This window comes from Excalfactoria chinensis, chromosome 4, assembly GCF_039878825.1.
Source record: "Excalfactoria chinensis isolate bCotChi1 chromosome 4, bCotChi1.hap2, whole genome shotgun sequence".
Lineage (NCBI taxonomy): Eukaryota > Metazoa > Chordata > Aves > Galliformes > Phasianidae > Excalfactoria > Excalfactoria chinensis.
The window spans coordinates 18,045,422-18,117,510 of NC_092828.1; the positions used below are offsets into that span (position 1 = coordinate 18,045,422).

The 72,089-nt window shown below is 36.7% G+C and overlaps 1 long non-coding RNA gene across 1 annotated transcript; it reads right to left on the reverse strand.

The window, feature by feature from the left end:
- Window positions 1-23,054: 23,054 nt before the first annotated feature.
- LOC140250884 (uncharacterized) lies at window positions 23,055-28,715 on the reverse strand. Its single transcript, XR_011903318.1, has 3 exons — window positions 28,629-28,715; window positions 27,913-27,959; window positions 23,055-23,501 (listed from the first exon to the last, which is right to left on the reverse strand). It is a non-coding gene; the product is annotated as an uncharacterized lncRNA (long non-coding RNA).
- Window positions 28,716-72,089: the final 43,374 nt, after the last annotated feature.

Here is a 72,089-nt window from a genome sequence, read left to right on the forward strand (position 1 = left end):
GCAAACATACTGCACTTTTCCACAGTAGTCTTTAGAATTAAGACTTTATTCAGCTTGAAAAAAATATGTTTGAATTCCTAGAGTAAGCTTAATCATTTACAGTGGTGATATGGATGTATTAGGCTAATATTTAATACATGCTTTGCAGAAAAAATAAAGAAGCTCTAGGAAGAATAAGCTGTATTTGCTGCATAAAAAGGATGATTTTTGGAGGCTCCATAAGTTTAAAACTCCCTGACTTCTACATCAGATAAAAAACAATGACGTCTGCTCCAGAAGTAATACCTCCTATTTCATCATGTTGGCCAATGATCATAGAATCATAGAATGGCTTGGGTTGGAAGGGAACTCAAGAATCATCAAGCTCCAACCCTCAGATGATGTCAGAAGTGGATGTAGGTGGTATGGCAGTGGAGGCTGAACCATCCCACCAATACTCCATTACATTTTGTTGCCATACAACAGATACCAGCAGTGGGCATTCTGCTAATGAAAGTGCAGATGAAACTGATGGGTCTAGATGATTAAACTGGGGTCATGTTTAGTATACAGTGACCTTGTTTCTTTACTGATATGATATACGTAGCAAATATTATGTTAAGAGACTGACTTGCTAGGATGAATGGTAACTTATAAATTAAGAACTTTCCTGAAATTCATGAAACAAAGGAGCAGGATTATAAGAACTAGACTTGAATACTTTCTTCCAATTTATGGAGAAGCTGGAAGGTAATCCCTATATGGCTCACCAGTTGTGAGTAAAGCTGTTATAGCTAGCCTAGTTTTTGTTGCTTTCTTCAATTGTCAGCTAGACATTAATATAGTTTTATGAAATCTAATAGGTTAGCCATGTAATATTTTGCTTCTGATAGACTGAACTCAAGGAGGCAAGGCAAGTGCTGCATTTCAACTGTAGAGACAGTGACATAAAAGACGAGCTCCATTCCAGATGGACATGCAGGCTTTTGTTCATCACTGGTGAAAACACATAGCTAATCATGATGACTGTGTCAAAAATCAACATTTTTGTAGCTAAGAATTTGCTATATCAAATAGTGTTATTGTGTTCTTTGTTGCAGTTTTCATGGAAATAAGTAAAGGGCACTACTTCTGGAGCATCCTACATAGCTATATGTCCAAAACGAAAAAAATCCTAGCTGCATTTTTAGAACAGATGACTACAAAGAATACAGAGATGATAATAGAAAGACTGCTCTATAGCACTCTTTGGATCACTGTTTGAAAAGAAAGGGTGGTATGGTGGTTGCATAGGTATACAGATATGAAAATAGCAAATTAGAAAAAGAGTATACAGCTTTGTTTATGAACCTGTGAGACTGAGTTCTAGAACTGACATTTTCAAGAGGTGAAAATAAAAATAAAAATAGCAAGAAGTAATGTCAGAAATAACTAAAGACCAAATAAATAAATGAAATAAAAGAAGTGTCAGGCAGTAAAGATTTACATTATGGTTCTATGGCACTTAATACTAATCTGACATAAGTGCTAGAGTTCTGCCTTTCCAATATTCCTCCTCTTTCCCATTATTACTGCTCTTCACATCCTGCCAGCAACAGCATTAATGTGAGTGTGCAGTAACCTGGTTCACGAACTACTCATGTTAAGAGTAATCACATTATTTTTTGGTGCTGGGTTACTTTTCAGCTCAGCTCCCTAGCCTGGCTCCTTGAAGGAAGGAGATAGGTAAGTGAGGAACAAAATCATATGACTGAAGTATATAGAGTACAGACTTAAATTGGCATACGTTGCCTATGGAACTTAAAAGCTCCATTTGATTCCATTTTGTTTAGTTTCAATTTTGAAGCAGTCTATTGCTTGCAGGTACAGACCCAATTATTTAATCAGAAGGAAATAGTTCCTTGTAGTTGTCTTGAAAATGTACATGAACCACAGATGGGATGTGCATCTCTGCAGGAATAACTGGGTGAAAGTAAAATAACATAACATAGCCATGTGGGATTTTAATGCTTTCCATATTCTTTTAGCTCTCTGTCAAGATTCAATTGTATTTATCTTCTGTGGTATTCTCTTCACTTATAAATCTTTTTCCAGCAATACAGAAAACACTTGCTTTTTTGAAATGCTGCTTCCCTGAACAATATGTAATGTGGTTAAGAAAGCACAGCTTAGATTCTTTATATCATTTAAATGATGCCAAGCTGAAGTTTCTATCCTAAGATATAGCATTTCATTTATCTGTAATCATCACTCATTAAAAAAGATAATCTTTGCTTTATTTACTAAAACATTTTCATGAGAACAAACTTCTGTCCTATAACAAGCATTTATATTAATATATATTTATATTGTAGCAGAATTAATCTTTCAACTTCAACCTCATTTCTTCTTTCTATTAAAACAATAAAGAGATATAAGCAGTAAAATGACATATGAAAATCTCAACATTTCCACAAATTCTGGACTTTGCATACCTTATGATACAGATATGTTTTATATTGCAGTTGGCTACACTTCTCTGAAGCAGATATCTCAGTCAACTCCCTTCATCATAACCCTAAAAATCTACTTGTTTAGGAATATGTCCCTCAAAGCCCACCAAAGATGATCTCTGGCATAATTTAAAAGTGAATTTTAAAGTAATTTATTCTGCCCAGAAAGTCACTCCTTATTTTCAGTAATCTTTTGTTCCCCTTTCACATTTGAAATATAAAATTATTTACTTACAAAAAAGGATTCAAAAGGAGATCACTGAGAATGTTGCTTTAAATTTGAAGTACATTTTGATGGCTCCCTTTTAGAATGGTATGAACAACTCAAAACAAACAAACAACAACAACAAAAAAAAAAAAAACAACACCTTTGTAAGCTCAAGGTCTTATATCCTTGTATTTCATTCAGTTTATTGAAAAGGATTAATGAGTGTGGTCTATTTACTGCAAAAATATTCACCAAAATAACTGCACAAAAGAAGAGAAAAATTGCACAGTGAAAAGTCTGTTATATTTCTGATGAATTACAAAGCTCAACAGAAAATATCTACTGATTTAGAAGAAATGGAAAATAAATAAAAATAAATAAAGCCTTCCTATGGAGGCTAACTGTGAAGTAGGAACTTCCAGTGAACATACAGAATCAAGACTGCAGGAATAAACTAGTAGCCTCCTGAAGTTGTAAACGTATTTAAGAAATCTGTTAAAGCAACATGTTACTCAAGACAGTCAGTTATATGAAATAGCATGACATATGATGATCCAGAGAGCTGTACAGGGTTAGTCAGTCAACTCCACACAAACAACCTCTGCTAAGAACAAAAGAAGGGTAATTGCCATAGGCAACTCCTGTTCTTATCCAATTTTGGTTGTTCAGTTTGGCAGTGTTGAAGATACTAAAAGAGAGTTTCAGGCAATGGGGTGATTAGTTGAAAGAGCAGGAACACAGGTGTTGTCTTATTTCCTTCAGTATCAGGAAAAACTACTGCAAGGAACAGGAAAATCCATGTGGCTAATAGGCTGGTGCCTTTAAAGAAATTTATGTATGTATTTATTTTAATTGTAGCACAGTCAGTATAGCAGCAGGCCTGATGGAGATGGGAAAAAAGTTCTAGCCCAGGATTTGGTGGGACTTTAAACAAGGTTTAAATCTAATCTAATCAGGCTCACTTAAGAGGAGTCAAGGGGAATTATGCCAAGGTTGGGTGTGAGACTAGTTGCCCAGCAGAAGTGCAACTGCTCAAATGCACACAGTACAGACAACAAACAGGAAGAGCTAGAAGCCATTGTGCAGTAGGAAAACTATGACAACATTGACATTGGGAGACCTCTCTCATGACTGGAATGTTGCAAATAGAGGGCTATAAATTGTTCAGAGTGCACAGGCAAAGAAGCAGAAGCAGTAAAAGTGGCTCTGTATGTCAAGGGGTGTTTCTGTTCTGCAGAGCTAAATGCTGCTAACAATAAAGTTGAGTCCTAATGGGTAAGGAGCAGGGGGAAGGCAAACAGGGTTGACATCCTGGTGGTAGTTTGTTACAATTCACCCAACCAGGAAGAAGAAGCAGATGAAGCATTCTACAATTAGCTGGCAGAAATAATGATATCACTAACCCTTGCTGTCATGGGCAGCTTCAACCTAGCAGATGTTTCCTGACAAAGCTGTTAAGAGAGCCTACTAGAGGTGGGTGTGTTGTCAGAGGAGTGCAGGGAGACGTGGTGGTTGAGAGCTGACTTGGGCAGAGTGACTGTGAAAAGGTAAAGTTCTTGACTTTTGTGAAGCCAGGAACATGGTCAGCAAAACCACTACCTTGGACTTCTGGAGCTTGCTTAAGTTGGTAGACAATTTTTTTACACATATAGTTGAACTACAAAAAAGGACTTGTACATACAATAACTTGTAGAAAAGGAGGAAATGGCTTTGTGACACTGATTTAGGTTTGTGTATAAGATGAACTCAATGAAATTTTACTAGGGGACCAGCTTTCAACTCTTCACTTTACTATTTTATTCTCCCCCCCCCCCTCCCCCCCCCTTTTTTTTTTTTTTTTAAATTTTTTTTTAGCTAATAGCTCATTTATTTGACTGACTGCTGCTTACAGCTGCTGTATTTCCACTTCCACTGTCACAGAACTCATATGTTTTTGCAAGATGCTTTGTGATACCCCCTGACAACATTACTGGAAGATACAGCTCTTCTTGCAAAAGGCACAACATGTTCAAAAATTCTAATTGATTTATGTTTGTATTTTGGTCTGAACAATTGAGAATCCAGTTACCTATCCAGAGAGAGTGCCTGTGTTTTTGGTTCAGAACATTTGAGTAAACATAACATGAAAGACTTATTAATGAATTACATATGTTTTGTTTTTTGAAACTCAATGATTTTATATAACTTATCTTTAAAAAGCCTACATAGGAAAATATTCTAGTACCTTAAGGATACAGCAAGCAGAAAATATATATATATATTTTATCATTTACACTTTTGTTTTTCTCATGGCCTTGCAAGAGAAAGAACACTTCTGGTTTTAACAAAGTTTTTAATGAGAACTTTTCCTTAGATTAATTCCACCTTGGTTTTTTATTTTTTCATCCTCTGCAATGAATATGCTAATGAAATATACTGAATACAACTCTTTTCATAAGACTCTTCCTTTTTTTTTTTTTTTTTTCCTTTACTGTAAGCTGTAAATCAATAGTAACTGATTCCTGGGGCCAAATAAATTGACAGAAACTTCATCAACTTGCGTGCATGCCACTTTCAATGTCATCTGTAGCCACAAGGCAGCAAACCTTCAGAGCAATTTTCTTTGAATAATTTTTCTCTTTATTTTCTTTGTTTCTTTTGTAACATATTTCTGGCCTTTTCAGTCAATAAGTGCTTTTTTAGTAGGCCATTTTAGAGTGCCTCCTTCCTTCCAACCCTCCTTGTCTTCTTTATACTTTCACTAATAATAATTTGTACAAAGTCTCTTTGGCAAGATAAGTGTACTTGATCTCAATATGTATTTTATGCTTGTAATAACTCTATCATTGAGGCAATCTACTCCCTGTTGGGTGCCATGTACTCCTGTGTTAGCTATCTGGATAAATTACAATCACAATTTCTCAAAAGCACCAAATCAAGAAAGTTTTGAAAATGTCTCCGCAAGAAATTCTTTTTTTCTTTAATGAAATCAGTAAAGAGAAATTAATTCAGTATTTACAAAGGTAAATATCTGTTATGATTTGCTCCATTGCTACATTCAGTAAGTCATATTCTTGTTGGTAACTACTAGCCTGGCAATCCCATCTCCTAAATGTTTTCAGTCTACAGTTTAACCATAATAGGCTAATGGGTACAACTACTAATAAGGTATTTCTAAACATAAAACTTTATTCTTGTACTTCTTTATACTTCTCTGAACTATTGGCTTTAGCATGGAAAAAACCCCATCAAATGCTCTACAGAAAGGTATGTTGTCACCTGAAGTTTATAAAAATAAAGCACGACCTGTTACTCTACTCTCTCCTCTCCAGTATTGCAGTATTGTATTCCCTAGGCCTAACTCAGCCTTCCCAAGCAAGTAAGACTGCTACTAGTCAGATGGAAAGAAAAAAAAAAAAAAAAAAAAAAAAAAAGAACTATGCTGTGCAGCTGTTTGCATTTACTACATTTACTAGTTTCAGATATTACTAATCAAGGCCTTGGATATACTCTGATATTTGTCTTCACAGATCCTCTGATTTCCAGGATATTCTACCACCTCTACTCATATCTTTGCATCTGTTATTCAGCTAAGATTGTCACCTTCTTTTCAGGTCTCTATGACAACATATTTCTGGGTTGAAGTAGTACACAAGTATAACACATTATCATTAACATATTATCAACTAATAATTCTGTCTCATTTTATGTTATTTGGAGGTTTTAAGACTTGTCATTTAGGTTAGGATAGAAGTTAGAAAAAAGAATATTACAGCTACTACATACCAGTTGTTGCTAGCAAGTACCAGAATTGTTCTCGAGACTTCAGAAGTTCAGGCTTGAACATACACAATTATGCGTTGTCTGTCAGCACTCACAGTATAAGCTATTTTTTGCCTAACACAACCCCCAAACAATTTGTTCGTTTCAAATGTGTGGTTGGTATTTTGCATTTACTAAAGACACCTAAAATTAGATGAAGATTGAGGATGAGATGAAGAATGAAGCCTGATTTGTCTTATGCAGTCAAAACTTAAGAGGTTAGTTTAAACTGGTAACCTACTTCCTTTAGATCACAAGTGCAGAATCCTAGTATGTAAATTACACCATCCTAAAATAGAAGTTGAAAGCAAACAAGATGAACTAGTAGCTTAGGAATCAAGACTTTCTCCTGAAATGTGCCCTTTTCTCACTTCGCTGTATTTATTGAAACTAATTTCTCTCACTATTAAAGCAGATAGAGACATGTATGCATTCTCTGATAGTAACTGTTTCTTTAAAATTTCTTTAAGGATGCTTTCCTGACTAGATTTCCACTTCAGTGCAAGGAGAAAGTAAACTACAAGTTTTCTGTTCATTTGTTTCAATATAGCTCTTCTGAATACAGGCTAGGAAAGACTGCTGTAATACACAGTATCTCTAGATATAGCCACAAATATGTTTTATTTGGGAAGACAGAAGAATTATTCATATACAAAATGCCATACAAACAAAAGTACATTCTCTTGCATAAAGGAAAGTCAAATCCATTTTTCTTAAGGCAAAAGTATTTGAAGTCAGAGCCTTTGAACACACTTTCTGAAAGTTAGAGCTTCTTTATCTTAAACTACATATAAGTTATTATTTTCATTTTCTTCCACTCTTCAAGAATGTATTAAAACATAATGACATCAGTCTAGTAACTTTCTTAAGACAAAGTTATAAAGACACAAGAACTGAATGCACGTTGGTCAGTTTTACTAAGCACCAACAATGCTTCATCTACATACTACAGTTATCTGTCCCACTTGTGTTCTCTCCCCAGTTCCCTTCTCCAGTTATTGGTCACCCACATGCTATTGAAGGCATGGGTAGCACAAGAGGCAGAGAGGAAGGTTTTGAAGAGAAAGCCTCAATGCTGTGCAAATACTGTTCACTGATAGTCAAAGCACAGCATCATGAAAGCTGCTGTGTAGAATCAAATCCTAACCAGACTCACCACAGGAAGACAAAGCCAGGACATTTTCAGTAGTGTTCAGTAACAGAACCATAGGCAATGAGCACAGACTGAAACAGGATAATACCACCGAACATCAGGAAACACTTTTTGACTCTGAGAGTAACTGAGCACCAGAAGATGATGTCCAGAGCTTGTGGAGCCTCCACTCCAATATTCAAAAGAATATTTTCAAATAGGGAAAATATTTCAAAATATTCAATAGGGAATATATTTCCCTAATATATTTCCCTAATATATTTCCCTAATATATTTCCCTAATTTCAATAGGGAAAATATTTCAAAAGGGAATATTCAAAAGCTGTCTGAGTATAGACCTGGGCAACAAGCTCCAGGTGTTCTTCCTTGAGCAAAGGTTTAGACTAAAATAACCTCTGAAGGCTTCTTTCCAACTCAGTGATTCTGTGATAACATATGATGTCTCTTTCCTTTAATAGATGTTTAATTAACCTCATATTTAGAATGTTTTATATAGTACAACAAAAGGGAATACCTTTGTTTATAACATTATTTTTTGTTCGTTCTTTTATTTTCAGTTTCATGTAAAAAGAGTCAATACCTGTGCCAGAGAATCACAGTGACCAATAGCCAAATTTTACTTACCCAGACATACTTCATAGATATGTTGAGTGGAATGAACTTTTGTTTTGCTAGAAGGTCAAAGTCACAACGCTAAACTATTTTTTTTAAAATTTTTTTATTTTTTTAATAAAAGATTTTCATTGGAAATTATAGCTCACGTAGTAATGTACACAGAAAAAAATTATGGAGAGTTGAAATGGAGTTTTTATCCCACACTATTACACTTGTGAGACATTTACAGCTCAACTATATAGGATTTTCTCTAATGAAAGCAGAATTATGTCCTTTCTAACTAATTACACTGATTTGATACATGTTGAAAGTAAAATGAATCTTTTATTAGGTCTCCCCTCTGAACAATTATGTCAACATTATTGCTGGAATTCTGTGCTTATGTAAAAAAAAAAAAAAAAAAAAAAAAAAAAAAAAAAAAAAAAAAGCATACCAGATGTGAGCTAGTACTATTATTAAAATCAAAGCAAATAATGAGCAAGCATAGCAGAAGATATTTTTAAAAACACTGAAAGATTCCTTTGAATAATGAGAAAAAGTTGTCTTTGAAAAATCTGCTTCAAAAAATACTCCTAGAATGTACCTTAATTTCATCTGCATTGCACATCATCTGCAGATACTGTTATCTCACTTAAATCTTTATCTATTTATGCTTGCATCAATTTGTCACTAAACTAGGTAAAATCATTTTGCAATTATCCTCTCCTTGCTCATGTTCTGTCATTATGTTCAGTGTCCAAAATGGGCAGAGAACTGTATGGCACCTTCTTCAGTAAAACATTTTTTGTCTTTACAGTCACTTAACAAAAGCTTAATCAATTTTAGTTAGATTTAAAGGCCCCAAATATAACAATCTTATCCTAACTCACTGGCACATACACAGCAGAAATATCTCAGGAAATTCAATAACCTGTTTTACACTGCACATATTTTACATGAAAATTTATCTTATTGTAATTTTATTTAGCAAATGGAGAACATGAAACAAGTTGCTTAGCTCAGTACGCATTTGGATTGTGACAATAAAGAACATTTCTTTTGAAAACAAGCTACAAAGGTCTGCAGTGATTATAATGTAATTGATCATCACTAAGTACAGAAAATATGAAAACTTTAAAAGGGGCCTTGGTAATTGCAATTCAATGTAGTGATTAAGAGCCTCTCATGGAAATGGAAATGTAAAGCTTTTTTTTTTTTTTTTTTTTTTTTTTTTTTTTTTTTTAACTTGTCTATTGTTGGAATTTCAACTGTATATATGTAGGAGGAACCATATGGAATATATGCTGTTCAGCTTTTCCAGAATTTTTGTACTGCTGAATATATATGCCCAACATACTGAAGTGGGAACAAAAATACATTGTTTGGCAGAATTTTTGGTAATGTAATAAGGTCATAGAAAAAAAAATCAAATTTTGAATAATGTATAATTGCAGACTGTCATGAACAGGCAAAAGATGGCAAAGTTATTTCACAGAAGTCACTGTAACTTATTACTTTTTAAACTATAACTTCAATTTTTGAGAATTCATTAACATATTTGCATTGAGTATTTGTGCAGCTCAAAAAAGTTGCCTCATTTTAACAGAGAAACACTTACTGATGTCCAAAAGTACTATGCACTGAAGTAAATTATACAGTCCCTTTGGCATTATGTCCTTGTAAACCATCAAGCAGGTGCAAAGATAGCACTTAGCTTCAAGTTCATTCAAAAATTCTAATACTTTCTGTTACAGATATTACAGTGAATATGCAACTGCAAGAACATTATACTACACCTTCTCTGTGGTGATGATTTTATAACAAAGATCATCATTTCTATCATTTCCTTCATTAGATTTTTAACTGTTCAGTCTTGCTTGGCTGCATGAAAATACTTAAGAAACGTGTGACTGTTTTTTATTTTATTTTTTGAAAAAAAGAGATTCTCCATAAAGAAGACTGATTCCACGACAGATTTGGATGTTTTCCATTCATTCACAAACAATTCATGGCATTATGTCTAATCTAAAAGTACAGTGATGGAGTAGTTCAATACTCAATAAAAATGCAATAACAATTGGTTTGGTGTTTTTGGTGTTTTTTGTTTGTTTGTTTGTTTTTGGTGATGATTATGTACATTAATAAACAAGCCAGAAAGGGCCTGGAAATGAATAAAGACACTGAAGTTTTTACCTCAAACATTTTTTCCATAACCAAAAGGACAAAGGAGAGACAACGCACAAAGCAAGTGTAAAAATAAAAATAACACCAAAAATGATAAAGGCTAAAAAACAACCTTACAATTCATCTCATTGTTTACTCATTTTAAAAATAGAAGGGTAAAATGCAGTGATTCACAGCTAAAATATCTTTTAAAAAAACAACAAAACAAAACAAAAGAACATTATTAACACTACTCTTATTAACTGGCTTGGTTTCAAACATCCTCACTAACAAAGCTGTTGTGAAAATGTGATTAATGAGCAAAGCATACCTTTGCAGAAATTCCTAATGGACAGACAAAACATTATTATGAAGTAATGCAACTGCAGGAAAACTGGAAATATAGCACATACAGAAATAGATCTAGTTCACAAAACTGTTTTGATTGATCTTTAACTTTTCTGACTAACAGTAATTTTAAGATTTTTGCATCGAGAGACTTGTTTTTTTTGTTTGTTTTTTGTTTTTTATATGTGAATGAATCCCTCTCTGATCCAGAACAGATTTCACATGATCTGCAGTAGTAAATAACGTTAAGTATTTGTACTCCAGCCTGATATCCTCTTTCTTCTCCAGATAACATCTATTCATCTTAAGTGTACTAAAAAAATATAAAAAAATAATAATAAAAAAAAATCCCCATAAAATTTAACAGCTCTACAAACATTTGTAAACTATAATTATCACCACTATGACTGTGTGTATTTAATACTCTATTTTATTATTCCCAGGTAAGATGAAATTTTGTCTCTTATGGGATTTTTATTTTCTCCATCAAACAGGAAATTTAATTTAATATTTTACCATCTAATTAACTTTCTTGATGTTAATACTAAATATTACAAGATTTTTTTTGTTATTTGATAGTGATTTCCACATTTTTTTGATTTTTAATCCTTTTTTTGTTATTATTCCAAAATTAAAATTCCTAATTATTTTTAATTCAGTCATTCCTATATATAATCTTTACTTCAGTATTTTCAGAAACTGAAATACACATGGAAGATGGAAGTAAAAAAAAAAAAGGAAAAGAAGAACAATGCTTTATAAGGTCTGTTTCTATAGTATACATCTATTTTAAAACAACAATAAAAAAAATTAAAAAAAAAAATTAAAAAATTACATCTCCAAAGTAAAGACTTTCAAAAAACTGTAATATATTATTTAATAAGTTTTAATAGTAATATAATAGAAAGAGAACAGTTTATTTCTTATTTAAATATGGTGAGTTTATTATTTAACTATTTAAACTTTGTCACTGGTAATTATATGCAACTATTTCCATCTGCTTCTCTACAGTTTTCCCAAAGTGCTGCAGATTGCCTGAAGCTATTCCAATCTTCAGTGTTAAATTTTGACATTTTTAGGATGTGCTTATTAGCCATTCAGGTGAGGGACCTCATTGCAGCACATTCTTACAATTTTAGAAGTAATTTATGAGCATTATTGTTCTGAATTCTCTCTTTTCAGAATAAAAGCTACCAAATTCGATAAAGACATTTCTTCCCCCCTTCCAAAAGGCACTGAATCAGTTTCTCCATGTACAACATCCTTTCATAAGGTGGATAGTTAATACACTCTAATAGTTATAATGCTAGACTATTCAAGATATCCTCCCACCTTGGTTAGCTTCCTCCTATATTTTAGTGACTTCTCACAGCAAATGATTGCTAAACCCACTAAAATAGAAACTAATGGAACTAGCTTTTATCATCTGTGTTTGTTAGATCACTTTATAAAGTACCATATTTATCTGACAAAGCCTGATCTTCTAGGGAGGACGTAATCCAATTCTTTAAGACAATATTTTCAGGAAATATATTGCAAAAATCAGAAGTGTAGAGTTACAGTGTTAGTGAAACTTCCTTTACAGAGTTTAAAGGATGAAGCTGTGTTAATATCAAAGCACTTCTCCTCCCACCCACATATTGTTCCAGTAAAAAAAATCTATGTTTATCAGGTTCAGTGTTGCTGAATTATGATGCAAATTTCAAATGAAACCCAAAAATACTATTTCAGCAACAGTAATAAATGCTGATGCTTCTAAACACATGAACTGCCCCATCTGTGCAGCAGAGTACCATGTTGAGAAAACAAACTGCACTGAAACAGCAGAATTAAGTAGTAGCCATTTAATTTGTTTCATTTGATGCATCACCCATTAGTTTGACTGCACCTGTTTTACAGCTTTCCTGCTTCTGGTAGTTGGTGCTGCATTGGTATAACATTTATTCTTTGGTAAAATACATTATTTAAGTGCACAAATTCATTTATTAAGCAATATTCCAAATGGAGATTAGAAAATAGGTATTGTGGCTTCAAAAAAAGCTTTAATATTTAAAGCATTTTACAGCCTAACAATTAAATTTTATATTTTCCATTATGTCTTTTAGCTACCAGTCCCTTCTCTTCCTATATTACACAGATCCTTCTAGTCCCTTTTTCTTCCCACTGCCAACCCATTGTGCTAAGAAAGGAAACAGAATTCAACAGTTCTGCCAGCTGCATATGAATGCTGTTCATTTCTTCTGTTTCATCTTAGTTGTCAGTTATGGCAAAGCTTAGACAAAGTCTCTAAACTTTTCAAAATCTGAAAAATTTAAAAATCTGAAAAAAGCCAAGACTTACACACACAACATAAATGTGAAGCATTTAATGTAATTCTATTGTGGAATGAAAATTTTTCAGAAATCTCTTATTTCGCTAAGTTGATACAACTTTTCTCTCAGTTTTCATCTTTCCTTCCAAAATAAAGACTTGCAGATGGCAATTTGTCAAAACATATTTGTATTCTAACAGTCCTTCACAAAAAAAAAAAAAAAAAAAAAAAAAAAAAAAAAAAAAAAAAAAGTGTTTTCTGAACATGTTAGATGCTGAAAGCATTGTTTTATACCTAAAAGTATCTTTGTGTTACTCCTGTATGGAAAAAGATATCATTTAAGCTTGTATGACTTTTAAACAGCTATTATAATTACAACTGTATGGAGTTTATTGTTTTCCTTTCCAAGTCCCACATTAATTAAAAGGTGGCTGTCACTTTCACTGTCAGAAAAAAAACACTTACTGTTCTACTATAGCTATATATTGTACAGATTTTATGAGAAATAATGGGATAATAACAGAAAGGTTGCAAGAGTCAGCAGAACCAAATCTGTAATTGGATACATGAAGGAAATCTGAAATAAGTAAATAAACCCCCAAAATAGTAATTTTTCCCCATACTTACCCATTCATACTGTTAACTTAGCTTTCATACAATTATATATTGCAACACTTAGTCAGATAGTGGAACACATATAGCTGCATCCAAACTACAACCAGACACAGAGGTTTTCTACAAGAGATAATATATCATGAATTTTGTGTGTGCTAGAGAAACATTAAATAAATATATAAATCAAATACTTATTAGATAGTCAATGCTTAGACTGTCAATCAAATAATTTTTTTAGTCCAGTTACAGTGATAGTAACAACTACATACCAGTGTATCCAACTACTGGTAATTCCCACAGTCAAAACTGGTTTAACTGTCTAGTAATTAAACTAGGTGGTGGTTTTTGTGGTACACAAAAGAACAAAGGTGGCAGAGGAAAGGGTTTATGAACATGCTGTATTTCTCCTTTAAGCAAGGGCTGAAGTTTAACTAATCACATAGGACTGTGAACAGACTACCTGCTTAGCAGTTGTTCAAAAGATGTTTCAGCCCTTATATCTCAGATCTGTTGTCTGTGCCTCACAGGCTCACTTTCCAAAGTAGTGAAAACTTCAGTAGTTACAGGTAATCATTGTCTGATGTTTACAAAAGGATTTTACCTAATACTTATAAATATTGCAGAAGTTTATATTTCATACACACTTCATGCTAGATTCCCACACTATGAATAGTATATCAATACCTACAATTTTTGAAGAGAAGAAGAGTAATTTTAAGTTCGATTACTTGTGGAAAGTTCCCTGGGTTATGCCTGTTCTGTAAAATCAAAAGAAAACAAATCATAAGAATCCCCTCAAATCCTCTGTGCATTTCTAGCACAAACCTATAAATCAGCAGCAGAGATGTTGACTTTTTTTCACGTATCACACAATCTCAACTTCTGCAGTAACAATCACCCAGATCATCAGTGGTGCTTCATAGAAGTAAATGCATTTAAATAAATGAAGAAGTAAATGCAAGAACTATAATGGTAAATTAACTTTCAAGCAGAAGCGGCAGGAAACTGATGGCTGAGCAAGGACCTGCTGGTCAAACAGAGAAAAGAAGGAAATGTACAGGTAGTGGAAGCAGGGATAAGTGGCCTGGGAAAGACACAGGCATGCCATCCACACACACAGAGATATGATCAAGAAAACCAGAGCACAGATGGAGCTGAATTTAGTGAGGGATGTGGAAAAAATAAGAAGGGGTTCTACAGGTATACTGGTCAGAAGAAACAAACAAAGGAGAGCGTTCCCTCTTGGATAAACAAGAAGGGACAATCAGCTTTAACAGACATGGAAGAGGTTGAAGAACTCAACAAACTCCTTATATTTATTGTCAATTATGTTTCCCACATCATTAACATCCCTGAACCTTTGGGTGGGAGTCAGGGAGCAGAGTCATAGTGTAAGAGAGGAGCAGGTCAGAAACCATTTACAGACTCTGAATGTGTACAAGTATATCAGGCTAGATGACATGCATTCAAGGGTCCTGAAGGAACTGGCTGATGTAATTATCAAATCACTCTCCATCATACTTGATAATTCATGGTTGTCAGGCAAAGTCCATGGTGACCAGAAAAAAGGAAACATCTTGCCCACTTTCAAGAAGACAAAGTAATACCTGCAGAACCACATCAGTGCCTGGTAAAATCACGGAATAGATACTCCTGGAAGACATGTTAAGGCACATGTAAGATGAGGTAATCCAAGACCACCAGTATGACTCTAGCAAGGGTAGATTTTGCCTGACCAATCTGGTGGCCTTCTACAATGGATTCATGGCACTGGTGGGACAAAGGAAGGATAACAGATATAACCTACCTGGACTTCATTAAGGCCTCTGAAATAGCCCCTCATCACATACTGTTCTCCAAATTGCAGAAATACAGATTTGAAGGCTAAACTATTCCGTGGATTAAGAATATGTTGGATGGTTGCAGCCAGAGGGCTGTTGACAATGGCTGTACATCCAGGTGGAGACTGGTAATAAGCGTTTTCACCCCAGGGTCTTGGGATCACTGCTCTTCAACTCTTTATCAACTATCCAGACAGTGGAACTGAGTGCATCAATTGAACTCAGCAAGTTCACTAAACTGAGTTGTGCACTTGACACAAGAGAAGGAATGCCATCCAAAGTGACTTGGACAGGCTTGAAAAGAACCTAAGGCTAAGTTCAAGGTGTCTTACTTTGATCAGGTAATCCATGATTTTTGTACAGACTGTGAGAGCTCCTTGAGAGCAGCCCTGCCAAGAAAGCCTTGGAGGTCCTGGTGGAAGAAAAAGTTAATGCGCACCAACAGTGCACACCTGCAGCTTGCAAGGCCAAAAGTGTACTGGGCTGCATCAGAAGAGGAGTGGACAGTAGAGTGAGGGAGGTGATCATCCCTGTCTACTCTGTCTTCAAAAGGCCCCACATGGAATACTGTATCCCAGTGCAGGACCATTAGCACAAAAACGATGTAAAGTTTTTCAAGTGAGTCCAGAGAAGGCTACACAGATGATCGGAGGGCTAGAGTACCTTTCTTATAAAGAAAGGAGAGCTGGAGAGCTGGTGTTGGTACTGTGTAGGCAACAAGGCACTGGAACAGGTTACCTAGAGAAGTTTTAGATGCCCCTCTCCCCCTACATAAGTGTTCATAGTGAAGTTGTATGTGGATTTGGGCAATCTGATGTAGTGAAAAAAGCACTGGGGTTGGATTAGATGATTGTTAACGTCCCTTCCAACCACAGCAATGCTATAGGTCTTTGATTTTTCTTCCTGTAAAACTTTACCACATTATATAAGGAAAAGCAAGCAGATTCAGTGTAAAAGAAGAAATGTGTGTAACCATACAATTTTGGCTAAGATACTCAATTTTTTAAAAGATCTAATAAAATATATAAACAACATTAGGATAGAATGGGAATTAATAGAATGCTATCAATTCCCTAAATTGAAAGCAAGTTTTCACCAACACAAAAGAATCCTTATGTGGTAGGTCACATTGCACTGTACTAAATTCACTAGCACATGTAGGTGATTTCTTTTTTCTTCCTTCAGGTACCAGATCATCTAAATTGAACTGTAATATGAATTCCTCCTTGAATTCTATTTTGTAAGTAGTCCATGGTCTACAGTTTACAAGCAACAACATGTTGACTTTTATTTTAAAATAAGCTATCTTCAAAGAATCAAAAAAGCCTTCATATTATTAGCTACTGTTACAGAGAAGAGGGACACATGCACCCTCTAAACTACTTTTGGTACTTTAAAACTGCAGGGTATAAAGCCAGATATTTTCTGGGTTTAAATAGAACAGGTGTACACAGAACCCAAGAAGAGGCTGTCTATCATCTCAGTAATTGTTCCACTTCAGCTATTTATCTTCAAATGTACAGCTAGTGTTTATTTTATTTACAGCAATCAAATACTTCCAGAATTGTAAGGTATTTTATTCTGTATGTAAATAGTTTAAAGAGCAAAAACATTCTCTCCATAGTTCTTGAATTTTCTATCCACAATGTGGCACCAGAATGATTTTTCTAAGTATGGCTACTCAAAGAATGAGAATTCTAGTTTCCATGATTTCCCAATATCTGAAAAATTATTAAGAGGAAATAATTTTATTTTATTTTATTTTTTTTTTTAGCACATGAAGTAAAACAAGCAAAACTAGCACCATCATCCCCCCCCCCCACCCCCCCACCCCCACCCCCAGTACCATCTCCAAGAATTTCAGGAAATTAAACAATTGAAAAACTTGATATTTTATCCAAGAAGAAACAACATAAAGAGTGTTTCTTATAATAAAAGTGAAAATAGTAGCAACAAAATAGTTGAATGTGATATTTTTTATGTACAATTGAAACCATTTTCCTAAAAGAAATTCTAAACTAAAATTTTATGAAAATTATTATTGCACAACTACAATATATATTACACAAAATTCTAGAAACATTGACTTCCCCATATGAAAAGAACACTAAGCAGACATACTGCTCAAATATTACTTACACATCACAGCACTTTGATTCTTTCCCATATTATCACTATGGTTTTCTCTCCAGAGCACTGCAGAAAAAGTCTCTTCCTTATCATAGGCTTATGAAAAATGAAAACAAGATCCTGAAAGTGATATTATACTAGAAATTTAAAGTGCTTCCCAATATTTGGAAGCATCTAGTGTGAATCCTAATGAACAAAGCAAAAATCACAAAACTATTCTTTTACCAAATGCTGTCCAATTAAGCATGTTTTCTATATACTTAATTTTACAGCAGTTATACATATAAGGCTGCATCTTTTTCCAGTGTTTTGAGAAAGCTATTAGACAGATTTTATTCATCCCTCCAGAACTGAATAATCATGATGCATATTATAAAGATATATATATTTTTTAAATCAGATAATTTTACATGCAAAGTTGCATATCATTTTGACAAACCTAGGAACTGTAGAATATACTATCACTGAGTATGATTTTATCAGTGTTTCATAAGGAAACAGAATGAAATATACCAAAAATCAATTTCAGCAAGAGGAGCTATTTTATAGAATTTCAGTAACACTCAGAAAACATTGTAAAAAGTGAAAAGTGTTGTAAAGATGCAGAGATACTAGCTGAAGCAAAGTGGGTTCAAAGAAAAATGTTAAGTCTCTTTAAAGTACATTTGCAGTTCTTACAATAACAGCTATAAAAAGCAAGGCAAAAAAAAAAAAAAAAAAAAAAAAAAAAACCAGAATGGCAAATTCTTACTGTTTGGTATTTCCCTCTGTACATATGTTTACTTAAAGTTTATTAAAGGTATAATTCTCTCTCTCTGAGAATCTCATTAATGAGAATACAGATTTTGCTTAATCAGGTGACTTTCTTGGAAAAATATAAAGTGAAGAAGAATAATGCATAACTAGATTTTTTTTTTCTTTTTAATGATTTACACAGAACAAAGACATAACAAAGACACCAATGCACACTGACACTAGCAGTTTTAAATATGAAAACATCACAGAATCACAGAATTATCAAGGTTGGAAAAGACCTAAAAGATCATCCAGTCCAACCATCACCAATACTTCTCATATAAATCATAACCCTAACTAAATCATATCCCTTGTGGATAGTTTAAGCTTAAAACTAAGCTATCAATCATTGAGAAGCTGAGGCTGTAAGGAGACGGCTTTTTGTTTAAACCAAACAACACTGAAATTTGTTCAAGTTATAGAATGAATGCTTCCTACTCAAGGATCTCGGACCAAAGAATCTGGCAAGTTTAAGACTAGAAAGTCAAAGAACGGTTGAGGTTCAATGAGGTCTGTGGGTGTCACAAAATCACAGAATTGTAGGAGTCGGAAGGGACCTCTAGAGATCATCGAGTCCAACCCCCCTGCCAAAGCAGGTTCCCTACACCAGGTCTCACAGGTAGACGTCCAAGCAGGACTCGAATACCTCCAGAGAAGGAGACTCCACAACCCCCCTGGACAGCCTGTTCCAGTGCTCCATCACCCTCACTGTAAAAAAGTTCACCCACCTCACTGTCCACTCGCCTATCCCACAGTTCCTCAGCTTTGTTATAAGGATGTCATGGGAGAAATCAAGGTAGACTACATCTACTGCTTTCCCCCCCATCCACCCAGGACATGACAACATCATAGAAGGCCACAAGACTGGTCGAGCACAACCTCCCCTTAGTGAACCCATGTTGACTACTCCTGATAACCTCCTTTTCTCCCAGTTGTCTGGAGATGGCATCCAGCACAAGCTGTTCCACCACCTTTCCTGGGACAAAGGTGAGGCTGACTGGCCTATAATTACCCAGGTCTTCCTTCTTGCCCTTCTTGAAGACTGGAGTGACATTGGCTACCCTCCAGTCTTCAGGCACCTCCCCGATTCTCCATGACCTCTCAAAGATGATGGAGAGCAGTTCAGCAGTAACCTCCGCCAGCTCACTCAGCACCCATGGATGCACCCCATTAGGCCCCGTGGATTTATGGTGCTGTCTAGGTGTTCAAGGACCTGACCCTGACTAAAGGGAAGTCCCTCAATCCCCATACCCTCTCACTAACCTCCAGGTTCTGGGAAACCTGAGGGATAGCCTTTTCACTGAAGACAGAAGTAAAGAAGGCATCCAAGATCTCTGCCTTCACAGCATCCCCTGTTACCAGAGCACCCCCCTCACCTAGCAAGGGGCCTACATTCTCTCTAGTTTTCCTTTTGTTGTTGTCATACTTAAAAAGCCTTTATTATCCTTTATCACTTTAGCTAGATTCAACTCCAGGTGGGCTTTAGCCTTCCTTGTTGCATTCCTGCAGGCCCTGACCACATTCCTATATTCTTCCCAAGTAGTTAGACCCTTTTTCCACATTTCATGGACCTTCTTTCCTCGGAGCTTGCACATGAACTCCTTGAAGGTCTCCTGGCACCTTTCCCCAATTTCTTAATCACAGGGACACACTGATCCTGAGCTTGGAAGAAGAGCTGTTTAAATGCTAACCAGTCACCCAAACCAGTAACCCAAATCGGGTCACCTAACTCAACCCTTAAAGTAAATAAACAATAGATAAATTAGCCACAAAAGTTATCACTGACAAATCATCCTTGAAAACTGCTTTCTCAGAAGGCCCTTATACACTTAGGCTTTATGAGTAGGGACTTTCTTTGGCTACTGGAAATAACTGATGTACCTCATTACAAATAACCCATTTTCCAATTATCATGTTGCAGTAAGGGGATTGGCTAGCAATTTATTAGATACTTCACCTCATCCATTTCCAGATGATGAAATCCTGCATAGAACAAGCTATTTTATAATCAGTTGCTAAGTTTGCATTCATGAATTTTGTGCATTAAATTCTATCCCACTGTAACTTAATTTCACTGACTAATCCAGCAGAACTTCTCAACTCTTGATACCTGGAGCATCTCCCAGGTAAGCAAAGGCTGAGTAACCTGGATCTGTTCAGCCTGGAGAAGAACAAGACAGAGGGGATCTGACTAATGTTTATAAATATCCAGAGGAAGATGGGAAATGAATGGATGAGGTCAGGATCTTCTTGGTTAGTAGGAGGAATAATGGGCTAAAACTTGAATTTAGGAAGTTCAGCACTAACATGCGGAAGAACTTCTCACTAAGGGTGATGGAACAGGCTGCCCAGAAAGGTTTTGGAATCTCTTTCTATGCAGATATTCGGGATCCATCTGAATGCCTACCTGATTGACCTACTGTAGGGTACCTGCTTTAACAGGGGGGTAGACTCAGTGATCTCTAGAGGTCCCTTCCAGCCCCTGCAATTTTGTGTTTCCTTCTTATGTTTCTATAGAAGGTAGATTAAACTACTCCCAGAAGAGTCTCTCCACAACTTAATTAGTGAGATACCTTAAATTATTATCTTTAAAAAATAAAAATTAGAGTACTAGGTTAAGACAACTAAGATGATGTAAAACATCTTAGTCTGGTTGGTTATGGTTTGTTACATAATTTAAATTGCTAGTAAAGACAAGCATTTTCTCCATGTTGGAAATGAGATTATAGTTTGTCACAAGCATTCCTATATTTGTGTTTACTGTGTGAAAATATCATTCAACATAAACGGAAGGAGAAAATTACAAGATGCTCCTAGAAAGGGTAAGAATCAGCATACAAGATCTGCGCATCATTTTTCAATATTCCTATATCTGGAAGCACATTTTATGCCATTCAGAAAATTTACATTTTAATGCAGCAGGATAAGAACAGCGATTTAGTTGAAGGTATTATATGCCTGCTTTTAAAATATGAAATATATTAGTGAAAAGCCATTTAGCCACAAGTGCCAAGATTTTCCAGTTTTTGAAGATTTGCTACTCCACAGCTATGCTGAAGATTATTCTTGGTGCAGTTTGATATACGAATTATTAGTCAAAGCAAAATTTCACTGAAATGTTTAGGAGACTTCCCAATTATTTTCACAAGGCTTTGATTCATCCTCTTCTATCTAGTACATCAGGCCTATCAGTTAAAAAGTTAAGAGCACATGCTCTAGGAAGCAGTTTTCAACGAACTGCCTCATCTCAATGTTACCACTAAAGGGTTTATAGGACAACATTAAACTGAAACCAGTTTTCTTGCTGTGTTCTGAAATTCTTTTGGAAAAAGTTGTTGGAGAGTAATGACTACCTAAGCCACCCTTCCCCCCATCTATTTTTCTATTTGCGTTTACACTAAATTCATTGCTGCCAAAGAAAGTGGGCAATGAAACACTCAGATCTCTGAATCTCAGCAGCTCAGATATTGATCAAATCACCTGATAGATAAATGAAACAGCTTGCATGCATACAGACGTATGTTTGTAGCAAACTCCAGAAGTTTTCAGATTGTTTTAAGGAATTATTTAAGTTAAAGACTTTTGTGATACTGTTTCCAAAGACATTTTTGGTGGCGGCAGCAGCTTAAAGTAACTCATCAACAGTATGAGTATGTAAAAACTATCCAGCCTTCTGTTTTCTCTGAAGACTTCAGATTTGTTCTACAGGAAACAATCATCATTTCTCCAACAGTGGCATGTTTGAGTTCAGACATTTCTTCCATGTCATCCAGAGGGACCTTGACAGGCTAGTACAGCGGGTCCAGGTGAACATCATGAGGTTCAAAACATCCAAATGCAAATTTTCGCACCTGGGCCAGGGCAACTCCCACTACCAGAACAAACTTTGGGGGATGAATCTTGAGGTCCTTTGCAACTCAAGCTATTCTATGAGAAGATACCTCATCCCTGGAGACTTTCAGGACAAGGCTAGATAAAGCTCTTGGCAACCTGATCTAGCTGTGCATATCTCTGTTCATTCCAGGGGAGAGGTGGATTTCAACTATGATTCTAATTTAGAAAACCATATGCAAGTCTAATTCTTATAGTCCTGCCTTTTTAATCTATAAATTACCATTTGTCTTAATTTCATTGTCTTCTTCAATAACTGAACTTTAACAATGTTTTGCCTTTGAGATTTCATTCAAACTATTAAAGATTTACAAGTATACTTGGCAATGTTTGATAAGCACGTTAAATGTTACGTTAGCCAACAAAAATAACATGTTTTACCAGGTACACATCAATTGGAGGGTAAGGTTAGTAATTATGTTTTATACATCCAAGCTACAGACATCATTAACCCTTTCTTTCAAGGTAAACTGAAAGGGGATAGCAAGAAACTAATAAATGTTTTGCTGAGAAAGAAAATGCCCCTTGAAAATAACTTTCTGCTTCTTAAAAACATTTGTTGACAAGCATATTAGATAGTATAGCATATATTTTTATTATTATATTTTATATTTTAAAAGTTAATTTTGATGATCAGCAAATTATCAACAAACAGCTAGTTGTGTTCAAAAGTAGCCCTCTCAAAAATTATCCTAGCAAGTCATTTTCTTAACATAGTTATCACATCATTTCAGTCAAGAAACAAGGCCAGTGTATACTAACACGACCCCAATTTAATCACCTATACTAATCAGTTACCTTATGCCATCATAAATCATAACTAGATCACTCAAACTCTCATCTCTTCTATCTGAATTATTGCAAGCCTAAAAACAGCTTTATTTGGTCAAAATGTGTTTTTTCATTAGCACATTGGTTGTCTATATAACTCATTCCACTGATTTCAAAGCTATCCTTTTACATACACATGATAAAGATATATACAGTAACAGGTAGATATATATTAATATTTCTGCCTACATTGCTTACATATGTCAGCAGTTACCCTCGATTTTATAAAAATCTCTTTTCAGTTTAAGCTATTGTAATCTAATTTTGATTGTAGAGAAGAGTAAACATGATTATAAAAGGTTAAGTACAATCTTCCATTGGGTAGAAGTACTGACGTCACTTCATTTCTCTATGGAGGAAGAAAATGTAATTTTCAGACTGATTTTCAACTACCTATTAGCATAAACGTGATCTTGTTATAAATTTCATATATAAACAGGAAGAAATATCCATCAAAGCTCTTAAAATTTTATTCCACTGCAGTCATTTTATGTTTTTTCCAGCCTTAGGGAACCACATACTGCTACTAAAAGGCCAATGGAAGACAATCAGTGCTTCAGGACAGATTCCAACACAAGAGAAATTCAGAGACTTGACAAAAGGAGCAGCTGTGAACACAGTTAAACTTTCCATAGGGAAAACACACACCCTTGGATTCTGCTGACAATTAACATAATTTAGAGCTACCCTGACCTGTTCTACTGCTAAGACAAAATATTAAAAAAAAAAATACTACAGCTTCTTTTTCTCTTTTGTTTGAATGAATGGTGCCAGCTTTAATAGTGATGGTGATCACCCATATTGGAGGCACTCTGAAATGCATGAAATAACTGCCATCTTCTTATTTCTGCTCTCCCTGGAAGTCTTACATCCTACCAGGTAAACTATCAATTAAGTGATTAGAGGAACTCTATTCCTGTTACTCCTTCCTGTGAGTGTACCACTTCAGGTACAGAGATAATAACTGCTCAGAGTACCTCTGCTTGATGTCTTTTTTGTCCCTGTAGGATTGCAAGCAAACAGTAGAATGATTCAATTACTTAAGTTTAAAAACCACTGTATAGTTTGAGCATAATTTGCTTGGATTTTTTATTTTTATTTTTTAAGATTACATATTTCAAAATTTAAATAATATTTGATTTTCAAATTATCAAAACAGACACACACTAACTCCCCTCTCCCATAGGGCTATGCGAAAATAGAAGATTGTGGATTAAAGATAGGTTCAGGTTGTTCTACACAAAAATAAGGCAAAAATAGGAACTCACTCATTACTTCCATTACTAGTCATATTTCCTGCCAGTTCCTGGAAAGAAGAATCGCAGCACTGGTGTGTGGGTGCCTAAGAAAATAGCCATAACCCTTTCAACCTTCTTTCTGAGAATTGCTGTTGCTGACTGCAACATCACATGGTATGGAATATCCATTTTATCAATATGGGTCAGCTGTCTCAGCTTGTTCTCTTGCAACTGCTCACTCAGCTTTAGCTTAGTTGGTTTGATTGAGTAGTATAGGGGAGGACTGGGAAGGAAAGAAAGCCTTGCAAGCACCATTCAGTGACAGCCAAAGTACTGGTACATTACCAACACAGTTTCAGTCACAAATACAAAACATAACGCGGTATGGACTGGTACCAAGAAAATTAAGCTCAGCCAAACTCAGTATATAACTTCCACAAAAGCCCTCATCACAGCACAAGATATGTTGTATCATTAGCTCCACAGTGTATTCTTCTACAAAAGCAATAACAGTCATGGCAACAATAGTCTTTGCATTACTATGGCAAAATTAAAACACTATGCTCACAATTTGATTGTATTACATGTTGACTGATTAAATTCTATCTTCAATATGTAACATGGAAAGAACAAACCTAGAGCAATAACCTCACTAATGTTATATTTTCACTTAATCATGTGACATTTTTGTCATTCTTTTTCTTGAAAATTGTAGGATCTGATGTACATGTAATCACATACATATGATAATCAAAAATCTTTAGTATAAAGTTTATATATTTCTGTATATATATATATATTACACATAATAACAAAAAAAATCTACTGAAGATATACTATTTGTCTTGTTTTTTGAAAATGAAACAAAAAAATCACGTAGTGCTAAAACTTGAGGCACTTGAAAATTAAACAGAAATACACCTGCAAAACTTAGGAAATAATTACCATTGAGAAACACATGAAAAGAATGACAGATATTCAATAAGCTAGTATTATTAAAAATAGTTTTTACTTGCTAAAGATAATAGTCTGGGATAGAATGATAAGTATATAAAACTTCTTAGAAGTTAAAAACAAAACTGCAATATTGCTAGAACACTGGCCACACACCCAACTGTAGTTAACTCTTAGTGAAATTCCCCTAACAAAAAACCTCACGAGTTGCTACAAACTTGGGTTTTGGAAACCCTTTCAGAAATCCGGACACTAAATTATATTTAACCAAATGCCCTTAAACTGGTCATGTATCCTGAGGCTTCCACCTGTTTGCAAAAATGTGAATGTTATCCTAATTTGCTTAAAATTCAAATTCATCACTGTCTAGCAAAGTGGGCTACAGAATAAACTCCATATGAGCACAATTTCTGAAAACATGAAACATTAACTATACCTAAATTAGTCTAGATTTGAATTATGTAGCAATTACATGGTTATTGCAGACACCTAGCAGCTTTACTGATTTTCTTCTTTCAGAAAGCAACCAAGTTCAACAAACAAACCATAGGTAACCATACCTAAACCACAGGAAACATAGCTGTCCCCCTCTACCCCAAGGAGCTTAGAAAAACAGGATTCAGAGAAATCATTTCTCGCTGTCTTTAATAGTTATTTCTAACAACATAAGCATTAATAAAAGACAATTTTTGACTGCATCCAAAACAACACACAGAAATTGTTGGGGGGAAAAACTTGCAATATACTGTGATTAACCTTAATATCCATGCAGGAGGATCTATATCATATAATAGCATTGAAACGCTGTTAGCAACTCAGGCATTGCCAGAATAAATAATTTCACATCTTAGTCACAGGTGACAATTTGTGAATAAAAGCAATTTAATAAACTCCAATAAAGAAGAAAGGAAGGAATACTTTTCAGGGAATTTGAATAACTTGAACAATATTTTCAGAAAATCTTTACCTAATAACCAGATAGTGTTTGCTTTCAAGAGGATTCATTGCTTTGTCTTTTAAATAAATACAGTATATGAAAGTGTCCACACTTAGAAAATATAAAATTGAACTAGTGTTAATAAATACAAGTATTCCATGCACCACTGTTCATTCTATGTACAACTGAAAACAAGCAAAGAAACTCCCTGCATTTCTGACATATCTTGGACTTTTTTTTAATGTGAAATAGTTCAACTTTAGTCTCAGCACATTACGTTGTGTCTAAGGTCCACACTCTATTTGCTCCTTTATTGGGCAACTCTCTCCCCTATTTACTGCATTACTGCATCATAAACTATGTCATCAGCACAAGTTGCTGTTCACTTAGCCTGAGGTTGATCACTTTGACTTGCTTTGGACATAACATCAATTAGCAGTTGTCACTATTTTTGGCAGGCCGGTAAGAAACATAAAAAGAGGTCCTAGCATATACAAAAGTTAAAAGATGCTGGCAGTGAGCAAGATATTTCTTAGTACTCCAGTGGATAATAGAGTGGTATGACTACCTTAAACTGTTTATCTGTTTACTATTGTGATTTTACCAGTTCAAGGAAGCTTAGTTTTCCAATAAATTATTTCAAATTTCCAAAGATCATAAGCTACACAAGTGCTGACCTAAGCTGAATTCTGCAACAACTTCAAAAGTCTCTGTTAAAGTTTTAGTTAATTAAATAAAAAAAAATAAATAAAAATAAAAAATAAAAAAAAACCAACAGACAATAGGTAACCACATCTTAAATTAAGCTTCAGCCATTTTTATGACCTATCTATTTTAAGTTTCTACCTATCATATAGTTCTTTGACAGATCAGTTTTACATTTTTTTCCCCCAGAGGTTTGCAGTTTAATTGAGCTTTCTCTTCACTTGCTTTTATTATACTCAAGATGTAGTTTGACATTCCGTTAAGAAGTTTGCTCTTCCAACTTCCATTTCCATATATATTTGAAACTTCATTCAGTTTAGTCATATCCCTCCATAATCTACATCAGAATAATTTCAAAAAGTTGTTTTCTTTTTTAAGTCCTTAGTTCTCCAAATGCCCATAAGATCTCACTCAGCTCTTTGGTTCATAGTTACATTTAGCACCATAACAAAAAAACAAAACAAAAAACACTCCAAGAAAACTGTTTGCATTATTAATTGAACTGTTACATTTGTTAAATTATAAGGAAACTTTAACACTAGTGTTTTTTGTGAACAAAATAAGAAGTGGTATTTAGTTTTGTTGTAAATGCACTCATTTCATTTTTAACAAATTATGTTTAATACGCAATATGTGATTTAAAATATCATTTAAATATTACTGCAAGTAGACTCTATGCATGTAACGAGATCTGCCTGTTTCTTCTCTTTGAGGAACATTTTTCTTCAGTATCCCATAACAGAAGAGAGTTTCAGTCACCCTGTTGTCAAACATACACTATGGCCTTTGTAACACGGTTACATGTTATCTACGGTTTTTCTTAGGATATTGTTCTAGAAAGGATTTAAACATCATTTACCCCTAAGATTATTAAACCTCTAAATGGTCAGAAATTCAAAAGAAAAGCAAAAGCCTGGTAATCCTACCTTTGGCACTCTGCAGCACTGGCTCCTATTCAGCCTATGCAGGCTTCCTAAATAAGACAGGAAAGTAATTTTAACATCATAAATGTAAGAAATCTTCTGAACAGCTTTAAAGTTCTCAGCTACTCCTTTTCATAATCCACTCTTCTGGCAGTTTGCAGATTTAAATGACTTTGTGTTATTGCTTTTATTCTCAGTAATAACTCTTTACATCCGCTTTAAGTATTATGGGAATTCTAGCACTTACTTGTGTATGATATCTCTTGCAAAAGAGAAGAAATATAAAATAAAGGAGAACACCTAGAAACTTATTACTTTGGAGTTCTTCCCCTGCTAACTGTAAGTATTACTTGCTATCTTGAAATATGACAAAGCCATCCACTATAAATTACAGTATCAGAAAAGAAAAATATTTTTGAAAATCCCTACCTTGTAGTTTTTTGGGTGGACTGACTAAATCCAGTCAGGCTAATTTATTCTACGTTTGTCTAAAGCTATATCACAAGCATCAGGACATGCTCTTCTACGTTCCTTAACATATTCACAAGAGCAAATAAATACGATGATATTTTATGAAAAAATGGCTACTCTGTTGATTATTAAGTTATTGCTTAAGCTATTATCAATAAAACATTCTGTAGTTAAAAATCATCATCAAGATACGGTAAACAAGGAAGAAAAATCAGTTAACAAACTTTCACTACTGTTGGAAAAGATACCTATTTGCTTCAATGCATTGGAATCATCACCAAGATATCACCAGAAGCAGAATGCTTCATAGATGCAACCATTCAGTTGCATCTTCAGTAAGACAACCTTGCCTCTACCACCAACACTTAAGTGAGGTTTACAAAGGGCAAGACCCTGGCTTCACCCCTTCTGGTCCATTATGTGTATTACATGCACCTGTACAAACCTGGGTTGGTCCTGCCTTCCCAACAGGTGCTCAATCACTGCTTCAAGCCTTGACTTGCGTTTCCACTATGGCACATTTTTCAAACATATGCAAATTCTTAAGCTAACATGTACAATCCATCAAAGAACAGGTAAGACATGATAGTTTTTTTATGACTGTATTGATTTGCCTGCACTACAAATGTCAAGCAAATCACTGATAAGATTTGTAAAATTAAAATACTAAATGCATTTTTTCCTTATTTTTGCATTTATAAAGTTCTCAGACAAAGACACAATATTATACTCCAGTGAATGGAGAAACAATTATTTTCAGTGAATGCACATAGCATGGAGAATGGACAGGTGCATACAGAATGCAGAAAGATGCTTAATTACTCTAAGCACGTTTTCCACCCCACCACAAGGTCTTGAAAGCAGAATAATATTCTTTTGAGTTCAAGGACAAGTACTAACAAATTATGTCAATCTAAATACTGATCTACTTCAGCCCCTTGGCATCTTCTGTTTTACTTTGGTTTCTAAATGAAGACACAAACACCTGTTCTTGCAGCAGGTGGTATTTGTTTATTATAGTTCCTCCTGCTGGGTTTTAATCAGCCTGCAGCTGCAGAATCCAAGAAAACTAACAGCTTATAGTACTAGATTTTCATATATCAGCAATATTGATTCAAGAAAAAATAAATAAATAAAATAGATACTTTATTTCCATCGTATGTCACCAATCATGTAATCTTTTTTTTTTTTTTTTTTTTTTTTTCCCTTATACTTCAAGTTGCTAATTAGAGAATTAATTCATTTATAATGCTAGTAAATGACATTTTGAACATTATGCCCTGAGGGTGGTATTTGATTATGTTCTCCTATTGCAAAGTCTAATTTTTGGAAGAAGATTCCCAAACCTCTGCCAATTTGTACTCCTTCCATTCTTTGCTTTGAGAAGTATTGTTCAGGGAGAACCAAAAGGCTTAAAAAAAATAATCAAGCAACAAATGAACAGTATGTAAATCCTTCCATTCAGATGCCACTGAAAAAAGAAAAAGGTACTCGAGAGACTCTAGCAGAAGTAGGGTAGAAACTTTCTGCACAGAACTATAAGGTAAGATTACTGAAGCAATTATATTGAGAAATCTGCCCATTAAAAATCATTCCTGTATATTTAGGTATCTTTAACAGTTTTCATCATTATCTGATTCAGTTCTTTCTGGAGTGCCATGTCTTGCTTTTTAAAGGCCCAGCACAGTGTTTTTGGTGGTGGCATGGGGTACAGGATATGTTTCCAGCCATCTGTTGGTTGTTTCCATACTGTAAACACATGATGTTTGCTGTGGGGTTTGTGTGACTGTAATAGATTTGGCTCACTTAGTCACAGCACATATTGTACATTGATGGATAACCCATGCAATAGCATCCATAGTCAAGTCTACCCCTCAATCCCAAGGCTGCATCACTTCCTTGATGATCTGAGGTGTCATGAGACCACAAATTTAGAAATAATTCACCCTCACATTGTCAGTCCAGATCTATCTCAGCCACTTCAGTCATAGCAGCCTGTTTCACCAGCTGATTGTTTTGATTACAGAATCACAGAACTGTAGGGGTTGGAAGGGATCATCTAGTACAACCCATCTGCTGAAACAATTTCCCTACAGTAGGTTGCACAGGAAAGCACCGAGATGAGGCTTGAATATTTTGATGTTCTTGAATGGCCAGACTCTTGGGAATGTCAACATCTACATGATGTACTTTTCCTGCCATATTCTCTACCTTACCAGCAATAGCTTTCCATAGTGCAGCAGCCTGGATGGGTTTGCCTCTGCACTGCCAGTTATTCTGTTCCTACCCACAGAGGGCGATTGCCAGTTGATTTAGAGGTGGAGCACTAGCCACTTCTCTCATTCAGCAATGTCTAAAGCCAGCTGGATATCCTTCATTCCGACAAATTGACTTGATTCATCTTCTCCTTCAGTAGCTTCTGTAACTTGTTGTGTCAGACTCCAGACAGTAGCCTTCCACCTCTTAAGTTTTCTCACAATAAGACAGGACCCATCAGTAAACAAGACATATTTCTTTTTACTCACTGGTAGTTTACAGGTCAGTGCAAGCTTTTTAGAACTCATCACTCCCTCCTCTGACATTATTTCAAAATCTTTGCCTTCAGGCCAGTCCATGATCACTTCCAAGATTTTGGGCAGCTGGGGTTTCCTATTCAAGCTCACTGTGTAATCCACAAGTGCAACCCACTTACTTCATGTAAGAATTGGTTGTATGATCTGTGAAAGAGATCCACCCTTTGAGCATCCAGGCCAGCACAGGCATTCACTGTGCCAAGTGAAGCTGTGCTTCAGTACCAACTGCTTCTGAAGCAGCTGGAATTCCTTCATATAGTGACATCATATCTTTTTTCAGTTAGAATGTAGTGGACTTTTAATCTGTTGTATTCCCAACTCCAAAACCCTATCACTGAGTCATCCCTGGTACTTTCTACCAGACGCTTCCAGTGGTATGCCACAACCAGTATTGCCAATGCATTTTCCTCAGTTCCTCTGGCAACAGAGTGCAGACCACAGGTTTTCACTTTGGAGGGGGGGGAAGGGGGGAGCATAGGAAGCTGTCTAGTAAACCTGGAACTGACTTTCCCAGACCTATAATTTGCCATAGGCTGATCCAGACTAGACTGAAACAGGGGAAAGCTCCTGGACACCTGCAATATATTTATGAAATCATTGCGTGGGGCAACACAGCAGACTTAAGTTGTAAAATATCTGCTCTACACTGCAGCTGGAGAGAATGGCTCCATGTTGTGTGCCAAAAGGACTATTATGGCTTAACCTAGCAGTCAACTGAACACCACACAGCCATTTGCTCAATCCCTACCCTAGATGGAGTGAGGGAAAGAACTGGAAAAAAAGTAGAATTTGTGGGTTGAGATAAAAATTATTTACACAGACAGAAAAGGAAAATGGGACAGCTCCTGCATTCTTCTCACCAAAACACACATGCAGACCCACTGCTTGTCTTGTCACATTAATCCAGTGCAAAGCATACAGTGATGAGTAGCAACGTTTGACCTGAAAAGACTGGAAAAAGCAGTGGAAGTGCTTGTTTATATTTTCTCTTAATGAAGCATCATGGGCATAGTACCAGTTTATCCAAATTCATTTAATTTGAAGTTCTACTATTCCTCTGTTTGCAGATATTTCCACTTATTTTTGTCACTGTTTCTCTGAAGGCAAGTGTTGATTTTTGTTTTTGTTGTTTTGTTGTTTGTGAGGTTTTTTTTTTATTTATTTAAAACTTAATTGTGTTTCTTTTTTCAGTATTTTTCTGAAATATGAAGAATTTGAATGTGCTGAACCCTAACCCTAAAACTATTGTAAATGGAAGTGAGTAAAGAATAGATTTGTGGCTCTTAATTAGACATCAAATTAGGAGAAGTGGTAGCAAGGACACAGTCATTTCAAGCATCTCTCGAGAGAAGTGCATCAATGATCAATACAGTTTTTCCTTTATGAAGGGAAGCAGTGGGGGTAAAAAATGACAGAACTGAAGTCTTTTTCTTTCTTTAAGCTGTTCTTTCATACTTTCTGGTGGGGAAAATAAAATAAAATAAAAGATTAAGAAAAAAGTTCATGTTTAAAGTATTAACAATAGATATTTTTAATTATTATTATTATTATTTTACTAATTATAATATGCTAACAGCCTTTCCTAAAATCATGCACTTAGGTCTTTATTTTTATAAAGAATAATATTCTCATCTGACCTATCACCTTGCTCAAACTGAGCTATCATTGCACTAAGAATACTCCATAGAGACACACAAAGCATTGCAAATGATTTCAGCACTATTTAACTTTTGCCTCTGCTTTTTATCATAGATGAAATAGACACAGTGAACGTTTTCATATGTTCTTTTTTTTTTTCCTTTAAGGCATAACAAGTACTTCACACAATAAAGGGTCATGTGAATGGGCTTGAATAGAAACAGTATTTGTCCTGGGAACATTTGCTTTCCTAAGCTGAAATGCATAGTTCATTTTGCTAATAATCTAATAATTATTAGCCTCGAGTATTAAATACCATGTAAGCCTCTCCAAAAGTTAACATTAGAGCTGTTCCAAAAGACCAATCAGGAACATATCAAGGAAAAACATCACTAAAGTTGTTCAATTACGATCTTTCCTATATATATGCTTCATACATTCTTAGAACTAGAAATCCAAATATGTAAATTCCAGTTTTCTTCCATAAAATTGCATCTCAGTATGGCTTGGTTTGGAAGGGACCTCAAAGATCATCTTGTTCCCACCTCACTACTGTAGACAGGGTTGCCAACCACTAAATCGGGTACTAGAACAGGTTCCCCAGGGACACACCCTGGCCTTTTAATTCCTCCAAGGATGGGCATCCATGGCTTCTCTGGGCATCCTGTACTACTGCCTCACCACTATAAAAGTGAAAAACTTCCCTGTGACATCTAATTTAATTCTCCCTCTTTTAATTTAAAATCACTTCTTTTTGTCCTATCTTTATCTACTTGTGTAAAAAGTTGGTCTCTCTCTTGTTTATAAGCTCTATTCCTGCACTGGAAGGCCACAGAGAGATCTCCCCAGACCCTTCTCTGCTCCAGGTTGAAGAAGCTCAGCTCTCTCAACCTTTTTCATAGGAGAGCTGCTCCAGCCCTTTGATCATCACTGTAGCATTTGTCTGGATCCACTCCAACAGCTCCATATCTTCTTGTGCTGGGGCTCCAGGCCTGGGCACAATATTCCAGGTGGGGCCCCACAAGGGCAGATCAAAGGGGACAATCCCCCTCCTCATCCTGAAGTCCTCCTCTCCTTTAATGCAGCCTGGGATACTGTTGGCCTTCTGGACTGCAACACTGCTGGCTCATGCTAACTTTTTGTTTTGGTTTGGTTTGGTTTGTTTTTTTGTTTATTTGTTTGTTTGTTTTGTTTTGTTTTGTTTTGTTTTGTTTTGGAGGTGTCTAATATTTAGTAAAATGTACAGGTATCTGCCTGCCTGTTAAACCCAGTAGCTGCAAATTGTGATAGAAGATTTGGCATTGTAGCCTTAAGAGCACTTGGAATAATTCAGTGTTTTTTAGGAAAATCTTGTATCAAGCTTCCCAGTCAACTGAGTTCTGGCAATTACAATGCAGCCCATGCACACAAAAAACAACTGTGGTACTGTGCAGCCACATCTATTAGATGTCTAACAGGAAGCAACAGTGCAGTGTACTTGCAGATGATTAGTATATTGCTCTGTGGAAAAGTATTGCATCAGAAGTATAATTAAAATGCAGTTTTGTGTGTTTATTTATAATATCCACACAAAGAGAAATAAATAGTACATATTTATAAAATACATACATATAACATGAAACACTATGAAGATATTCTTATTTCAGAAAATACTTCTCTTATACTTGTTTTCACCTTGACCAGGCTTCCAATAACTTTTAAGACAAAGACTTGTAGTCACTAGTGATATATTCTGCAGAGTGTGCATTATCACAGCATGTCCTCCCCAGCAACCCATTTCTTTTAATACACTGCTTACAAAGCCTGCAGACTTTAACCAAATTCAGGTCATAATATGTTGTCTTTGCTGTATTAATTAGCATCAGTTCAAAGTTCTTTGTTAACATGGGAAATGAGGATTCCCTTAAAGAATAATATCAAACATTAATGATTAAATAAATCCTCAAGAAGTTGAGATACTTTTCAAAGAGTTATAGACAGTCTGAGCCCTACTTGTGAAAAAAATAAAAAATAAAAAAAAAAATAAAAATAGCTGACTCTCAGTAAGTGATATGATCAAAATGGAATCTAAAGAATTCTTGCTGAAGTGATGCCCAATCACTAGGGTTTAGACCTGCATCAACTTGAAGCCCCTTGAGACATACTAATTTTCAAGTATGTTTGAGGAAACATGGATTTTAATAATCACATCAAAAAAATGCTCAGCTTGCTCTTCAGAAAACCATCTAATCTATGGGGGAGTATTTTCTTATTCTATATGGCATGGCAGATAGCCTTGAATATCAGACAAAGAACCAAATTTGAAATTTAGGAACAGTGAAGGATATCTGGAATTTTATATTAATCCAGTCTCTTCTCCTTAATAAGATAAACCACATAACTGCATCTTGAATTGCTTAATTAAGTCAGAATCTGCTTGAACGACAACCCTTCTTCCAGAAAGATGTGTTTGATTTTCTATTAAACTATCAAAGTGGCATGTAGTTAATACCTCTATGGCAACTATAAAAATAGTAACATATTCCAAATCATATTTCTCTCTCAAGAACAAACAGTTTTGAATCCTGGTCACTTTTAGTTTAAACTCAAAAGGGGTTATAAATCAGTCATTCAGAGCTGACATAATTCAGCTGTTCTATTACTATTCTCCTGAAAGACAGTAATGACTACAAATTGTATGGTTTCACATTTTGTTTGAAAGCCAAAGGGGACTGTTAAATATTTTATCCTCTTTTAAGCTTCCCTTTTCAGACTTTCACCTCTGCATCGAAAGTTCCCATTTCTATGTTCAAGGGAACCCACTAGATTTTCTATGCTCACCCTAAAACCTAGATTCATGACTGTCTTTTGCATATAGATAACAAATAACTTTATATTAAGCTGGTGAATGTATAGCAAAGAAAGCAATATTGTATAAAGCACTGTAAGTCTAAGAAAATAAGTATGTCATAGCTCATTTTCTTAATGAGAAAATGTGCTATAGCCCACTCACTCTTGACTTATACATCTATCTTAGTGTAAAATTTCTACTTTTTTTCCACACCACATACAGTTCAGATACTTCCAAAAAGAAGTTCACGACTTACCTATTTAACACCAACTAACAGAATTTCCTACAAAGTTAAGAAGAGATCTCTGGTGAGATGTGAATTGGCATAGAACAAGTGATCTTTTTGTGATGATTTAGACTTCTCTAAAGGATTACTTCAGTGCAAAATCTTTGGGAAGTCTCATGGCAGTTCTGAGAGTAACTTTTCCCTTGCATGCTTGAAAATGTGTCTATGTTCACTCAGCATAAATAAATGAAAGGTTTGGACATAGGCATGAAGCTGACCTTAATCAGTAAAATACTTTGAGCTGAATCTGAGCACATCCCAGAGACACTTGCATGTCAGTGATGTAGACTGTCCCAGCCATGTGCTTCACATATACACAGCAGTCACACAAAACAGACAGAGTAGAGTCCTTTTCAGCCCCTCAGACTGACAGAGACAACAGGCATAAGACTGCATATAAGGAAGAAGTTTTTTACAGTCATGGCAGTGAAACACTGGAGCAGAGATGCCTCAACCCTAGAGACATTCAACGGCAGTCTGGATCAGACTCTGAGTAATCTGATCTAGCTGTAGATGTCCCTGTTCATTGCAGGAGAGCTGAAGTAGATGAACTTCAAAAGTTCCTTCCAACACAGACAACACTATGACTCTTTGTCCTTCATATCCCCTTGGGTTTGCAGAGCTCTGCAGTTTCTTCTCAGTCCAGGACATCCCTGGTTCACAATTTTATCAGCTGCAAAGTCCAGATTGATCTTCCTGGAAGCAGTACCTGCACTTTGATAGTTCACTGACTCAGTGACTGGGAGGTTTGTTTCTTGTCACTGCCTCAGTTTTTGCTGTGTCAGGTCAGTGTCTTAGTGTTTTGCTTACTATTCCACCTTCTTTTCTTCTTATCATCCTGATCCAGAAATATTCAATCAGACAACCTTGCTTAAATCAATATTCACAGATTTCATTTCTTTCCTTATCAATTAGTACAGCTGCCTAGGTTTTGTTTCCATTATTGCATCCCTTTCTTATTATCACTGAGCAGATATTCTTAAAGGAGTGGATGCTCATTTTCTACATACCCCTACAGACATAATTGCAATGAAGGTCTAAAACATTCTGAGAAAGGTGATGCACTAGGGCAGAACATACCATTGTAAGTTCAGCAACAACAACATCAATTCTCTGACTATATGCTTTAAGGAAATATATGTTGATTGCTCCTTATTTGTCTTGTTCGTTTGAAATTTTTCCCTGAAGAGACTACACAGTCAAATATATTCATTGAAAACAAAACAAAACTTTTAAGTCCCTCTAAAAAGAAAGATAGTCCCCATTTTATTTATTTATTTATTTATTTATTTACATATTGTTACTGAATTTTGGTTTTTTTGTTTTGTTTTGTTTTGTTATTACACACAAGCATATGAAGTATTGTTCATCTTTCTGTGTTTTGTCCATGTTTAGAATATAGGGCATTTTTAAGCCAAGAGTGAATGATTTTGCACAATTATATATAATATTAAAGAGTTAGTTTAATCTTGCAGTTCATTACTGGATCAATATATCTCAGGACATAGGTCTGAAAATGGTTGAGCAATTACAGTAATTTTGTTTAACCACAACAGATATTCATATGAAGTAGCTTAAGTATTGTTTATTAGCCTCAGCATTTCTATATGAGAATAAAAATACCACTTGACATTTCTAGAGCACCTCCTGGTTTTGAATTTCAGAGTGATCCATCAACAACAAATTTCATTTGAATTTGAAATCCAACATTTGCATAGTGAAAATTCTCCTAGTTATCATACTAGAAGGTATAGAATCATACTGATGAAATGTGTATTGGTTTTGTATTATAAGTTCCCTAACTAAGCAACACAACAAAGAAACCGGCTGTTATACTTCCAAGTTAGATGTACTATGAGCCAGAACCAGTCCAAAATTATTTTGGCCCCACTGAAAAAATATCAAGCTGAACAATATGCGTAGGATTTACCAGCTCACTTGTGTATTCCCTTAAGACATTTTAAGTATCCTCCAGCAAAGAGCTGGCTTACCTGTAACCAGCTCAACATGTATCAGGAAGAAAAACAATTGTTTGAAGCTATGCATGTAGACATGCCTTGTCAGGGAGCAGGAAATTCAGATGAATGTCACAAGTTCCAGAGAGTCAGCTTCTCAAACACTCCCTACTCTGACACCATTTTGGAGCTGCATTTTCTAGCTTTTTATTTCCAGGGTCAGGTCAACAATAGCCTGAGCTTGTATAGACCTGAATATGCAGCCTATCTATTTTTTTCTTTTTACTTTTCTATTCTGTTCTCCAGTGAAAATTGCTTGTTTGTCTTTCAGATGGAAACTTAAGCTGACCAGTCATTACTAGAGGAAATCAAATGGATTGTATGTGAAATCAAATATAAAAATATATCACCATGGCAAAAAGTGAAAATATACTTTTGGTATGCAGCCAAACTCTTTTCGGACTAGTAACTTGTGATTATGTGGCTAGTTTTCTTAGTGAGTTAATATATGAAGAACTTAAAAAGCATTGAGGACTGCACTGCAGTTAATGGGAAAAATACACATGAGACTATTAGATGACATATTCAAATGAGGTCTGTATACATATTATGAGAAAACCACTCTGTATATGTATTACAGATGATATGAAGTGGAAAATCATGGCTAGCTTCAGAATGTCAATGAATATAATGTGTGATTTTATTGTCATCTAAAACTTTTTCTTTTCAAAAACACTGGAAAAATAATGTGGTACTGCAAATCTTGAAAACTAGAAGTAAAAAAATTCCTTGTTTAGTGCATTGAAAATGTGTAAGGCAAAGTCCTTTAAGGTATGGGGAATATTAATGTTTTCGTATATTTAGAGATTCCAAGGATATAAAGATCTGATATGGTCACTGAATCGTGACCTGAATTATGCAGACTGTTGACCCATGTCAAATAATTTTGGTATCATGCCCTTCTTATAACATGTCTCAGCTACAGTACATACTGATGTAAAGTCTTCCAATATGGTATATTCTGCTGATGCCCACATAAGCTCTTTCAGTGATTAATAACAATATTTTCTTATTTAGAAAATACTATTTAAATATGTTTACATCTAGAAGTCAGATTGTCAAATTATTTTCTTCTAGACTAAAAGCCAGCATGCTGTCAGTAGTCTTTGGTTATTATAGGTCCTTGTAGTCATTGATCAAGTCATCTATATGTTAAAAATATTCTTCAATTTCTTGCTGTAACACAAGATTTGCTTCACTTCAAATTACTATAATTCTTTTATCTAAGCCTCATCAGTTTCTGAAGATTTCAAATCTCATACCAGTCTCATTAATTTAATGTGCAGAGGGAATAGACTTTCAGAATTCCTACTTTTCATCTTCATGTAAGGGGATTAGAAATTTAGTAACTCTGAAATTGTATTGGCCTTCAGAGCTACAGCATCAGAAGAAGATCAAATGTTCAACTGTTATCAATCATGATCTTAAGTCATTTTTCATATTTCATATTTGTTGACAGCCACCTTGAAAATATTCTTAAGCAAAAACTACACTTAAAAATTGGACCAGCTGCTAATATCAGTTTAATTCTAAGAACTGTGGGACTGCACATTATTGTGAAATGATGAAAAATGTGTAATCCAAAATAGTAATTAAGTGTTCTTCTTATTCTAAAGGTTGAGAAAATCTCTGTATCTCATAATGAAACAAATACCAAACAACAATGAAACAAGTAAAATTTGAATTATTAAGCTTACTTAACAAAAAATAATGTAACCACTAATTTTTTGGTTATTATTTAATCTTTTTGGTGTATATCATCAATAAAAGTATTGGCTATTGTAGAACTTGTATGGTGCTTGTTTTTTCTTTCACCCTTAGAGAAAGTATGTTGAGGATGATCAAGAAGCTGACAGGGGACACAGACAAGACATCTGACTCGAACTGAGCAAAAGGGCATTTGATACCCTATGATATAATTCTCAGCATTAACAGCTCTGGGAAAGAGGGAGGAAATGTGGAAGATTATATAGCATTTTTCTTTCCAAGTATGCTGAGTTTCTACTTTCCAGGAAAGTGGTTTTACTTCTGCTATTAAAATATAATTATCTTGATCTGCGAGTCTTTTTACCTTCTTTTCATAGAATCATAAAATCATAGAATTACCCAGGTTGGAAAAGACCTTGAAGATCATCAAGTCCAACCGCAGCCTAACCAGTAGCCTATCTCTAAAAAACAAACAAACAAAAAAAACACCTCTGCTAAATCATATCCCTGATATCACTGAGTACCACATCCAAACAGCTCTTAAAGTCATCCATGGATGGCAATTCAACCACCTCCCTGGGGAGCCCATTCCAGTACCTAACCACCCTTTCTGTAAAGAAGTTCTTCCTAACATCCAACCTAAACTTGCCCTGGCGCAACTTGAGGCCATTTCCCCTCGTCCTGTCACATGTCACTAGTGAGAAGAGACCTGCCCCACTCTCACTGTAAGAACCTTTCAGGTACTGGAAGAGAGCGATTCCTCTTCCAAGGAGAGAGAGATCCTCTTCCTCAGACTAAACAGCCCCAGCTTCCTTAGCCTCTCCTCATAGGGCTGATTCTCCAAGCCCTTAACGAGCCTCGTTGCCCTTCTCTGGACCTGCTCCAGTACCTCCATGTCTTTCTTGTGCTGAGGTGCCCAAAACTGGACACAGTACTTGAGGTGAGGCCTCACCAATGCCGAGTACAGGGGCAGGATGACTTCCCTAGTCCTTCTCGCCACACCATTCCTGATACAATCCAGGATGCCATTGGCCCTCTTGGCCACCTGGGCACACTGCTGGCTCATATTCAGCCAACTGTCCATCAGCACACCAAGCACAACATGTTTAGCTCCCTTTCCATCTGGGAGCTTTCCAGCCACACTTCCCCAAGCCTGTAGGGTTGCCTGGGGTTGTTGTGACCAAAATGCAGGACCTGACACTTGGCCCTGTTACTCATTCCGTTAACCTTGGTGCATCGATCAAGTCTGTCTAGGTCCCTCTGTAGTGCCCTTCTCCTCTCCGGCAGATCAACACTCCCTCCCAACTTAGTGTCCTCTGCGAACTTGCTGAAGGTGCACTCAATCCCCTCATCAAGATCACCAATGAAGATGTTAAACAGAAGTGGCCCAAGCACCGAGCCCTGGGGGACGCCACTTGTGACCGGCCTCCAACTGGATTCCACTCCATTGACCACAACTCTCTGGGCCCGGCCATCCAACCAGTTCTTCACCCAGTGGAGCGTGCACCCATCCAAACCATGGGCGGCCAACTTCTCTACCAGAATGTTATGGGGGACAGTGTCAAAGGCCTTACTGAAGTCCAGGTAGACCACATCGACAGCCTTACCTTCATCTACTAAGTGGGTCACCTTGTCATAGAATGAAATCAGGTTAGTCAGGCAGGATCTACCATTCATAAAACCATGCTTTTGATTGTTTTGACTCTTGCAAAAAAGGAGTGAGTTAAAAACACAGTGGATATTTTGTTTTCATCTGGTTTCCACCCAGCACATTCATAAAAAAACAGGAAGTGAACATCACAGAATTTAGTTTTTGGAATTGTATCAGGAATTAATGCTCAGAAAATTCTAGAGAAGAGTAAAATAAGATACAGGTAAACATGACTTTGTAAGTACTGTAAGTTTTTCTTTGGAAGTTTGATGTTTGAAGTTTGTTTAACTAACAAACACCTTCAGTTGTTAAAATCACATAGAAAGAAAACAGTCTGTTCCAGAATCTTGACCAGTCAGGTAATCTAAAATAAAACTTTAGCAAATCCTATCTATGTTATCTTTTTTGATATGCACACTGTGTCCCACCAGAGAAATTTTCTTGAATAATAGCAAACATAACCAATGGGTATAACCAGCGATATGTACAACTAATAGTTTTAAGAAAAAAGACATGGGAATGAGACCGTCATGAAGCCAAATTCTCACTCTGGCAATGAGTTTGCAAGAAGTTCGTGTCAGTTTCTGTGTTAATATTATTTTATAATGCAGGAAATATATAGAAAGACTTCATATAATATAATGCTAAAAGAGAACCTCATGAATAAAATAATATTTCTCCACTCAGGGTAGACCTTTGACCCCATACAGAAATGCATGTTAGAATTATGCATTGAATGGTGAACATAATGAGAAACACTATTCAGCTGCCTGGCTTTCTCATTATTTATCACATGCTTTATTATATTCATATAGAAACCATGTTTCCATTGCTTTATATGAGTCTATACACACAGGAAAATGTCTATATATACCTATAATATATCTTCAGATCTTACATACATACAGATCTTACACACATACATACACACATATATAAAGTATGCAAATATTCTTCCTTTTTTTGGCACACACAATGTCTGTTTAGTACACTTTCCAGAGAAAAAGATCAATCAGGGTTCCACTCCAAATCCATAGTAAACATTAATAACAAACGTTCCACCGCAATTGAGATGTAATCTCTGTCAAATACATGAACAAACAACACAAAAGAGAAACTTAGGAAAAAAATCATGTAAATGTTGAAGAAGGAGCAGAGCTTTCTGAATATACTTTGTTCTTTTAAGTTGATGACTAGACTTGACATTGTGATTCAATTCTGATTCAAATATTTCAAACCCTCACTTTTTCCACTGCTGCAGATATTACAAAGAGAGTCTAGCAAGGGAGTAAACACTAATCTAGTTAATATGGACATTTAAACCTTAAATTTAAATTTAGGTTAAGATCAAAATCACTGAGTTAAATCTGAACATCTGGAATATCTACCTGTCATCCAGTGAAGACTATCCCTAAGTAGTGAATCATTCTACCTCAAAATTTTTGTATTTTGAGATGAGACTGGTTTATTTCAGTTTGCTGCTTCTCGTATCCGTACTGTTTTCATATAGATGGGGAAAAAAAAGAAAGAAAGAAACAAATAACAACAAAGAAAGACAATAGAATAAAAGAAAAAAAGCATATGGAGAAGACAATATCGATTTTGGCATAATGTATATTTTTTTATTTCTACAAAAGGAAAGAGTCTTTTTTTTGAGAACTGAAATATCTGGAGGCAAGAAAAAAATAGCCAAATAGACCGTGCAATTTTTTTTTTTTTTTTCTCCTAGTATGCAGAGAAGGCTAGTTATTTTTCTCCTGCATAAGTATAACTTATGGATAACCACAGATTTGAATCCATTCTACAAACAAAATATTAGTCTATTCAACATACTGTGGGATTTTAAGTGACTCTCTTTAATATCACTAGTAACAATGTATTTTCTCTAGTTCTTCTTTTCCATATTGTTGGATAAATTATGATCTGTTAAAACCTAAACTATTTCTCGATAATTACCCAGAGTTTTCTTAGGAGATTAGTGCTGAGTTCTACATCAGAATTTTCTGAAAGTCAAAACAATATAGTGCATTTGCTTTTTGTCTGATTTTATCAAGATATCAAGGCATGTTGGATTTTTTACCTAAATAAAATGGACATTTTCTGAAGATATACTCATCAGTATATTCCAACTGGAATATTTTGCTGGTCTTGTGAAATTTTAATCTGAAAACTCTTTTGCGCTGACATATCCTTGATTATAATAAATTTTTACTTTCCAAATAAAGATATATATTAGAAGACATTAAAACAGACATCTTTCAGATGTGCTTCAAGTGTATTCTCAACCTACTGTGTCAAACTTATCACCATGGTGAGCTGTTCTGACTTCTGTTTGTATTCATGAAATGTCTACATTTTCTATTACAAATAATAGGAATAAACTACAAAAATTTCCAAGGTGCAATTGGCAATACCAGATACAACATGTTTAGACTACTGTGTTGTCATTGTACAGCATCAAGATTTTTTGATATATTTATATAACACAAATATTTATGTGTGTTTTCTGTTTTGGGAAGAATAGGTTATATATGCTTATAAATATTCCAGATATAGCCTTATGTCTCATAAGTACATAATGAGTATTCTTGTGCAACTATTTTGATAATTAAATATTCCATCAAGTTGCATTCAAAAAACAGACTTTGTTATTGTTTCCACAAGCAACCCAATATCCTCTAACAACTGGCATTGTCAGAGATTATTGAACCTCATGCTTATTGCAAAATGTAGATGAAATAAATGAAACAAATACACAATCTGTTTTACCAATTAACTCTTCCATTTCTTTAGAAACTAGGAAGCCTTTCTACTTCATTCATGAGGCTTTGTTAGAAACTATTAATATTTTCAGCTACTATCAAAGAAAATGTGTTTCTTGTCTTCCTTTATACCTACAAAACTAATCTGTAATCTTCATAATGTTGTGAACTGTGAACGGATACTAAGCCTTCACACAGTTTCACCACAGATTTAACAAATACTGGATCTTTCTAGGTTCTATATAGTGATTGAGAGGAAGTTCTCTGTTTCTCATACTATCAAATAGAATTAATTAAAACAGTAACAGCAAGTTAGTGTGTAAAGATAAGATATACAACTCTTCAGACAGACTCAGAATCACAGAATCACAGAAAGACCTGGGCTGGAAGGGACCTCAAGGATCATGAAGTTCCAAACCCCCTGCCTGGCAGGGCCACCAAACTTCCACATTTACAATATCAGCTTGCCCAGGGCCACATCCAACCTGGTCTTGAACACCTCCAGGGATGGAGCATCCACAACTTCCCTGGGCAGCTTGTTCCAGGACCTCACCATTCTCCTAGTAAAGAACTTCCCCCTAACATCCAACCTAAATCTTCCCTCTTTCAACTTAAATCCATTTCCCCTTGTCCTGCTATTATCAGCCCTTTTGAAGAGTTTACTCCCCTCCTGGATATAGGTTCCCTTCAGGTACTGAAAGGCTGCAATGAGGACACCCCACAGCCTTCTTTTCTCCAGGCTGAACAAGCCCAGCTCCTTCAGCCTGTCTTCACAGGGGAGGTGCTCCAGCCTCCTGATCATCTTGGTGGCCCTCCTCTGGACCCTTTCCAACAGCTCCACGTCTTTCTTGTACTGAGGGCTCCACACCTGGACACAGTAATCCAGATGGGGCCTCACAAGAGCAGAGTAAAGAGGGAGAATTGCTTCCCTGTCCCTGCTGGCCACCCCTCTCCTGATGGAGCCCAGGATACCGTTTGCCTTCCGAGCTGCAAGAGCACACTGCTGGCTCATGTTAAGTTTCTCATCCATCAGTACTCCCAGGTCCTTCTCTGCCAAGGTGCTCTCAAGGATCACTCCTCCCAGTCTGTACGTTAATACATTAATAACATTAATACAGAATATTAATACAGGCAAAAGAGAAATATTAGGATGTATAAATGGCACAATCAGATCTTTTCTAAAGAAATAGGGAAGCTATGAAACAGCCAGGGAAGAAAATCAGTCAGGAAATCTAATATACTTTGAAAGATTTTCACATTTCTAATACATTTCTTGTTGGTTTTTATCAGATGGTGCTATAACAAAACAGAAATGGCAGTCCTGTTCTTCCACGTATTTAATTTGGTTTCTTCATGTTTCCAGAAAAAGTGTTTGTTAGGGACTGTATTAGATTGCTAAACTGTATTCCAGCAGATGTGGAATTATGGTATGACCAAGCCCGAAAAGACCTAGACAACAAAAATAATCTGGAAGAGGTTTACATTTGAATATTTCAAAATCATGATAGTTACAGTTCTTCACATGTAGCTGGTCTATAATTCTAAGCACTAGTCTTTAAAAGTGGAGCAGATCCTCCTAGAAGCTATGTTAAGACACATACGAGATAGAGGTGATTTGAGACAGCCAATATGGCTTCACTAAGGTAGATCTTGCCTTACCAATCTGATGGCTTTCTATGATGCAGTGATGGTTTCAGCGGACAGGGAAGGGTGATGGTTGTCATCTACCTAGACTTCTGCAAAGCCTTTGACATGGTCTCTCACCACATCCTTCTCTCTTAATTGGAGAGGTGTGGATTTGAATGATAGACTATTTGATGGATTAGGAATTGGCTGGCTGGTCGCAGTCAAAGGGTTGTAATTAATGGTTTTCTGTCAGGGTGGAGGCCAGTCACAAGCCGAGTCCCTTGGAGGTTGGTCTTGGGACTGGTGCTTTACAGAATCTTTGCCAGTGACATACACGATGGCATCAAGTGCACCCTCAGCAGTTTCATGGACGATATCAAGCTGAGAGGTGCAGTTGATACATTGGAAGCAAGGGAAGCCATTCAGAGGGAACCTGGACAGGCTGGAGAAGTGGGCCCAGGAGAACTCATGAAAAATGAGGTTCAATAAGGCCAAATGCAGGGTGCTGCACTTGGGTTAAGGCAGTCACAGGTATTTATACTGGGGGAATATTTCCTTGAGAGCAGCCCTGCAGAGAAGAACTTTGGGGTCCTGGTGGATGACCAGCTGGATGTGAGCCAGCAGTGTGTGCTTGCAGCCTGGAAGGTCAACTGTGTTCTGGGCTGCCTTAAAAAAGGGGTGGGCAGCAGGGAGAGGGAAGTGATTGCCCCCCTCTGCTCAGCTCTTGTGAGGCCCCATCTGGAGTACTGCATCCAGAACTGGGGCTCCCAGTACAGGAAGGACGTGGAGCTCTTAGAGCAGGTCCAGAGGAGGGCCATTAAGATGATCAGAGGGCTGGAGTACCTCTCCTATGAGGAAAGGTTGAGGGAACTGGGATTGTTTAGACTGAAAAGGAAAAGGGTCTGGGGAGACCTCATTGTGGCATTCAAATACTTGAAGGGAGCATATAAACAGGAAGGGAAATGGCTGCTTATGAGGATGGGTAGTGATAGGACAAGGGGGAATGGTCTTAAAATGAGACAGGGGAGTTTTAGTTTAGATATTAGGAGGAAGTTTTTCACACAGAGGGTGGCAAAGCACTGGAACAGGCTGCCCAAGGAGGTTGTGGATGCCCCATTTCTAGAGCCATTTAAGGCCAGGCTGGATGTGGCTCTGGGCAGACTGGTCTGGTGGCTGGTGACCAGACTTGACCCCCACAGCAGCGGGGTTGCAACTAGATGATTGTGGTCCTTTTCAACCCAGGCCGTTCTATGATTCTTAATCTCTTACAGTCCTACAGTTCTGTAAGTCTTAATGCCTAGGTTTCATTGAAAAACAAGTCTTGAGGATTTCTTCTTCTCATTATTTACTTTACTTTATTTTTTATTTTAATTTTATGTTGAGGTTTGAAAATATAGTTCTTCTAATTCATTTGTGACTTACAAATAATTCTTCTGTATTCTAGAAATTCATTCTGCTTTCATTGTACTCTTGAAAACACAGAAGGAACTTCTATTAACTGTAAGCTCTTGCAATGTTCTTAAAAAAAATAAATAAATGTATCCTATGAAACAGTGAAGAAAACGAGGAAACTCTTTTTGTCTTTCTGCCAGTAAAGTAAGAAAAATTGTAAGTACAATTCCATTAAAGCTGATTCAGAATGTCCAGGATAGAAAATTAGAGTTATGTGTCATAGACTTACTGGAAAAATTTATTAATTGAAAAGTTATCTCAAAGATGGAAATGCATATCTATCTTACAGTGTGTAGCACAACGTTCATTTGTAAATTGCAAATAAACTGAAAGGAAAGCTTTATACAAGTGTGTTAAGTTTCTAGTGCCAGTATCTATACCACTAAATACTTTCATAAATAAATTCCAGTACTCTAAGCTAAGAGTCAAGAAATGTCAAAACAATAAATGCTGCAACGAGAATTTAAGGGAAAAGCAGCAACATCATTGTTTTGTAAAAACAAGCTTAAGTTTTCTATCTAAATAACACAGATAATTTGTCCTTTCAAGCTCTGCAAGCAGCAATCTCCAGATTCTGACAAGGTTGCAAACAAACTCTTACTTGATAATAATTTGTTTTAAAAATATTTTAAACATGAGAAAAATAAATAACACTTTATACTCAGTTGCTGGAAAATCAAAGCAACAGCAAATGAGATCAAAATTTGTGGGAGGAAGTTCCTTTTTTAAGGATATGAATTTTAGATCCATTGGGGTGAGTTTGCAAACAAACCTGGAATATGAGGACATGGATGTCTAAGCAGATGGGTTACAGGAGAAAGAAACAGATTCATTACCTTTATAATAGCACTATTATCAATGGTTTTAGCTTTAGTCTGTGGACTATGATTTTTTTCTCTATTCCTAAGGATGTAAGTGACTCCTCTATACACATGGCTAGCTTTTTCCTTTTTCTCACAAATTTTGAGTCTCCTTACTATTTCTCTGAAGTTTATATTCATACTACATCCACTACCACCATGTTCCAATCCTTCCCATTAGACCAAAGACTTATCCTTCTCCTCCTCTCTTCTCCTCAAAAGCTTACTGTATTTGTTTGTGTTGGTATATTTTTTGACTGTCTTGAGCTTCTTTTCTCATTTTTTGAAGACTGGAAATACATAGATGCTGACCATGTGAAGGATGACTAATTCTTCGAGCAATTAACCTGCTTCATCACTCTTCTATGGTGTAAACTGATATACAGTAAACTGAAGTTAATCTGTACCCAAAGTAAAAAGCACTTGTGATTTTTGTTCACTGGGAAGCGGGAAATATATGGCTCTCTATCTGTAGCTACTTCTTTCTTAAAGCACTGAATGATCAATGTCAGCTTAGACAGACTGATGCAACACATATACAGAATGTCTAATCTAGCTTGGGAATACCAGTTCTCTACTCCATTATAATGATATTTACTAAGCAGCATCAGGGCTCAAAGAACAAAGTCATCCAAATCACTTGAGCTAATTAATTGGCCGTGTTCTTTGCTCAGCTCTGACAAATATGATGTGAAATGACATCTCAATGAAAATTTAAGGCATGATCTCTCAGTTTGGTATGGCTAGATACCAGAACTTTTTAATTCATCCCAGTACATCATCTGAATGTCTGTTTATTAACCAGATATTACTAGCCTCAGCATTTAGGCTATACTTTGTATAGGTAGGGACCTACATGTTGTCAGTTCTTAAAGCAATCATGTAATGCAGTTGCACAATTCCCCCAAAAGCACTGATGTGATTTTGTGACTTCTGGAAGCTTTTGGGACAAGATTGGCTGTTATAACCTAGGTATCTCAGTCATTCATAAAACTACTGGTACAGCAGAGCTTCCCTAGCATTAAAGAATGCAATACTTCATAAGGTGCATGGATTTCCTGCTCATGGATGCATTCAGTAGTTGTTGCATCACGTACTGCTGGAGAAGTCTTATAGGTATGCTGTACCTACCCTCCCTCCCCATTCCCCTTCAACTTCTCCTTATGAACAAACAAATATAACTTGTACAAGATGCCTTCATAAAGAAAAAAAAATGCATACCCTTACTTTCAACTAAATAACTGTTTCAAAGAACACAAACAAATTCTGTTCTAGTATGTGATGAAATGATCTAAATACACAGAATCACACAGAATCACAGAATATACAGTTTAACCCAACAGAGAATCCTTCTTGAGCAATAGGGGATAATAGAAGTGTTTTGTATTCAAGTAAAGCTTTCCTTTCAAATGGACACCTGTGTCCCAAGACAGTAAATAAAAATGAAAAAGGTATCAGGTATGAAAACGAAATTAATGCTTTTCAGTATTGCTTATAAGGCAGGAAATACAGCTGAAAGCAGTTTCTTCATTTGTCATCATAGCCATAATAGTTTAGATGTACTGATGATCATGGCAGAAGAAGACTTAAAATCAAATCTCTTTTCCACTAATGAAGAACATAGACCAAGATTTTGACTATAAATAAATAAATAAATAAATAAATAGGACTTTATCAAACAGCAGGGGGCAATCAAACATAAATCAAAATAAAAAAAGCTTCTTTATGAACTAGATGAAACGTAAAATAGAATATTACTCCCTGAACATTCTGTTTGCTTTACTGAATGTTTTATGAGCAGATAAAAGTATGAAGGATATATTTTGGAGAGGAAGAGAAAGTAGAATTTTACACATAACCTACAAAAGTATATGGCCAGAAGTACATAAAGTCTGTCATATGTGAGAAACTGAAATAAAGAAATCTTTCAAAGTTTTTAACTGGCTACTAGTTTAGGTCAGCAAATGTCTTCAAAACCCAATGATACAAAAATTGTATGGAAATAAGATTCTACCGAAAACTAAAGTTTTCCTCTAAAAAAAGCACATTATAACAACATCACTTTTTTACTGCAGCATATGTTTAGTGTACATAATTATATTTTTTGTCCTTCTTATTTACATAAAACAGTGTCATACTTAGACATTTGGGAGCCTGTCTTATCAAAATTGCTAACTAGTTTCAAATTTAAATTATCCATATACATGGCAACTCATTTTTTACAGCACATATTTAAGAGTTAAAATGTGTAATTGTACATTTTGCCATTCACATAAAATATTATTTGTGTCCTTAACTTACTAAGACACTGAGTGTTTAGCATATATTTTTGTATCATATAGTTTCTTATGTTTGTAATGTATACCAGAACATTTTAGGTTTGTAATATCAGACCTTTAAAAAAGATGCTTTTACTGATGCTGCACACATTACTGTCTGTCAGAGGCACAAATGGTGAAAAATATTTATAGTAGGAGAAAGGGAGGCATTTACATGTTAGAGTGTTAAAGCCTCCCCATGAAGAAAAAAGTAATTACGTCAATCGCTGTGCCCATTTTGGCAGATGTATTCCAAGATTTGTTGGCTGTGCAATCTATTAAAAAAACTTGAGAACAAAAGCTGACCACTGCCAAATACCGAAGCAGTGATCAGCAATGTTTTGTACTAGATAAAGTTTCCTACATTTTAAATGCTTTTCACTACATCCAGCACTTGTTTTGTATCAGCCTTTTCTGCCTATAAGTACCAGCAAGAAAAAATTCTTTTTATCTTACTTTCTAATCATATAATGGGTATAATTAAAAAAATCAGTTACCCTTCTCAGCTTCTCTTATTCACTCTGGTAAACCAGTTAGGCTCCACAGATCCTGGGCTAGGCTTCATTGAGAGCTCTGCCATGACAAGCCACAGCAGTAGCTCCAGTTGGACACAGCAGTGAGCCTTGGAAGTTCTGGCAGACGAGCATTGTTTTGCTGCCACTTCTGGATTGGGAAAGATGAGAAGATCTAGCAGTTTCATTTATTACATAGAAATAGTAGAAAATCTCAGAACAGAAGGAATCTCAGAGATTATCTGCTCCAACCTTTCATGATAAACAAAGATTGTCTAACAACTTGTTTGGCTGAGCCTTAAAAATCTCAAGTAGAATCTAACACATCCTTAGGGAGGTTATTCCAATGCTCAATTGTTCTCACAATTATTTATTTATTTATTTATTTATTTATTTATTTATTTCCCAGCAGAACATCTCCTGGTGCAACTTTTACCCATTGTCCCTTGTCTTTTCCATATAGTTCTCTGTGAAAAAGGAGTTTTCATTTTCTCTGTAGTCAACCTTTAATAACAGAACACAGAGATGAAGCCTCCCCTGTGCTTTCTTTTCTCTAGCCTGTACAAAACCAGTTCTCTCAATTTTTCCTCTCATGACAGGCTCTCTAGTCTTCCAGTTATCTTAGTGGTTCTTCTTTTGACCCTCCTCAAACTGTAAAAACTTTTGTTTCTGCTATTGTCCTTTCAAGAATAATTAGAAGTTTTAATATTAAAAATAACAAGCAAGCAAGATCCTCATAAAACACAACTAGAAGAAGTTATATACTGTTATGTATCATAGTAACACATGCATAAATAACATAGTAAGATGGCATAAACAATATTTTAAGGCTGTAACATGAACAGCTTATAATAAATGGAAATAAAATCATAGATGACAACACTGTACTGTGACAGCCTGTGTGCTTTTGGTCTTCACTTTCATGAATACATACTACAGTCTTTGTGTACATTTCTTAAAGATCTGAGGACCTGTCCTTATCAGGTAGAAAGCACTCAGAGGTTGCAATAATGAAGGAGAAATCTGTTGTCTCCTAACTGACTAACTAAACAGATATTAACATATTTTATTTTTAAAATTCCAATTATAAAATGTTTTTCACAATGTTATGTAATTATTTAATGCAGTTATAATTATGATGTCTTGACATTTAATAACGTCCCTGGATGGGACTTTGAGCAACATCGTGTTGAGGGAGGTGCTCCTGACTATAGCAGGGGGACTGGAACTAGATGGCCTTAAAGGCGCCTTTCAACCCAAACCATTCCATGACTTTATAAAAGATTTGAATAAATATTTTTTGTTACTAAAAAAATGACCTAAAGATTTTAACCCTATGAGGCAGTGAATTATAAGCTACTCTGCCATGGCTATAACAGGAAGAACTCTATATATTTCCAAGGAATTTGGATGGTGCCCTGTGCAAAGAAGGCTTAAAAAACTGATAGGCTCAGTGATGCTAAAGTTTTGTAATTATTTTAGTAATGGGAAGATAATTTCTAAGAATATAAATCGCAAAATATAAATAATGCTATGAATAATAAAAGGAGAGGCAATGCACTTAGGTGTCACACAATATTAGAGTTTAAGGAGTACTTAGAGTATTAGTGTAATTATTGTCTGCAGTCAAAAGTTGCTCTCAGCATCCTTTTCTATAGTAATATGTACTTATTCTTTTTTTCTGAAGATATATGTGTGATAGCTAATAGCAGACATAATAACTTTTACTAAGTTCTACACGTAGTAGATATGATTCTAAGTAGTGTCTGTGATGTGTCACAAACATTTAACGTTATATTTTGTGTTCTGCTAGAAAGTGTTGTCATATTACATATTTAGCTTTTAAAATTGATTGATAGCTCCAGAGAAAGAGTATATGGTTTTCTACTTCTTATCTGAGTCAATGTTTTCCTCGATACTGTGAAGTAAATGAAAATAAAGTGTTTAAATCTACTGCTTATGATAAAGAAGACCAAATCTCATTCTAATGAGTATGAAATACAACTTGTCATGTTCCTTTCACTTTGTAGAAATGCTACCACAAGGCTTAGCCAGTTAAGTCTAATATGTTGACATTTATTTTTGCTGCAATAAATGTTAGGATTATATTTTTGCATTAAATTCTGGCATTTTTAAAGATCACTCTGACAAGTAATTTATTCTTCAAATCACACTGGTTTGTTTTTACTTTTTGAATATGGATTTGGCCATGTGTCTCCAAGGCACAGTACAAAGCATATTTCATATGTTTTGCAACCTATTAGTTTGATTTAAATCCACTTTTTCTGTCAGGATTTATGCAAGCCTTTCTTGATGCTATTTGCTCTGAATTATTGCCCAGAAATAATCACACTGAATCCAATTTCACACAGGCTGTGGGGCCTATGAGGTCTATCACTGTAAAGCTTTTAAATTTTTTTTTTTCAATGGAGGAGATTCTTCAAATTTGTTTTATATAAAGCAGCTTCTTGTTTTATTTTCACATTTACTCCTTCCCTCGAAGAATGAAAAATTAGATTGCATGCACTAAGTATGTATCAGTCTATGCAGAAGGAGAAAATTATACTTTTTTAAAGGAACTGTGTTATTCCAAAGTGGAAAATAAATGAAGAGCCAATACACCATTAAAACTGCATCCTTTCAAACGTGTTTACACTTTCAATACATGTGTAATCTGTCCACATATTTTTGCATATCTGTATGTCATTGTTCAATGGTTTGAAACTGAAAAGTGCTCCTTGGAAAGAAAGAGGAAATAAATGGTTATTAAGAAATGGATGCACAATTTTTCCCCCCTCAAATATCTCATTCACAACTGACCTCTCCAAAGTGGTCCACAATCTTCTATTTTCCAAAACACTTAACAAAAGCCACTGTAATATTCTACTGGTTAATTTGCATTGCCAGGCATGTATTACTAGCCCAGAGGCACACTCTATTTGTAACCTAACTATTTCCAATTAATTTCTTCTACTTCATCTTCATTTACTGCAGGTACATGTGCTGGCACTACCTGCTCTGCAGAAGAGGCTTTTTTACCCTCAGCATTAAAAGAAATTAACAACTCCCTGTAAAAATGAAGGTAAACAAAGGAGGTTACTTTTTATTATAATTATTATTTCTCTTTTTCTTTTATTCAGAAATCATTTTAACTTTTAATCAAGTATCTACAGGTTGCTTGAGTATATTTGTTGTAAATCAGTGAAGTCATTAGTCAGTAGAGAATCAAACAATAGGACCTTTCTCTGAAGGAGGTACAGTACTTATTTATTCACCACGGAGGTAGCTTGACATCACAGTTTACAGCTGTTTCCAAAAGCCTTGATCTTAGAATCAGGCTTCACAAACACACCACCCTGAGGATCATTTACAACTTTTATAGTTGCGTATATGCTAGGGAAAGAAAGACACAACAACACTAGAGATTTAAGAATTAAAAGAAAAGCATTATAACCTCTAGAATTAAATTAGTTTTCTCTCTCTGCACATACAGTCTGGATGGCTATAGTAATTAGCTTTAGAAGAAAATCTCCTGATTGTCTCCACATACCGCATGTTGAGTTAGTCTAAATCAGCTTCAGGGCACTAGAACCATAGAACTGTGGAACTGTAGGAAGGGACCTCTGGAGATTACCTAGTTCACCCCTCTGTGAAAACTGCTTACCTACAGTAGGTTGCAGAAGAAGACATCCAGTATGTCCAGAGGAAGTGACACCATAGCATCTCTGGGCAGCCTGTTCCAGTACTCCATCACTCTCAAAGTAAAGGTTTTCCTTATGTTTGTATGCAACTTCCTATGTTTGAATTTGTACCCTTTGACCTTTGTTTGTTCACCGGGCAGAACAAAAAGAGCCTGACCCTATCCTCTTGAGATCCGCCCTGTGCATATCGTAAGTGTTCCTAAGATCCCCTCTTAATCTTCTCTCTTCCAAGCTGAGCGTTCCCAAGTCTCTCACTCTCCTCATAAGGAGATGCTCCAGGCTCTTAATCATCTTTGTAGCCTTCTGTTGGACCTTCTGCAGTGTTTCCCTGTCTTTTTTGAACTGGGGAACCCTGCTATTAATCAGAAAGCCAGTGTGTCTTATCTTCACAAATACTTAAAGACTGACAGGTTTGTTTTTCTGACCTCCCCTAATTAAGAATTTCTGCAGCATCCCCTGAGTTGTTCCCATATTATTGCATTTATGAGATAGTTTACATCAGAAAAATATTGTGAAGTGTCCCAGAGTCAAACTCAGTGGAAATATGGAGCAGGCCACAACACATGGTACTACTAGAAAACTCATCTTCCCATATCATCAATCCTTATGCAGTCAAGCTCAAAAAAAAAAAAAAAAAAAAAAAAAAAAAAAAAAAAAAAAAAAAAAGTGGACTTGCAGAGCTTGAAGGGAGCTTGTAATCAGAAGTGGGGAGACCTGCTTTTTACACTGTATGATAGTGATATGACAAGAAGGAGCATTTGTAAACTAAAAGAAGGGAAATTTAGGTTAGACTCAAGGAAGAAATTCTTCACTATCTGGGTGGTGAATCACTAGCACAGGCCACTCAGTGAAGCCGTGGGTGCCCCATTCGTGGAGGTGTTCAAGGCAAAGTTGGATAGCGTTCTGAGCAGCTTTATCTAGAGGTTGGCATCCCTGTCCACAGTAGGGGAATTGGAACTAGATGATCTCTATCTTTCCTTCCAACCTAAGCCATTCCATGATTTCATGTTAGCAACAGATATCCCATAGCACTGTCAGCAAATGTCACAGGTTACCCTAAAATCTACCTGCACCCATGACAGGGGGCAGTTGGCCCGCAGGCCACTGGCCCAGAAGGAAAAGTAAAACAGGGAAAAGGAAAATAAATACAGCGGCAACGATCTAAGGAGGCACACTTATTTACTAAATACTATATCGGAATACAGAATAACACAATATAATACAATATAATTGGAATTAAGGCTAACGAATCAAGTAAAATAAGAGAGAGAGTGAGTCCCGAAACCGAGAGGCCTACTGTAACTCTAGGCGAAGCGGCTGGAATGCTCCCACACGGCTCTCCCCCTGGCTGGAAAGGTCCAAGAGAGCGAGTCCAGCACTGAAGTGAGATTATATAGTCCTGGTCATATGACTGACCGTGGTGTTTCCTGGGACATTCAGTCTTCCTTCTGTGAGCAGCAGATTTGTCAAAATTATCTATGCTTAACATGATGTTATGATGTGGAATACTGATAGCAAAATTACAAAATTGCAAAATCATGACAGCAAACATGAAGATTATACAACCACTGGTCTATCAACAAGCATTACTTTTCTCATACAGTGTGTTAGACCTTTTCGTCAGTGCCATACTAGCAACTCACTCTTCAGTTAAATTTTTCCTGTGACTTCCAAGGTTTCTTGTGAAACAAAGCATGGAATTTCCCATCATGCATTGTATTTTACATATTAGTAGATATATGATTGAGGTTTAGTCATACTAGAAAAGTCATCCTGTCCACTGCTACAGATCAGAATGCATCAATCACCAGCCCTCTTCATCTCTTCAGAGGAATGTCTTCTCTCACTCAGCTAAAAGGACCAAGCTCATTCGGATCAGAAAACTTTAAGAAATATTTCCTTTGAAAGTCAGGCATTTGCTACTTGGCTTTTGAGATAAGATGTAATTTGGTTATTTTGGTTTTGTGTCATAGTTTCTCAGTCACTTTCTGAGTACGTTCCTCCCTTTGCATATGAACACATATAAGAACATCCTGACCCTGCTACAGATTGACTAACTAATCTACGTATGTAAATAATGAACTGATACTAACATGGAACAAGATTCACTCAAGTTCCTGTGCATTGCTTTCTGTGTTTTTTTTAATCAGGCTGCTGGTTTTACAGATTTATTGCAGGAATTTATATTTTAATAAGAATTCCTTGAAATTCCCCCAAGCTGAGCTTAGGCCAGTATCTCCACTAACAACTGAAGCCTTGCTGTGAAGAAGAGCCATCACTTGTGAGATTACGTATATTCCAAAATCAGTAGAAGCAAAAAAAGGCAACAAAAGCTTCAGGATGCTCTTGAAGCATTTTGCCTAGAGCTAGTTCTGCTGAAGTAAGTTTGCCACCACTTTTTTCCAGCAGGATTACACAAAGATTAAACTGCTAGCTGACATAATCTCTAGACTTCAAGGTAGTGAAGACAGGCAGATGATAAGAGGGAATTATAACTACGTGCATGCTCATAGCTATTTAGCCAGTTGGTGTTCTAAGCTGTGCTGATGCACATTACTTATTTTGTCCAAAATGCAGAAGTTTGACACTACTTCCTGAAATTAAATAGATTGCTGTCGTCCCAGTTGTCACATTTTTTCAGTTCCCTCTGAACTGCAGTTCTGATATCTGCCATATTAACCACATGCCTTATATAGTGATATCTACAGGATGAAATCTGTTATTGTCTAGATTATTGATTAAGATACTGAGCACTATTGGTCCCAACACTGACTCGACATATGCTTGTGGCTGACTGTATTTGCAATTGAAAACACATAGGTAGTTTCATAGCTTTAAGTTTTGAGAGATTTTTCTTCTGAGGGGTCAGCTGCCATACAGAAAGCTAGACAGAGATTTTTAGATCATTTTTATATGTTAAATATATGAATTAGCAATATCATATCCTTAGTAAAATTTACAAATCAAACCATATAGCCTTAAGTGAAGAATATACAATTTTCCGTGGGTGCCCACACACAGCAGATTAGCAGAGAATATGATTCAGATGAGGTTAAAAAGGAACTCATCCTCCTCATAAACAATGACAACTTCCACCATCCTTTGTGATATTATAATTCTCTGAATCCATATTCTTTCTCATCTCTTTACTGTTTTTCTTCTTATATAAAGTGCATTCCTGACATTATCAACACACCATCCAGCCTTAAGCACTTATGATTACCACGTACTCAACAAGTAGAATCTTCAATAATTACCCATATATATGACTTTCACATCATTCATGAATGGTAAATTTTGATATTATCCTTGACACTAATAACCTATATAATACACACTTTCTGTTGAGGTATTTGTTATAAGACTAGGTTTCTACTCCAGGTATATGATAAAGAAGGAAAGGGAAAATAATAAGAAAGAGACACTTACCTGAGCTCATCCTCATCCACAGAGCTGTGTAGTCATTTCTGATGTGGTTAACTTTTCCTCTTCCCACTTTAGATAGACAGACAGCAGTATATGACAGTAATGTAGGATTATCCTCAGCAGTGTCGCCATAGATAGAATCCAAATATTTGGCAAGGGTTCCTCCATTCCTCACAGGGAGGAATCTCTATCTACCTGCTGCTTTTCACTTTGATTTGTATTTCAGTCTTGAATGGCTACCTATGAAAACTTATGCAAAGACATTTTACCTTATTTTCTACCAATGAACCTATTCTGAACACAAAGACCTGTGCCTTCATCTTTTAACGCCTTCTCAAGAACAGAAGCACATCCACTCACTGTGTCCTCTCCTAACAAAAAATTGTTACAGAAAATGTATCCAGAAAAGATTCTACAAGGTGACACCGATCTCAGTTCTAAATAATGATCAGTCAGCTCACATGATCATGGTTGATTTTTCTACAGCATACCTCTCTGCTTTGGTCACGTGAGCCAGACAAATCTAAGAAAAATCACATTCCGGAGTAAGGAATTGCTAATGTAGCTATTGCAAAAGTCTTAGAGGGTTAATTGTTCTCTGTATGGAAGTGACAAAAACAATATTGGGAGAACAACAATTTAGGAAGAGCTGCACTAGAACAAAAATAAATTGACATGCATTGCTCATAATTAAATCTAACAAATCTAACTTAGAATTTCGATAGCATTTAACAGTATAATCATGTTCTGAAAATTCTGAATATGAAAACCTAAAGCTAGCTAATTTGAAGATTACTTGGATTGTTTCTTTTGTTGTTAATGGTGGTGGTATTGGTGTGGGATTTTTTATTTTTTTATTTTTTTTCCATTTCCCAAAAGAGATTATATGACAATTTCTCACAATAACTGGAACTATATCATAAAAATATCTTGCATAATTGTCCCAGTCACTAAATCATAGAATGGTCTGAGTTGAAAAGGACCACAATAATCATCTAGTTGCAACTCCCTTCCCCCCAAAATGTGCAGGGTCACCAGCCACCAGACCAGGCTGCCCAGAGCCACATCCAGCCTGGCCTTGAATGCCTCTAGGGGCATCCACAACCTCCTTGGGCAACATGTTCCAATGCTTCATCACCCTGTGTGAAAATCTTCCTCCTAAACCTCCCCTGCCTCAGTTAAGACCATTCTTCCTTGTCCCATCCTCCCTTGTAGAGGGCCATTTCCTCTTCTATTTACATGCTCCCTTCAAGTTTTGGAAGGCCACAATGAGGTCAACCTGGAGCCTTCTCTTCTCTAGGAGAAACAAGCCCAGTTCCCTCAGTCTTCATAAGACAAGTGCTCCAGCCTGCTGAGCATCACACATACAAACCCCTTGCAATTCCCAAATGAAAAGGCTCCTCATAACACTGAAAAATATGACTACCCTGTGAAAAGAATGACAGGCTTAAAATAGATTTATTCAAGGTTAATGAATTTAAATTCCCATATCCATAACCTTCTGGTACTTTCAACCATTACTGGTATGATATTTCCAAATGTTCACCTCAGCACAAAATGCATTATACATTTCTAAATATGCATGTATTTCTCTGTGGTATGTATAATACAAAGAGCATTCTTCTCTGCCAAAGCCTGCAGGCAAACTTTCAAGGTTTAAAAAGCAGTCTCTAGAGAAGCTTAAAAATATGACAAATTCAATTAAGTTGTAAGAAATTCTTTATTTTTTGTGAAGAGGGAACATATTAGGAATTTTATTATCAGTCACTGCTGTAGTGCACAAGTTTCTCCTTTGTAATTTAGAAAATCCTGAATTCTGTTGCAAGTTAACCAGCAAAGGAACATCATACAGGCTTTTCAATTTTGTTGGAAAAATCATGCGTCTTAATTTAGAGGCTGAGGGCTGCTCCAAGCTGTGTTTTGTTTTTGTTGTTGTTTTAACTATACCTTTTACATATCTGTCATAGTTTTGTGGTGCTGCTGTCAATATTCCACATTATAACATCATGTGCAGTATGGATCATCCATACTCCAGTTCCGTAGAATAGTAGCATCCCAGGTGCTCAGCTCTCGGAGAAGAACTACATATCCCAGAGGACGCCGCGGCCAGAGATAAGTCACGGGAGGAGGACATATATAATCTCACTCTCAGGCTGGAACGCTCTCTCTCTCTTGGACTCTCAGGGAGTGAGAAGCATTCCTGCCGTGTCGCCTAGACTTCACAGTAGGCCTCTCGGTTTTCGGGGACTCTCTCTCTTTGTTTTGTTCAATTAATTAGCCTCAATCATTGTATTCCGATATCATATTTAGTAAAATAAGTTTTCCTCCTTAGATTGCTGCCACTGTTTTATTTTCCCTTCCTTTCCGGGGCCCCGGGAGGGGAGGGGAGGCCCTACGGGGCAGCTGCCCTGTCACGGATACAGGTAAATCTAGATAATCTGTGACAGATTATTGGTGGAGAATGCGGGCAGATTGCCAGCAAAAGTGGGCATAATTTGGGCAAAAGTGGGCAAAAACTGCAAAAGCTGCTGTTTTTCCTGCTGTCCTTTTAGTTTTTTACAGAGCTACGAGTTTTTTTTTCTTTAAGGAGCTATCTAAAGTTTACGTTTCTGCGCCTGGGAGCTTGACCTTGAAATTCCAGGCGAACTGTCAACATTCAGGAGTAGCTGTACACTCTGAGCATTGCTATCTTGCTTTCGTGAAGAAAACAAAGAGATTCTCTTGCTCTCTCAGAGCACAGCTAGCCGGCTTTGACTTTCACAGTGTCTGCTAATTACTACCAGCTATGAATCTACTCTCCATTCCAGCTGCTCTGTTTAAGGGATTGAAAGCAATTATGATCTTCTCAACATATTGGCCATTTGTCCATCCCATGATTTTTTGCTGTGGTATTATGTATATATATAACCTAATAAGGGCACTGATGGAGACACCTGCCTGGTATTTATATGTGATATGGTATAATTTGAATGTTGGCACTTACATCCCAGATGGAATGGTCAATTTTTCAAGCACTTGTTTCCCAGATGGAATAGACAATATTACAGACACCAAGATTCTCAATCCAGTGTACAGGCTGTACTCTCAGATTGCCGCACATTTTTCAATAGCCGAGTTAGTGCCCATACTTGTGGCCATGTTATCAATATTAATGAATGTATTCCAATACATTCATTCTATACGGAAGTCTTCTCTAAAACCAGAGAATGCTGACTGGCAGGGAATATGGAAAGGTTTAGGAAAGATCTTAGAAGCGTGGGGACCCGCAGTGTCGTGGGATTTCACTCTTGAACACCTGAGGGACCCTGAGAAATTAAGTGAGTACTTGGGTCAGAAATCTAAGGAGGTAAACATTATTTGGGGTTTGGCTTACGCATACCGTGCTCTGTATAATACTATTCTGGAGAGAGAGAGTTTCCGATCTGAGATTCAAGCCAAAAAAGGAAAATCCCAAGTCAACTCTGATCAGTCACAGGAGGCACCAGTAACAATGTCAGTTGCCCCTGTGGAAGGCAAGAAATGGAAACGGGTGTCCACGCGTCTAGAACGAAGAGAAGGAGAAGCAGAGGAGGCAGCAGAAGAACCAGGCCCCTCGTCTGGATCGGCACCGAAAAAGGCAAAAAGAAAAACCAAGAGGCATGAAGAAGAGACTGATGATGAGGAGGAAATTACTTATCGTCGACCTCTGAAGCTGACTGAAATCCAAGGCTCAAGAAAGGAGTTTACACGGCGTCAAAATGAAGGTGTCCTTGCCTGGTTGCTTCGCTGCTGGGACAGTGGGGCCAACAGCTTGTCCCTAGATGGTAATGAAGCTCGCCAACTAGGAAGTATTGCCCAAGACCCAGGTGTCGACAGAGGAATTAGCAGAAGTTCGGATGGAGATGCCACTCTCTGGGAGCGACTGTTAGAAGCCGTGAGAGAAAGGTACCCCTACAAGGATGCTTTGAAGCCTAAAATTATTAGGTGGGATACCATCCAGAAAGGTATCCAGTACCTGAGGGAAATGGCCATGATGGAAATGTTGTACAACCCTGGTCCAAACGAACGTGATCCTGAGAAAGTGAGGACCGGTCCTGACATGTGGCAGAAACTCACAAGTACAGCACCAGAGAGATACGCACAGTCACTGGTAACAACTTTTGGAGGATACGAGGACCAACAGAGAAGACCCCAAGTTGTTGAACTGATTATCACACTTCAAAACATCGAACAGCAGCTCCCCCCACTGCGCGCCGCAGTTTCTGCCATCTCACGGCTAGAAGACCGACTAGATGAAATGTGCAAGAAAATGTTTCCATCAACGAATCGTAATGATCCCGTGGTAGTATCAGAAACGACTGACGAAGGTCAATTCCCGTATGAGCCACCAGGTTTAGTGAAGGATCTGATCAAAGTATTCCAGTCCTACTCCTACCCTGTATCATCAAAAGTCTCAGCTATTAGACGCACACGTTTTCCAGTTCGAGCAAGGAACAACAGTACAATTCCACCACGTGTTTCCATGTGGCGCTACCTACGTGACCGCGGAGAAGACATGAGGAAGTGGCACGACCAGCCTACTTCTGTACTACGAGCACGGGTGAGAGAACTACAAAACATCCCAACCACCAGCACCATTGCTCCAGTCATCACAGGTAACCAATAGAGGGGCCCTGCCCTCAGTCAGGGGAGGGAGAGGGATAATAGAGTTTATTGGACTGTGTGGATTCGATGGCCTGGCACATCAGAACCACAGGAATATAAGGCACTGGTGGATACCGGTGCACAGTGCACTCTAATGCCCTCCAGTCATGAAGGGACAGAATCAATCCATATTTCTGGAGTGACTGGGGGCTCTCAAGAATTGACTGTATTAGAGGCCGAAATAAGCCTCACTGGTAAAGACTGGCAAAAACATCCTATTGTGACTGGCCCAGGGGCTCCATGTATACTGGGTATTGATTACCTCAGAAGGGGGCATTTCAAGGATCCTAAGGGGTATCGATGGGCCTTTGGAATAGCTGCTGTAGACAACATTAAGCAGCTGTCTGTTTTGCCTGGCCTGTCAAAGGACCCGTCTGTTGTGGGGCTGCTACGAGTAAAAGAGCAGCAAGTACCGATTGCTACAAAGACAGTGCACAGGCGGCAGTACCGCACCAACAGGGATTCCTTGCTCCCCATTCATGATTTGATTCGCCAGCTGGAAAATCAGGGAGTGATCAGTAAAACTCACTCACCTTTTAATAGCCCTATATGGCCAGTGCGTAAAGCCAGTGGAGAATGGAGGCTAACAGTAGACTACCGTGGCCTGAATGAGGTAACACCCCCACTGAGTGCTGCTGTGCCGGACATGTTGGAACTCCAGTATGAGCTGGAGTCAAAAGCAGCCAAATGGTATGCCACCATTGACATTGCTAATGCTTTCTTCTCCATCCCTCTGGCTGCAGAATGTAGGCCACAGTTTGCCTTCACCTGGAGGGGTATTCAGTATACCTGGAACCGTTTGCCCCAGGGGTGGAAACACAGCCCAACCATTTGCCATGGGTTGGTCCAAACTGTATTGGAACAGGGTGGTGCTCCTGAGCACCTGCAGTACATTGATGACATTGTTGTGTGGGGTGATACAGCAGAGGAAGTTTTCACAAAAGGAGAGAAGATTATCCAAATTCTTCTACAAGCTGGTTTTGCTATTAAGCAAAGCAAAGTAAAAGGGCCTGCCCAAGAAATTCAGTTTCTAGGTATAAAGTGGCAGGATGGACGTCGTCACATCCCAACAGATGTGATTGACAAAATCACTGCCATGTCTCCACCAACTAACAAGAAAGAGACACAGTCCTTCCTGGGTGTAGTGGGCTTTTGGAGGATGCACATTCCAAACTACAGCCTCATTGTAAGCCCCCTTTATCATGTAACACGGAAGAAGAATGAATTTGCATGGGGCCCTGAGCAGCAGCAGGCTTTTGAGCAGATAAAACAAGAGATAGCCCGTGCCGTGGCCTTGGGGCCAGTACGAACGGGACAGGATGTAAAGAACATCCTCTACACTGCTGCTGGAGAGAAAGGTCCCACTTGGAGTTTGTGGCAAAGGGCCTCAGGAGAGACCCGAGGCCGACCCCTGGGATTTTGGAGTCGAGCGTATAAGGGGTCTGAAGAGTGCTACACTCCAACTGAGAAGGAGATCTTAGCCGCATATGAGGGGGTTCGGGCTGCTTCCGAAGTAGTTGGTACTGAAACGCAGCTCCTTCTGGCACCTCGGCTACCAGTGCTGAACTGGATGTTCAAAGGACAGGTTCCCTCCACCCATCATGCTACCGATGTCACCTGGAGCAAGTGGATTACACTGATTACACAACGAGCGCGGATGGGGAACCTCAACCGTCCAGGAATTTTAGAGGTGATCATGGACTGGCCTGAAGGTAAAAGGTTTGGAACGTCACCAACAGAAGAGGTGTCACGTGCTAAAGAAGCCCCACCATACAACGAGCTACCAGAAAATGAAAAGAAATATGCCCTGTTCACTGATGGATCATGTCGTATTGTAGGAAAGCATCGCAAATGGAAGGCTGCTGTGTGGAGCCCCACACGACAGGTTGCGGAGGCCACTGAAGGTAAGGGAGAATCAAGTCAGTTTGCAGAGGTAAAAGCTGTCCAGCTGGCCTTAGATGTTGCTGAACGGGAGAAGTGGCCAATGCTTTATCTTTATACTGACTCATGGATGGTGGCAAATGCCTTATGGGGGTGGTTACAGCAGTGGGAACAGAAGAACTGGCAGCGGAGGGGTAAACCTGTTTGGGCTGCTGAACTTTGGAAAGACATTGCTGCCCGAACAAAACGTATGGTTGTAAAGGTGCGTCACGTGGATGCACACGTGCCCAAGAGTCGGGCTACTGAAGAACAACAAAACAACCATCAGGTAGATAAAGCTGCCAGAATTGAGGTGGCTCAAATCGACTTGGACTGGCAAAATAAAGGTGAACTATTTCTAGCTCGATGGGCCCATGAGACCTCGGGCCATCAAGGAAGAGATGCAACATATAAGTGGGCCAGAGACCGAGGGGTGGACTTAACTATGGGCGCTATTGCACAGGTTATTCATGACTGTGAAACATGTGCCATAATTAAACAAGCCAAGAGGATGAAACCTCTCTGGGAGGAAGGGCGATGGCAAAAGTACAAATATGGGGAGGCGTGGCAGGTTGATTATATCACCTTGCCACGATCTCGCAGTGGTAAATGCTATGTGCTCACCATGGTGGAGGCAACTACTGGGTGGCTTGAAACATACGCAGTACCCCATGCTACCGCCCGAAACACCATACTGGGTCTTGAGAAACAAGTCCTGTGGCGGCATGGCACCCCAGAAAGAATTGAATCTGATAATGGGACACATTTCAAAAATTCCCTTATAAATACTTGGGCCAAAGATCATGGCATTGAATGGGTTTATCATATTCCCTACCATGCACCAGCTTCTGGTAAAATTGAACGATATAATGGGTTGTTGAAAACAATGTTGAAAGCAATGGGTGGTGGAACATTTAAGCACTGGGAAAAGCACCTGGCAGAAGCCACTTGGTTGGTCAATACAAGAGGATCTGTTAATCGTGATGGTCCTAGCCAATCTAGCCCCCTACACACAATAGAAGGAGATAAGGTCCCTGTTGTACATGTAAGGAACATGTTGGGAAAAGCTGTTTGGGTCCTTCCAGCCTCCGGAAAAGGAAAACCTGTCCGTGGAACTGTTTTTGCCCAGGGACCTGGGTGCACTTGGTGGGTAATGCAGAAGGATGGGGATGTTCAATGTGTACCACAAGGGAATTTGATGCTGGGGGAGTGCAGTCAATAATTCTATGTATCTATGTATATATTTGCATGTGTAGTGTGTTTTAGTTATTATAATTATACATTCAATTATGTTACATTTAAATGTACTATTTAGCTATCATAGTTTTATATACGTGTATATATGTATATATATATTAACCATGATGTAATAATGTAGAATAAGGGGTGGAATGTCATAGTTTTGTGGTGCTGCTGTCAATATTCCACATTATAACATCATGTGCAGTATGGATCATCCATACTCCAGTTCCGTAGAATAGTAGCATCCCAGGTGCTCAGCTCTCGGAGAAGAACTACATATCCCAGAGGACGCCGCGGCCAGAGATAAGTCACGGGAGGAGGACATATATAATCTCACTCTCAGGCTGGAACGCTCTCTCTCTCTTGGACTCTCAGGGAGTGAGAAGCATTCCTGCCATGTCGCCTAGACTTCACAGTAGGCCTCTCGGTTTTCGGGGACTCTCTCTCTTTGTTTTGTTCAATTAATTAGCCTCAATCATTGTATTCCGATATCATATTTAGTAAAATAAGTTTTCCTCCTTAGATTGCTGCCACTGTTTTATTTTCCCTTCCTTTCCGGGGCCCCGGGAGGGGAGGGGAGGCCCTACGGGGCAGCTGCCCTGTCACGGATACAGGTAAATCTAGATAATCTGTGACAATATCAGAAAAAGGATTATTACCACAAAGAAAGACATTGCAGACAATGAGTAACATTACCCACCAAACTCAAAGCAGTCTTAATCTTTGTAACAATTCAAAATGCTGTACCAAGTGTTACAGTAATAAATGAAGCAGTCAGAGACCGTTGCTAAGGCCTTTTACTGAATTACAAGGTACAAGAAACCTTCCACAGATGTTGAAATTTGGAGGGAGCCAAACAAATGCTTTAATCCTATTTACTAAAAATAGTAATAATCATCAAATTACAAATAGAGACTACATTTCATATTTCAAGCTCAACCTATGTTGAGCTTAGCAATCCACTCTTTCATGATGAGGCAGGTAAAATAAAGAATGAGAATATATTAAATAAATCTTGTTGAAGTCCTATTGAAAAAACTAAGCACTATTTTTAGACACATTTAATATGATAGCAACTATGTATTTACCCTCTGATTAACTAAAATTCCCATGGATTTTTCTCTGCCATTTAAGATAGGTACCATTAATGATCTCCTGGGATTAAACAATTTGCTCTTCCTGAAAGATTTTTAAAAGGTAAAATTAGCTTCTAAATATAAACTGGAGTGACATAATAGTCACACTATGAAATCAGAAATGAAATAGTCACCTATTAGCAGTGTAACAAACTTGCTTTCATCGCGGTGATATGGGCTCCCTTGGGAATCCTCCTTTATGAAAAAATATTCTTTTCTCTCACTCTTACTTAAAATCCCACCCATCCACCTAACAGAAGAGTATTGTGATGCCTGTGACCATGAGCTCTGAGAGATAAAGATTAAGACAATAATTTTCTGAGGCAATTTAACACCTAACACATTGTGCTTTATCACTTATTCAGTCTAGACCATCCACACTATTTATACATATGCAAAGAAAATGTTATTGTAGCTCATCTTGATTTAATTTTGGAAACATACATAATCATGAATAATCATTATATATACTATATTAGAAATTGCTAAGAACATACAGACAGCATTTTATGCAGTGCTAATATACTTTCTAAATTTTTCATTTTTTTGCTCTTTTTGGCCTGATTATATACAGCAGTAGTAAAATCACTAAAGGTAGAAACAGTGGAAGATCCATTAAATCATTATGAACTTCCTTATTCCACAGTGATACTAGGCCTGGGAATACATTAATTGATTTTTCACATAATTGAGGTCATTTACATGGGATTCCTGCCACTTTTAGTTCTACTGAGCCTTTTGGAGTTTGGATCAAGAATGGACCTTCTATAACTTACCAACCATATCAAATACTCTCCCTAATTTTACAGCTTTGGATAAAGCATTTTCTGCAATTGATAAATACTTGGACTGGGGACAAATATTTTGGCAGCAACTGTTATTGCCTTTGGAAAGCAAAACCCCTGAGAACCAAATGATAAGCAGGAAACTGCTTTGCAGGAATTTATCTTTATGTGGACTTCCAGTTCACTGGCTCACAGAACGATTCATATTTAAATATCCAAAAAGACAAATAACTCCAAGAGAGAGGAGAAAACCTATTAAGAGAGAAAGATTTAAATCTTGCTAATGTTCCAGATTCAGTTAAAAGAATTAAATAAACCATTAAAGATACAAAATCAGTGCTTAATGTAAACCCAATGAGTTTTCACAAACAATAACAAATATAGAAAGAGGAGAACAGTAATTTGTTCTGCTGTTAGAGCTATTATATTATATTACAATCTACTCCTGTTCTAAATAAATAAATAAAATCTTCTCTATCTAAAGTCCTTGCAATTGTTATAATACTGAATTGAAAAAACAGAACAACAAAACATTAAACAAACTAAATATTCAAATAATTTTAGATAATAATTTATGACTGAGAAGAATGTATAAATCATTTATGCACTGACAGTAATGTATGATATATCTAGTGCTTTTAAAACAGAATGGGAACACTTCTTTTTAAATTAGATTGTCAAGTAATACTGAAGTGGAAAATATATGAGCATGAAAATGTTACTGTACTTTGATAATTATAAATATACACTCATTTTTAATTTTTTCATTTAAAATTATTATTATTATTTTCTTTTAAAGAATTAAATCTACTAAAACAGAAGTGCGTTAGACTTGGCAATGAAATTAGCAGAACTCAACGAATGGCTTTAACTGTAAAACAGAGGTAGTACTTTGAATATGTAAAAATATTTTACTTTTTCAATAAAACAACTCCATTTTGAAATGTTAGTATGCTTCCTTTTTCCATCCTAAAAAAAAAAAAAACATTTTTTAACTTGAAAAAAAATACATACTTACTTCTTATAAAATTGGCAAAAAACAAATGAACAAGAATCCAAGAGGAAAAGAAGGATAGAGTAACTTCTGAATGATGTGAAACATTTCTCCTAAATTATAAATAAATAAATAAAGCCGTCTGAGTTCATAGAATAGACAGTTCCTCTTAAAAATAAAAGGTTTCAGACTAAAATGCAGAAGAACATGGTTTGCACTGAACTGAATATACTAGGAAAATATGTTACTTAAGCTTGAATGCTGGTCAATTAACCCTCTCATGCTTCATACAGCAGAGGATCTCAGGATTAGAAAGGTTTAAAACACTCATAAGCAGTTATTATGCAAACAAACAAACAAACAAAAAAAAAACAAACAACAAAAAAAACCATAGACTTCTTGAAAGTTTTATTCTTTATTAATCAATAATTACCTCAAATATATATGTATGTATATATGGGAGATAGCTTAACTTTAACCAGGATTTAGCAGGTATTTTAATGTAGTATTATGAACTCCTTTATCACCACTTCCCAATGTAATCTCTTCCCTCAATACACAGATTTTCCACTACTCCCCATGTCAGTTAGGGAGACCTCTCTGTCATATCTAAACTGAAAGCAGTCTTGCTTTGCTCTACCTTCCTGTAGATTATGGCTCAAACAAAATATTCAAGGCAGAAACAGACTGTTCTCATTGAACAAAACAGACAGACTTCAGAAAGCACTACTTGTCTACTTGCTCAGGAGCAAAGATGTGTCTAAAGCACCAGAAATAGCCAATATCTTTCAGGAAGCTTCATGAGAAGGAGTCTGCACTAAAATAATACCAATCATAGAATGGTTTGGGTTGGAAGGGATGCTAAAGATCACCCTGTTTCAACCCTCCCACCATAAGCAATGATAGCTCCCTCTAGACTAGATTGCTCAAAGCCCCTTCCATCCTGGCTTTAAATGTTTCCAGGGAGAGGGCATCCACAACCTTGCTGGGCAACGTGTGCAAGTGTCTCATTACCCACTTTAAGTGATAATTCTTTTATATCATTTACTCAAAGCTTGCAGAAGGACACAGATGACCAAGTCCAAGCAAGTCCTGGTCAAGGGTTGAAAAATCCTTTCTCTGAGGGACACAGATGGAAAAGGCTGGCACAACAAGAGAGAGATAAGCTGCAGATGAATGGCAGTCTTTCGTGTGGGCTTATCTTGAAGAAGATGGCCATCTCAAGGGGTACACCCAGAGATGTCATGTAGGCAGAAAAAAGGGAGGATAAAAAAGGGATCAGCAACTATGAAGTTAGGTTTTCTGACATCAGATTCTTCACAACCTGAGACCTTCATGCAGAAGAAGAACAAGAAGGTGTCTGCCATCAGATCCCTCACTACAGAAGTCCTGCTTGCTGACAGACTCTCTTGGGCCTGCTACCCAAGAACTGCTGCCTCCCTCTCAGACTTACCCTGCAGCTTATTCCCACTACACACTTACTGCCCAAGGCTGGCCACACTGCTGCTGTTATCCCCCCTGCACTTTTGCCTTGGACCATCAGAAGATCTTGCAATGGGACCACTGCTGGATCCTGGTGGTGACTATCCCCACTTTATGAAATTCTTGCCTCTTTCTATCTTTTCTATCACCTGCCTTCCCTTCCCCATCACCCTAAATTGTCCACCCTTCCCCATCTGCCTGATTAAGATTTGTAATAAAGTGGTTGGACCAACACTTGAACCTTTGTTTCTTAATCTCATGCTGGGTATACATATACCAAAGAACCTCTTCTCCCTCCTATAAATTGGGGTGAGACACCATCACAGTAAAAAATTTCTTCTAATATCTAGTCTAAAACTTTTCAATTTTAAAGCCATTCCCCCTCATTCTGTTGCTACATACCCTAATAAAATATCTCCCCTAGCTTGCCAGAAAAAATAAAGAAACCTTAGTTTTCATATATTCAATGGTAAACTGGTAAATTCCTGCCTTCTGTCATTTCTTTTTCTCACTTTTCCACTTCTCCTTCTTCAAAAAGAGATCTGACCCAGAAGTATATCAATTCTTCACATCTCAGCAAAGAGGATTGTTGAACTAATTAGCTTTGGTCATGATCTCAGCACTGCAATTCCCCGCCCCCCCCCCCCCCCCCCCCCTTCATGAGAACACTTTCAGCCACTGGAAACTGGAATTTTCTTCTCTTAATGTGATATTTCTGACCACAGACTAGAAACAGCAAACTGTTGAATAATACATTTTTCTTGAATGAAAATGCTTGCATGTAAAGGAAATATTTTCTGGAACAGTATTTCAAAAATCTGTTGAAAATTTAAAAATAAATAATATAAAAAGAAACTTGAGATATTCTACTAGGGTCTTTCTAGATATTAAATTGGGGAATCATAGTTAATTAAATATCTCAGCTTTTCTAACATCAATTTGTTTTCTCCTTAAGAGAAAAAAAATTTCTCAGTACTTTATCTTTGGTATTTATTAGCAGTGTCAGTAAAAAGTCCGTGTTTTCAATTTTCTACAAGACAGTATGATTTCCCATTACCCTCACCAGGACCAGGCTGGCTTGCATCAGTATACCACAAGTGTACTTTGTATGCCAAGTAACCTTACAGCTTAAAGCAATTCACAGGTTAAAGTGCCACAGAGACACCACCTGCTGCTTTGTTATAGACTTGCTCTGTACAGAAGGTCACAGCTACTTTTCAGGTGAATGGAACCTTAAGGGGCTAACTAAGTATTTCTACCACAACCTCTCCTTATAAGGGGATGGAGGTGATGGGGAAATAATTTTGACCTGTGCAAGACTATTTGCAAAAATGTTAAAAAGACCTTTAGAGATGATTATTTATACAGTATTAATTACTTAATGTGAAGACTGTTTTACACTTCTAACTAAAAGCACTAAGAAGGGATTTAAATTTTTATTTCAAAGTCTTTGAATTTAGTCTGCTTCAGGCATTCATTTCCTAAGGCTTAACTGCCCTTCCTGAAGTATAAACACCTTCTGAATGTGACAATTTAAATGTATTTTAGAAGTTCTTGGCGTCTCCTTCTACAATAACTTACGTGTTTTGTATAGATTCTTCACCTGTCAGTTTTATGCAATCATAAAATGTGCAATGAAATATGATGTTTAAGAAAGTAGAACTGGAAAATAAATAAATAAATAAATCAGTGAGCTATAATGGTGGGGAAATAAGTATTGCTGCATCAATGACTAGTAATTGTTCAAAGAGTGCCCTTCACAAAACTAACCTTTTTTTTTTTTTTTTTTTTTTTTTTTTTTTTTTTTTTGTCTTATGTTTAGAAGTACTTAGGAAACAGATTAACAAAAACAAAAGAAAAAAATGCAACCCCCCCCCCACAAAAAAAAAAAAAAAAAAAAAAAAAAAACAAGCTGCAGTTTGCCATGGAAGTCTCTATATCTGCATAGATCAAATATTTAAAATATACATGGAAGAGGAGATGCTCAGAATCATAGAATCATTTGAGTTGGTAGGGACCTTTAAAAGTTATCCAGTCTAACTTCCCTGCAAAGAACAGGGACATCTACAGCTGAATCAGGTTGCTTAGAGCATGGCCTAGCCTGACCTTG